The 71,427-nt window shown below is 45.5% G+C and overlaps 4 protein-coding genes across 4 annotated transcripts in view; 2 read left to right on the top strand and 2 right to left on the bottom strand.

Moving 5' to 3' along the window:
* Positions 1 to 10,182, top strand: part of ZIM2 (zinc finger imprinted 2) — a 14,797-nt gene extending 4,615 nt beyond the window's left edge. Inside the window, 4 exon segments of the mRNA XM_059383435.1 lie at positions 583 to 683; positions 3,561 to 3,705; positions 6,668 to 6,760; positions 9,303 to 10,182. Of these exon segments, the coding sequence (XP_059239418.1) occupies positions 583 to 683; positions 3,561 to 3,705; positions 6,668 to 6,760; positions 9,303 to 10,153 (1,190 nt within the window). The 3' untranslated portion in view covers positions 10,154 to 10,182.
* An 11,172-nt stretch (positions 10,183 to 21,354) lies between these two features.
* LOC132005919 (zinc finger protein 501-like) lies at positions 21,355 to 27,242 on the bottom strand. The gene is made up of 3 exons (XM_059383434.1): positions 27,085 to 27,242; positions 24,707 to 24,833; positions 21,355 to 22,433 (listed from the first exon to the last, which is right to left on the bottom strand). The coding sequence occupies exons 1-3, from the start codon at positions 27,229 to 27,231 to the stop codon at positions 21,355 to 21,357; spliced, it is 1,353 nt and encodes a 450-aa protein (XP_059239417.1). The 5' UTR covers positions 27,232 to 27,242.
* Positions 27,243 to 32,181: 4,939 nt separating this feature from the next.
* On the bottom strand, positions 32,182 to 33,101 carry LOC132005918 (olfactory receptor 8U3-like). The gene is given in 2 exon segments (XM_059383433.1): positions 32,182 to 32,660; positions 32,663 to 33,101. Coding segments are annotated over 2 exon segments (918 nt in total).
* A 29,077-nt stretch (positions 33,102 to 62,178) lies between these two features.
* On the top strand, positions 62,179 to 63,168 carry LOC132005917 (olfactory receptor 10A7-like). Its single transcript, XM_059383432.1, has one exon. The coding sequence runs from the start codon at positions 62,179 to 62,181 to the stop codon at positions 63,166 to 63,168; it is 990 nt and encodes a 329-aa protein (XP_059239415.1).
* The last annotated feature ends 8,259 nt before the right edge of the window (positions 63,169 to 71,427 follow it).

The following is a 71,427-nucleotide window of genomic DNA, read 5'->3' as shown; positions in this document are numbered from 1 at the left end:
GAAAGGAAAGAGAGCTCCCTAGAATATGAGAAAGAAACAATAGATGAATAAAGGGTGTACTTGGGAAAAGACTACAGGTGGGGGGCCTTCAAGGTTCCGGTTTCTGTAGGGAATATGGTGGCCGTCTTCTAGACCAGTGAATGAAAAAGATGTAGGAAAACTTCTAAGAGTTGACACTTTTTAAAATGCTTGTGCACTTTATATATGTAATGTTTAATCCTTACAAGATCCCTTAGAAGTTTGGTATTCTTTCCATTTTATAGTTGAGAAACTTAAGCTTCCTAGTGGTTATGAGTGGACAGTGAGGCTGGAAACCACTGAAAGAGAAGGAATTTCCCCCTTTTTTGGAAGGCAGTGGGGAGTCATTGAAAGGTTTAAAATTGGGAAATGCCCAGAGCTCTTCTTTGGAACTTGCTGTACTGACGGGAGAAAAGATGTCTGTGGTTTTTCTCTTACAGGAAGTCCAGGACTGCTGCTGTCTTCCATGGCAGGAAGTGTGGTACGAGGTGGCAAGCCACTCTCTGTGTCTGTGGGTGCTGCCAGACTGGAATCAGTTCCATGGTCATTCCTTCTCTCTTCTAGGTTTCTCTCCTCAGGACTTTGTCCTCGCAGAAGAGAGGAACACCAAAGAACACCAAAAGGACACGGAGATGTCTGACAGTCTCTCATCTGCTGGATCCCAGGTGAGTGAAACTTTCTTCTGATGTGGTTCTCCAATATGGGGATCTCACCTTCCTGATTTCTAGACCTTCCCTATAGAATTAAATCACATTCTCATTTCCTTTAAATCTTTATATAAATATCACCTAACTTAGCCTTTCCCTGGTTATCCTATTTAAATTTTTTTTTCTGACTCAGGGTGCCTGGGTGGCTTAGTCGGTTGAGCTACCTACTGACTCTTAGTTTCGACTCAGGTCGTGATCTCAGGGTCATGGGATTGAGCCCCATCTCAGGCTCCATGTTCAGTGCAAAGTCTGCTTGTCCTTTTCTCTCTGCTTCTCCCCTGGTTATGAGTGCACTGTCTCTCTCAAATAAATAAAATCTTAAAAAAAATTTTTTCTGACTCCTTATATCCCCTTACTCTGCTTTATTTTTCTCTGTTGGACTTATCACCATCCCATATACTATCCATTTAACATTTTCCTGCTTTTTCTATCTCTTGAATTAAATTTTTTTTTAGTATTCCATTTTATGCCGTGTTGACTCATTCAGAACAACTTTTATGTGGTTTGCACTGTTATGCTCCTTTTTACATGTAAAATAAATGGCAGCTCTTACAGGGACATGATACTACTCTGCGGTTTTATTTTTTTCACAAATGTTTTCCTGAATGTTCTTGTTAAGTCATTTCTTTAAAGATTTATTTATTTACTTTGGTGGGGGAAGGGCAGAGAGAGAGAGAGAGAGATTCTTGAGCAGACTCCATGCTGAGCATGGAGCCCGATTTCTGATTTTAAAACTCCAGTTAATAATATTAAATCTATAAATTTTCTTGGTGTTGGCAGTTAATGTGAATTTTAAATAATAAAAAAACTCATAATAAGAGCCACATGACCTCCTCTGTACACTTGGCAGCTAGTGTACGACTTCTAGTTTAAATCAGTTGTTCATAGATGCATAATGTTTTCCTGAAAAACATTGCTCATAGATGCATAATGTTTCCCTGAAAACAAAAAAGATGTATATTAATAAAATGTGTATCATATTCTTTTGTAGTCTTCTAACATCTACTTTTTAAATTCAACCTTAGGGATACCTGGGTGGCCTAGTCGGTTGAATGTCTGGCTCTTGGTTTCAGCTCGGGTCGTGATGTGGGGTTTGTGGGACTGAGTCCTGTGTTGGGCTCCACACTCAGTGTAGAGTCCGCTTAGGTTTCTCTCTGCCCCTCCCCCACCAGGCGCATGTGCACGTACGTGCCTGTGCACACTCTGTCTCTCAGATAAATAAATAAGTTTTTAATTAATTAATTAGTTGATTGATTCAACCTTAGGTTATCAATTGTTTTAACTGTGGCTAATTGGTTTGTATTGCTGGAATATTCCATTTTGTCACCGTACTGTAATATGTTTATCTCTTCTACTCTAAACAGACATTTGGATTGTTTATAGGTTTTGGGTGTTAGAAACAGCGCTGTTAAGAATATAAATGTCAGGGGGCCCCTGGGTGGCATAGTTGGTTAATTGTAACTCTTGATTTTAGTTCAGGTCATGATCTTGGGAGTCATGAGATCAAGGCCTGTGTCAGCCTCCACAAGATTCTCTTTCTCACCCTGTCTCTCTGTCCCTCCCCCTGCCTCACGCATTTGTGTGTGCTTTTTTTCTGTCTCTCGATGGCCAAGATATATATATATATATATACACATATATCCCCAAGTACACATGACAAATATAATTTCTGGGTCCAAAGTGGTTTATCAATTTACATTTCCCCTAGTATCTAATAAGAGGTCTCATGGTCCACATTCTAGACAACGTTTGGTATTGCCAGACTTACTACTTTTTGTCAGTTGAATGAGTATAAATGGTACTTTGTCATTTTGATTTGCATTTCTCTGTTTATTTATAAGATTGAAAATCTCTTTATGAACTTTTTGGGTTTTACAGATGAGTCACTGAGACTTAACCTACCCACATTCACAAAGATTGTAAGAACCAGAGTAGGACTTAAAACCTAACTCTTGATTCCCAAGACTGAGGTATACTGCTCAGATTTTAATTATGTACATTCATTATTTCTTTATAAAGTGGCTTAAAAGGATCTTTTTAAAAAAAAGATTTTATTTATTTATTTGACACAAAGAGAGAGATCACAAGTAGGCAGAGAAGCAGGCAGAGAGAGAGAGAGAGGAGTGCAGGCTCCCTGCTGAGCAGAGGCAGAGCCGAAGGCAGAGGCTTAACCCACTGAGCCACCCAGGTGCCCCTAAAAGGATCTTTTTTTAAAAAAAGATTTTATTTATCTGTCAGAGAGAGAGGGAGAGAGAGTGAGTGCATAAGCAAGGGGAGCAGCAGGGAGAGGGAGAAGCAGACTCCCTGCTGAGCAAGGGCCCAGTGCATGTCTCAATCCCAGGACCCTGGAATCACAACCTGAGCCAAAGACAGACAATTAACCAAATGAGCCACCCAGAGATCTCTTAAGAGGATCTTTGCCTCCAATCCAAATTTGTAGTAATTAGCAGTAAGAACTATCTCAGAAATATTCCCCCTTCTTTCATACTACAAGACAAAGAAAGGTACATTACTAGGTCCCTGTATCCTCTGGATTAGACCACTGTATTAGAAGCTTTCTGCCAGGGGAACCTGGGTGGCTTAGTTGGTTAAGCATCTGCCTTCTACTCAGGTGATGATCCCAGGGTTCTAGGATCAAGCCCTTCTTTCCAGTTTGTGCTCTCTCATTCTCTCTCTCTCTCTCTCAACTAAATAAAATCTTTGGGCGGGGAGAGAAGTTTTCTGTCAGTATGAATGCTTTATGTTCAGTCCTCTCTCATCTCCTTCCTTGAGATAATTTCTCAGGAGGCTCCTTCCCCCTCCTTGAGATAATTTCTGTATTTTGATCATTTGGAGGTATTTCTGGTATTTTAGGAGTTGGTGACTTTCCAGGATGTGGTTGTGGACTTCAGTCCAGAGGAATTAACCTACCTTAGTGCTGCTCAGAGGAACCTCTACCGGGAGGTGATGCTGGAGAATTACAGGAACCTGGTCTCCTTAGGTAAGGCTACCTTCTCCCTGGAACTTGGCTTCTGCCCGCTAGCACAGTGGTTCTCTACTCTTCTGTGTCCTCACCTCAGGAACATCAGTAATAGTGGTTCACCATGTCGGTGAATCTCAACTCAGGTCAAAGACAATATTTTAGTATCGAGTTCACTCTTACGCATAATAGGGCTAACATTGAGTACTTACATGTGTCAGACATTCATCTAAGCATTGTACATATCTTAATTCCTTTAATCCTTGCACTGGTCCTGTGAGGGAGAAGTGTATTTCCTGTTATTGTTATTATTGCCATTTTACAGTTGAGGAAACAGAGTCCTGGGAAAGTTATCTAAAGCCACATGGCTACAAAGTGGCAGGTTGAGATTGGACCCTTAGTTTTTCAGCTCCAGAATCTGCTCCCTTAAATTCATTGGTTGTACTGGGGGTGGGCTTCATCAGGTCTTGGCACAGTAGAAGGCTCCCAGTGATGTTTTTTGAATGTGTGAAGGAATTGATGAAAATTTCAGGAGCTCCAAAAACTTTTACTAGACTTAAAGTTTAAGAGTCAGGGAATGCCGGTCTCTCTTTACGTTCAGAGGCAAGTTATAATATTAACTCCCACAAGCTAAATGTTTTTAGTATCAGTGCCAGGATCTTCATTTCAGTGGCTTTTTGGGGAGCCCAAGGTCTCCTGAAACACACAGTCAAACCAAATACCATTCCAAAGGCAGTAAGCTGGTGCTCTTGTCCTTGTGAAGTCACAGACATATGTGGGAGATGGAAATGCCTTATCTCACACCAGGCACAAGAGTGTATAAATTGAGGGGTGCCTGAGTGATACAGTCGGTTAAGGATCCAATTCTTGGTTTTGGCTCAGCTCATGATCTCAGGGTTCTGGGATCAAGTCCCACATTGGGCTCTGTGCTCAGCAGAGTTCGTTTGATACTCTCTCTCCTTCTTCCTCTGCCCCTTCCACTCTTGCATGTGCCCTCTCTCTCCCTCTCCCTCTCTCAAATAAATAAATATTAAAAAGAAGAGTGTGTTATTTGAACTGCGACTTCTGTTGTTCACAAAGAAGGCCAGAGGAGTGTCTTTCCCAATATAACTCTTCTCTCACCACATTTGTGACTTAAAATAGAGGGAATAAGTCGGTTTTACCCTTTTAGTCCTCATGCAGTCACCTGAAGCCATTTTGTCTTCTTGAGAGGCCTTGGCTTCTTGTATCACTGCAGGTTTTGGGTTAGCAGAGATTTTACATATGTAAAATATGATTTTACATTTCATAGTGTCACCCAGGACATTGTCTTCCCAAGTGTGGAATGAGTACAGTGGACTGTAGAGAAGGTTATTTTAGGTAATACCTCTTGTTGGCCTTCCATTTTAGTAAAGAGAGAGCAGACTGCAGCCCCTGAGCCTTAGCCAGGCAACCAAAACGAGGCAGCACTCAGTAACATTAATTTCGGTTGGATCTGTTGCTGTATTATCTTCAGGGTTTTTTTTTTTTATCAAATGACTTTGGTTTCTGTTTTTAAGGTTCATATAAAGCTTCCATTTAAATATGTATATTCAAGTTAAAAAGAAATGATCTAAAGAAGAGTATTAAATGCTAAATGTTACTACAAGTGGCACATAGATAGGGCCAGAATGTGAAGGTCATCAATAAATTTATCATTGAAATTGTCAGTACGGCAGGCATTGGTGTTATACAATTGATGAAGTTTCCTGTTTTCATGGATGTTACTAATTTTAATGGGGTGAGACAGACAATAAATAAGGAAATAATGAGGTAGTGTCTTAGTTTGTTTGGTCTTTTTAACATCCCAGAATGGGTAGTTTCTAAACAACAACCATTTATTTCTCATAGTTCTAGAGTCTGGAAGTCAAAGATCAGGGTTCCAGCACAGTCAGATAAGCCTGTCTTCTGGGTCCTAGGCTTCCTATTCCTTCCTCATTGGGTGGAAAGGGCTAGGTATTCTCTCTGAAGCCTTTTTTTTTTTTTTTAAATTTATTTATTTATTTCAGCGTAACAGTATTCATTGTTTTGGCACCACACCCAGTGCGCCATGCAATCCGTGCCCTCTCTAATACCCACCACCGGGTTCCCCCAACCTCCCACCCCCCACCCCCTCTTTAAATAAGGGCATTAATCCCATCCATGAAGGCTCCATCCTCATGACCTAAGCACATTTCAAAAGAGCCCACCTTCTAATAACACCACAGTGGGCATTAGGACTTCAACATAGGAATTTTGGGGAAATGCAAACATTTAGACCACAGCAGGTGGCCTGCAAATGACTGAAGTTTGGGAAACACAGGACTGGGGGAGGGAGAAGGAGCATTTTAAGATGAAGGGAATGAAGGTATCAGGAGGAAAAGAACTTTTTTTTTTAAAAAAAGATTTATTTATTTTAGAGAGAGTGCACAAGCGGGGGGATCAGAGGGAGAGGGAGAAGCAGACTCCCTGCTGAGCAGGGGGCCTGATGTGGGTCTTGATCCCAGGACCCTGGATTATGACCAGCAGCTGAAGGCAGCTGCTGAACTGCCTTAGCCACCCGGTGCCCCAGGAAAAGAACTTTCTGAACAGCTGCGATATCAGGTCCCCCAAACTGAAGTAGAGAGCCCAGCACACCGTCCTCAAGCCCCCTTTTCAGTATTTACTCCTGAACATAGTTTTTCGGCCTTGGCACAGTTGATATTTGCCCAGATCATTTCTTGCTGTGGAAGAATGTCCCGGGCATTGCAGGGTATTTGGCGACCTCGCTTCTATGTACTAGACATCAATAGCCTTCCTTCCTGTGTCTGAACTTGTAACAACAAAAAATGTCTCCATTTGGGCCAAAATCATTAGAAACAGAATTCACTTTTCTTTTGTGTGAATCTGCATCTTCCTTATTATCTCTGAGTCTTTGGTGCCTAGGCTGGAAGTTGCTGCAGGTACAAGGCAGAACCGCTTAGTTATGAGTCTCCTTCTTCAACAGGGTACCAGTTCTCTAAACCCGACATTATCTCACAGCTGGAAGAAGAAGAGTCACGTGTGAGGGAAGAAGACAGCAATACAGAGCTGTGTCAAGGTGAGTAACAAGGGGGAAGCCCATGGAGACCGGAATTGTGGGAAGATAACCCCCCACCCCCAGTCAGCTGGGATGGTGGCTGGGAGCTGTTGGTCAGAAAGCATCCCTCAGAGTCCTCTCAGGCCAGGGAGAGAGAGGTGGTAGGTGCTGGTAGGCGCTTTCACCTCAGGGCTCACAAGCCTTCACCACCTAGTGTGTACTTAGTTCCTCTTTTATCTGCTCTTTCCCTTTGGAGTGACTCTCTTGCCTAGTGCCAGGGAGGCCTGTTTCCCTTTCCTCTAGTGTTCCAACCTCTGTACTTATCTTTGCCTTTCCCTTTGCAGCTAGAAAGCCTTGGTCTTTCCTTTTTAACTGAGACAAGAAGAAACCTTGGCATGATACCACTTTTCTTTCCACTTGCCTACATTTTCCCTCATGGCAGTTTTTCAGATTTGTTGGCACCCAAAGGCTCCCTTTCCCTTCCCTCTTTAACCCCCATAATCTGGATTCATTCCCCTACCTCTGCCAACACACACACACACAGGGTCTCACTGTATCTCGCTCCATCTTTCCCTCTCCTTCTCTCACACTCAGTTTTACAGCCCCCTAAAAGTCCCTACCAATATCCTCATGGCTCAAGGATAAGAACATTTTAGACTTAAATTCTCCAAACTCTATGGCTACAATATGATAACATTGGCCATCTTTATGAAATCGTCTCCTCTGCTTTGGAGATCAGCCAGGATTATCGTTGCCCTTCAGCCCCTGTTAACATAAAAGCATACCCAAACTGTATAAGCCATAGGCGGATTGTATTAGCTTATAATGTTGCTCACCTGGGCTTCAGGGATGGCTGGATTTAGGGGCTCAGTGATGTTATCAAGGGCCTACTTTCATTTTTTTTCACTATGCCAATAAGGCCAAAGGCTAGGATGGGGTGGATGAGAGAGCGGGTGAGAGCAAGTGAGTAGGCTTGTCCAAAAAGTATTCTTAGGAGCGAGGGCGCTTCTTAGAAGCCCTTGACACACCTCTCTTCGTTTTTCAGTTTGGGTCATAGCCCATTCCTGAACCCGTAGCTGTGGCCAGTCTAGTGCTAATCAGTACAGTTTTCCCTGCCTTCTCCTGTGTAGACAAAGAAGCAGATGTCCAAGCAAAATTCAAGGACCTGCCAAGGGGACCCTACTTGCCTCAGCATTGTCTTTAATACCTTCTTTACATTGACTCTTTGACTCCTTCAGTCATTCCACAGATATTTATTGAGCCTTTGTAGTGGGTCAGACCTGTTCTAGGTTCTGTGGCTACAGTAATGAACAAGTCAGACATACACAAATAATAGAGTGTGAGTGTAAAGCAGACAGCGACAAATGGGAGGCCACTTAAGATAGGTAGTCAGACGGAGGAAGAACCACATAGAAATCTTGAGGAAGAGTGTTGCAGGCAGGAGGAATAACAAATACAAAGGCTGCAAGTTTGGAATGAGCTTGGGGTTCCAGAAAAAGGAAGAAAAGCGATGTGGTCTGAGAAAGTGGTGGGGGATGGGAGATAATGTTGAGAAGATGGACATAGGCCAGCTCACGTAAGAGTATGTTAAAGAATGCGGATTCATTACAAGTGAGATGTGAAAAAGGCGTTAGAGGTGTTGAGCCAGGGAATGAGGTAGTATTATTGACTCCTTAGAACTGTGCTGTCTGATGTGGCAGCCACTAGGCATACAGAGTTGAATTTACATAATTATAATTGCATAAATTTAAATTCTGTCACACCAGCTACATTTCAAGTGCTCATTACCTCATGTGGCCAGTGGCTATGTATCAGACAGCAAAAATATACATCATTTACCTCACTGTGGGGCGTTCCACTGGGCAGCATGTTCTAGAAAGATCCCTCTGGCTGTTCGATGGAAAGTGGGCTTTAGGAAGACCAGCCGAGAAACCAGTTGGGAACCTGCTAGTGCGGGCTGAAGCTGATGGAAGCTGGTGCTGTGATTGTGGAGTACAGCTTGGAGGTAGTCTCGGTGCAGAGAATGGGCAGAACAGCTGTCTCTTAGTCTGCCATGCTTGTGTCTTGTCTCCAAAGACCATTTCCTAAAAGATCTATTCCATTGTAATGGTCCAGTTATCCCTTCCCTGATGAGTTCCTAGTCTCTATTCTGGCTCTGCTGTTTCGTCTGTACTTCACTCACCCAGCCGGCTATCTGCCCGGATGCAACTATTGTGTTCATCCTTGTCTCTTGTCAGTTTCTTTCCCAGAGTTGCCTTTGTAAAGCACAAACTTTTGATAGTACCACTCTCCAAAGAAAATTCAAACTTTTAGCAAAACATTTAAACCCCTCTCAATATGCATAATATCTGTCCTGTTATTTTTGGTCCCTTTCTATGTTTCTACTATAATGATGTGTCTCTATGAGGAAAGAATAGAGGAACTTTTAAATTTCTTTTAGATGGGGAGGAAAGACCTAAAACCAAAGATCTAACTCCAGAGCAAAGTCTGCCTATGGAAAAGTCATCCTCAGGGGCAGGAATGGAGGATCAGATGGGAGGAAACTTCTGCAGTGTCTCTGTAGGAGAGCCTTCTCCTGATGACCCATCAGATTCATGCCAGGTCAACCAGGAGAAACCTTTGAGTCCTGTAACAATGGGTGAGCCCAAGTCCCCCACTCAAGAAAGAAGCCACGACAGTGATGATTCTGAGAGCAGCTCAGATCTTACTAAACAATCAGAAGGCCCTCCAGGAAAGGATCCCCAGGAACGTGCTACTCCTGGAGTTTGCACCAGGTCCCAGCCAGTGGATGATGAGTCTTTCCTCCAAGAGAACAGATGTGGATTTTGTGAAAGAACTTTTCTTACCCAGACAGCTCGTGAGAGACATGAACAGATCCATACTGGGAAGAAACCATTTGAATGTAAACGATGTGGAGAAGCCTTTTACCTCATGCCACACCTCACCAGACATCAGAGGACTCATTCCAGCGAGAAGTCCTCTGGATACGATGAAGGTGGAAAGCCCTTCACCAAGCATGCAGATATCTGTGGCCGTGTAAGAATTCATAGCCAGGAAGACTACTATGAATGTTTCCAGTGTGGCAGAGCCTTTATCCAGGATGTGCATCTTTTTCAACATCTCAAAGCCCACGAGGCAGCAAAAGCCCTTCCACCTGGGTTGCCCCGCATTAAGACGTACTTAATTCGCTATCAGAGGAAACATGACTATGTTGGAGAGAGAGCCTGCCAGTGTTGTGACTGTGGCAAAGCCTTCAGTCGGAGTTCACATCTCATTCAACACTATCGAATTCATGCTCAAGAGAGACCTTACCAGTGTCAGCTGTGCGGGAAGTGTTTCAGCCGACCTTCATACCTCACTCAACATTATCAACTTCATTCTCAAATGAAGCCTGAGGAGTGCCGTTATTACTGAAAACCTCCAGTCAGAGAACATTCTCGACATCTTCATCTTTGGCTCCATTGTGGAGAGAGTCCCTCTGAGTGCTGTGAATGTGAGAAGACCTTCCACCAGCCCTCAGAACTTAGTAACTTGAAAACTCATCATGATGTGATAAAGAGAAATGACGAATGGTTGCAAGGGTATAGCACAATATTTTGGCAAAAAAAGATTCAGCACATGTGTCAGTAGTCAAAATCCTTATAAAGAACATTTTTGTTGCATAGGAAAGATGTTAATAGATTTTGCCTTTCTTTGGTGGTATTCATGGAATGGGAAACTTTGATCTTGACCACCCCAACAAAACATTTGTGACTGGCAGTTGGACTCCAGATAGACAATCTGTTCTCAAGTTTTTCTAGAAGTGTTTACATATAGTATCTTCACCACATGGGATGTGTCAACACAGAGCACGCTAGAAAGATTTTAATGGTGTCCTGATACTGATTCATCTGCAGAGCCTGTTGTAATTGGTAATGTATTCACATCGTACCACATCATTTACAAAACATTGTCATGTATATTATTTCATTTGATGTTTTAAGGTATGCTATGAGGTATCTAGTGAGCATGTTCAATTTTTACAGGCAAACAGACTTGAAACTCCCAAGTTGCCTGTTGATCTGACCTAGGTTGTAAGTGATGAAGTAGGAACTGAACACAGGTTTTGTTCTATTTTGAGATTTCATGAGATATTTATTTTACATCTTGATATTCAACCCTGGTTTTCTTTATTCCTGCCACTTGCTCTCTGAAGAAACGGTGCAGTGCTCTACTGCCTTCAGCACCTTCCTCTGCAGGAGGCCCAGCACTGTTTCACAGGAAATTGGACCAGGACACCTACAGTATTAGAGGTTCAGAAAGCTTTCTTAGGGTGAGGAATGAGAGCCACTTCTCTCAAGATTTAAGATTGGTGGATGTCTTTTTGAGACTAATTCAGGGAAGTGTATTTTTGCAAAACACTTTTTTGTAAGTCTTCTTGTACATTGTGAAATGGTTACTAATCAAGGAGAATTTTTTGGTAGTTTTCTGTGGTGGTTTGAGGGATTGGGGTTTCTTGCCTCCTTTTTCCTTCCTTTAAAAAAAATCCTGTTTGAGAATTTTCTTGGGCTGTGGCATCATTAACGCAGCCAACTTCACCTAAAATCCTAATTCTATGCAGAATACACTTCACTGTTTAAATGTATGAGCCTGAATTGCATAGAAATCTCTTGAATACCATATTGCTATACTGTTAAAAACTCTCCATCGCTGCCTTGACTGGTGGCCAAATGCAGAGACAAATGGACCAGGATCCCCAATACCTGATTCCTTGCCTGGTAAGGTGAGTCTTACTGCTGTTATTCACTGTCCTGCTTTTTCTTATCAGCCCTTTTTGAGGCTGATCTATGATCCGTGGCCCAGAGTCATGGTATTAAAAGCAAACATGACTGGTCAGAACCTAATGAGCCAAACAAGCGTTAGCCACACAACCTCTCTTCATTTCCAAATTCTAGATGAAATAGCCCTCATTGGCAGGCCCTCTTTTCCCACAAGAGTCTACTCTTCAGCCCACTGTAGGTTTGTTTTTTTTTTAAAGATTTTATTTATTTTATTTGACAGAGAGCGAGATCACAAGTAGGCAGAGAGGCAGGCAGAGACAGAGGGGGAAGCAGGCTCCCTGCTGAGCAGAGAGCCTGATGCGGGGCTCCATCCCAGGACTCTGAGATCATGACCTGAGCCGAAGGCAGCGGCTTAATCCACTGAGCCACCCAGGCGCCCCTGTAGGTTGGTTTCTGCGCCTGCCACCACTCCTACAGAGGAGCAGGATGTCAGTGCATCTTACTGATGGTGATGTTGATTGGTCTTGATGTCTTACCTAAAGTGCTGTCCGGGGGGGTTGTTCTTTAAAGTTACTATTTATTTCTCCTTGTAATTAATAAATATCTTACAGGAGAGATTTAAAAACTATGCAAGTACAGATCTTTCTTGCCTTACAATGAGGCTTTATCCTAATAAACCTGTTGTAAATTGAAAATATCATAAGCTGAAAGGGCATTTAATATGGCTCAGCTATTGAACATCATAGCTTAACATCTTCTACCTTAAAAGTGCTCAGAATACTTATACTTGCCTACAGCTGGGCAAAATTATTTAACACAAAGCCTGTTGTATAATGGTATTGAATATCTCATGTAATTTATCAAATACTGTACGGAAAGTGGAAAACAGAATGACTGTATGGGTACAGAGGGTTCTAAGTGTGTTGGTTGTTAATCCTTTGATTGCAAGTCTGGCAGGGAGCTGGGGCTCGCTGCCACTCGCTGCCTCTGTCCATCATCATGAGGGAGTATTGTACCCTGTATCATTAGCTGGGGGGAAAGATAAAAATTTAAAATTTGAAAAATAGTTTCTGCTGAATGCTTGTTGCTTTTGTAAAGTCATTGTAAAGTCAAAATATCATAAGTTGAACCATTATAAGTTGATGGCCATCTGTATCCAGCTTCTCCTCAATCTTTCACTCATTAAATTTTAGCATCTTGCAGGTGGATCTTGCCTACACCCATTGTGGCTCTGTGGTATTGGCGAATTTCTATTTCCCTCATTCTTTCTATATTTAGTAATTACATTTCTCCTATAAGTTACCCTCCCTATTTATTTATTCAGTAATTTATTTATATCAGTATGAATTAATGGATATTTATTTTTTTCTATGGGCTGTAATTAAATACTATTTATTTTATTGTTCATATTCTTCCAGCTTTGGCCATTGGGAACCCTTTCAGGTTGGCTCCTGGGACTTTTCAACAAGATGCCATCCTTTTCTGAATGCTTCTAACTTGCTACACCCTCCTTAAGTCCTCTCCCTTCCCCTCCAGCAATACCCTGTATGACTTTCTACCTCCCATTTTGTGAAATCTGCTTCTTTCCCCAGGACCATCCATTTACTTAGGCCCCTGTCAATCTCAGTCATTTCATTAATGCCTTTGCCATTTTTGCTAAATCTGCATCCTACCCAGATTGTGATTCACTTACTACATTTTTGAAAATGTCTTCTCTGTTTTTTAACCTTTAATGCATGTACTTTATTTATTTATTTATTTATTTTAAAGATTTTATTTATTGAGAGAGAGAGTACAAGCCAGGGAGAGAGGCAAAGAAAGGGAGAAGCAGGCTCTCTGCCAAGCAAGGAGCCTGACGTGGGGCTCCATCCCAGGACCTCAGGCTCATGGCCTGAACCGAAGGCAGATGCTTAACTGACTGAGCCACCCAAATACTTCTTAATACATCTACTTTAGAAGGAAAATTTCAAATCACCTCAAAGGGTTTTACCCAGGCCATAATCAGATTCCCTGATTGCCACTAAGATGTCTTTTTAGTTAGCTCATTTGAATCCAGATTCAAACATGATCTACAAATTGTATTTGGTTGTCTTGTCTCTTGAGTCTTAATATAAAGCAGTCTCCTCTTAATTTTTTAAGGCCTTGTGTGACCCCAAGGATAATGTGGGATGTACCTCCCTCCTTTCCCCACCCAGTTCCCAATATATCTAATAGTTTGGGTAATCTTATATTTTGGTTTAATTTTTAATTTGAAAGCACTTACTTTTAAAACTCCTTATTTACATCATGGTTAAAAAGTCCCATATAACATAATATTTGCCATCTCAAACATTTTTAGGTTTGCAGCTCAGTGGTATTAATTATAGTCACATTATTATTCAGCAGATCCCAGGACTTTATCATCTCACAAAACAAAAACTCTATACCCATTAAGCAGTAACTCCACATTCTCCCCTTCCCCAGTCCTGTGACCATAATTCTAGCATCCTTTTTTTCTGTTAAGGTTTTTTTTTTTTTTTTTTTTTTTAAAGATTTTATTTATTTATTTGACAGAGAGAAATCACAAGTAGACAGAGAGGCAGGCAGAGAGAGAGAGAGGGAAGCAGGCTCCCTGCCAAGCAGAGAGCCCGATGCGGGACTCGATCCCAGGACCCTGAGATCATGACCTGAGCCGAAGGCAGCGGCTTAACCCACTGAGCCACCCAGGCGCCCCTTCTGTTAAGGTTTTGTGTGATTATACAAATAATACTGGAAGAAACTGTGCCAGTTGTCCTGTAGGATGTCCCCATTCTAAATCTGTCTGCTTCCTGTGGTGTCCTTAAGCTTATTCCTCTCTGTATTTTCTGTAAATGGAAGTTAGTGTATCAGAGACTTGGATTGATCTTCAACTTCCTTGCAAGAATACCTTTTAGGTAGTTTTGTGTGCTTTACCATCATGATCTGGAGTTGGCTTTTCCTAGGGGCCCAGCTTTTTAAAGTCATTCTCTAAGTCACTGCACCAGTCAGAGGCAATGAGGTTTCAAGGTGTTTGCCATCTCTGGGTTATACATAGGCCGGCTGCTTTAGTTCCTTCTGCATTACCTCTTCCAGATTCCTCTAAATTCCTCCATCACTCCAGATTGGTCTTCAGACGCTTGAATTAAGAGGTGGTGGAAACTCCTTGAGGAGCCTGGGTGTGGGCCATTTGTTGAGAATTCTGGGCCAGAGCTTCAGACTGCTTGAGGAGCCTTAACTAGAGAAAGTCAAGGAGCATGACTTGACCAATTTTGTTCTGATACTTCTTTCATGCTAAAACTGGAATCAGTGACAATATGGGATAGTTGACTCTGCCTGTCACCCCTGAACTATTTGAACATATGGAAGACGTACAAACCACTGCCTCTGTATTTTACACACTTGACCTGCCAAGACGCTACATACCTCAGCCTGTTATTTTGGCTTTAAGCTTGCTGCTATCCTGTGGGCTCCCAAGGATAATGCTTTGCTGCTTCCCTTTTCCCACCCAGTTCCTAACCTCTGACAGGGCACTGCTATTTCATTCAGGCTAATTTTTTTTTAAATTTAGAAATACTCATGTTTTAAACATTTTTTGTGATTATGCAAGTAATATATATTCTTTGAAGATTAGAAAATGACATGTTTTTCTTTGACTATTTGTATTTCCATCTCCCAGATACACTTGCTGCTAAAATTGTCCAGATATTTTTCCTATGCATAGATCTCTATATATTTTTATATAAAAATATTTTTATGACATAGAATTTTACCATTGGCACTATTTTGAAGGGTGTAATTTTATTCTAATATATCATGAATATCTTTCCATACCCATATTTATGCCCCTAACTTTTGTTTTACAGGACTTCCTAGTACTTGGTTACATAGATGTGTCCTGATTTATTTTCTAGCACTAGCCTTATAAATTTATAAACTGACATTGGATTTAATTTATCTTTTATGTGTACATTACTGCTATCATTACACTTCCTTGTTACCTCTTAGGCCTTAGCATTCCCTTATTAATTCACTCTAACATCTTTGCATATGGCCATGTTTCCTAAGAGGAAATTCCCAGCAGTAGAATTTCTGGGCCAAGAAGTATGTATATCTAAAAGGTTTTAGAGACCTTCCTGGCCGCATCCCAGCAAAGTCTAAAAGTTGTGATTTTTTTTTTTCTCTAAACTACTCAGCTCTCTCTCACTTTTCTCCTTGAAGAATTTGCTCTATGAACCCATCTTCAGTCCTAATAGGACTGAAGGCAGACCTAGAAAGAGTCACAGGCAAAGTCTGTTAGAACCCTAATTCTCTCACTAAACAAATAATAGTAAGCATGTTAGGAAAATTTTGGAAAGTGAAGAAGGCTAATAAATTTTCTAATAGTCCCAGAATCTCAACATGTACAAGCCCAGGGATGTGGTTATGTTTACAGGTAAAAGAGCTCTTGGCAGAGAAGGGAGAGTGTGGACTTCCGAGCCAGGCTGACCTGAGGTCAAATCTTAGTCCCTTCTTGGAGCCTGATTGGTTAAACTTCATTTCCTCCGGATACGGGAGAGCAGTGCTTCCCCAGAACTGACCGAAGGCCTGGAGCTCATCTACATAGAAGATGTCTGGTACAGAGTAGGCAGTCTGTTACCCGGAGCTGCTAGGATAGAGTATTTTGTTTCCATGTATTTTTCATTTACTTTTTAAGACTTCCTTAGTGATAGCAAACTATAGAATTGTAAACCAGGTTGTTTTCTACTTCAGTATTCTCTGTACAAGTTAAGTTTTTCTGTGTGTAAGGGCTTCTCATATATATGTTGCAGATTTGAAGTTCTCTTTTTCTCATTTCATAATCACTTTCTTAAATGACTAATTATAAAAAAAGTTTGATTAACAGAGCATAAAGCATTGTATTTTTAGTTTTCTTAGGATAGATTTCCAAAAAGTGGTATTATTAGGCGAGATGTGGTGTAAATATTTTTATGGCTTTTGAAACATCCTGATAAATTGCCTTCTGGAGGGGCCCTGCCTTTTGTAGCAAAGGGAGGTCCAGGGGTGTGAAACAGGTGACAAACCGTCCTCCCTCCTGAGTCACGACAAGTGTTGCTGCTCAGTTATGTTCTGTGGGTCTGCTGCACTGGAAGAATCTTCCATAACACGGCCCTCTGGATAGACAAAACAAACTGCAAAGTTTGTGCATGCGAAGAAATGTCTTTGCCATGCCTGGTATAAATAAGCATGTGAACAACTTTACCAGCAATGGGTGGGTAACTCACTTAAAACAAACCAACCAAAAAGTTTGTCTAATTGATAAACCAAAAAAATGATTCTTTGCTTACTAACAGATTTTCCACATATGCTTTTAAATTTATTTGTGAACAATATAGATACTTTGCCTTTTTAGCTAGTGTGTCTTCATGCCTTTTCTTGTTGATTTGCCTGAAATCACTTTTTTTAAAATTTAAATTTAAATTCAATTTAGTTAATATATAGTATGTTGTTAGTTTCAGGCAGAGTTTAGTGATTCAATGGTTGCATGTAACACTCAGTGCTCCTTCCACCAAATGCCTCCTTAATGCCCATCGCCCACGTAACTCCGTCCCCTGACGCACCACCCCTCCAGCAGCCTGTTTCTTTCCTATGGTTAAGAATCTCTTATAGTTTTCCTCCCTCTCTATGTTTATCTTAATTTTTCCTTCCCTTCCCCTTTGTCCATCTTTTTGTTTCATAAATTCCACAGGAGTGAAATCATATGGTATGTGTCTTTCTCCGGCATACTTATTTCACTTGGCATAATACCCTCTAGTTTTATCTATGTTGTTGCAAGTGGCAAGAGTTCATTCTTTTTGATGGCTGAGTAACATTCCACTGTTATATACACCACAGCTTCTTTATCCATTACCTATTGATGGACATCTGGGCTCTTCCCTTAGTTTTTAAAGTAGGCACTTTTGAAGGATGAATGTTTTTCATTTTAAAGTAATACTTGGCTCATTAAAGATAACTCATATTTTATAGAAAGGTAGAACCCTCTTTCCTTTGCCCCCACAATGTCCCATATACCATGAACACCATTTTCTTATAATTTAAAAATAATTACTAGATTCATGAAAGTGGCTGCCTCTGGGGAGTAGTGGGGAAAGGTCTAGTTTTCACAGTACCTCTGCCTTTTCACTTTTCTACCCATGTGACTGTATCACTTATTACAAGACGTTTAGTTTTCACAGAGCTGTGATCACTCTGTGTGTGCAATAGTGCAGATCCTATCCCCCATCCCTGCCTTACCCCTGCGCCTTGCTGTCTCACCTCCTCATCTGTTAGCACCTCATTAACAGCTGCGCCACAGCTTTGCACATGGGGCCCTCCTCTGCCATTTGAATGTTTGACTTAGTTCTGCTTTCTCATAGTTGTAAATGATATTGCAGTGAACATGGTGGTGCTTAAATGTTTTTCCAGATTTAGGATTCTTTCCCTCAGATAGGTTTTGCCAAAGGCGAATCACTGGGTCAGGATGGGTATGATCATTGTAAGGTTCTTAATACATACATCCAGGCTCCCTTGAAAACATTAAACCAGTTTGCACTGCTGCCTCTAACGTGATGGTGTAATTTCCACACATCCTGTTGGCATTATATATTAACAGCATTTTTCTCCTTTGTTGATTTAATAGGGGAAAGGGCATCTAATTTTAAATGCATTTATTTCGTTCTTAAGGAGGTTGAACATTTCCCTCTAAGTTTGTTAAGCAATTACATTTTTCCCATCTTTGCATGATCTTTGTAGCCTTAATACCTTTCTATCAATTTAATCTCTTTATATAATAAATATTTTTATAAAGTTTAATCCTGTGTTCCAAGAATACAAAATTTAAACTTCCCTAAACAGTGTTTTTTTTTTTAAGATTTTATTTATTTATTTGACAGAGAGAGATTACAAGTAGGCAGAGAGAGAGAGGAGGAAGCAGGCTCCCCGCCGAGCAGAGAGCCCGATGTGGGACTCGATCCCAGGACCCTGAGATCATGACCTGAGCCGAAGGCAGCGGCTCAACCCACCGAGCCACCCAGGCGCCCATCTAAACGTGTTTTAATTATTTTATTTTCTAATCTATTTTAACTACTCTTGAATTGACTTTGATATATTGTGTGAAGTAATCAAAATTACCCATCCTTAATTGCTCCAACCTCAATTATTAGTAAATGACTCATAGTCATAACACATTATTGTATAGTGTAGGATCTATTATCTGGACCATCTACATTGTTTCATTGACTTGTTGTCCTATTTTATTTTTGATCTATGTTCTTCTTAATTTTTCTAGCCTTATATTTGGGTTTTCTATCATACCTTTAAAAAGTATATTTATATATATGCATATTGCTATGAAAAATACATAATTGTATTCTTCTGGATGAAAATTTATGTTTATTAATTAAAAAGTCTTGATGAATTTATAAGTACATGAATTTGTAAGTACACTAGAGGAAAAAAATTGTTACCTTTTAATCTTAGCATCCTGGAACATACTGTCCTTTGAATCAAAGTTTACAGTTTACTTCTCATCACGTACAAGTTTTCCTTAGTCATTCCTACATACTGTTGCAGTGGGGGTTTCCTTGTGTGTGGTTTTTCTTTTTTGTTAGGGTTCTCATTTTAAAAAGCCAGTGTTCCAGGAATGGCGTCACTTCAGTGTTGCCCCACTGCATGTACCCAAGCCAACCAAACCCGAGTTCCACAAGCAGTTGGGGGCCACGAATGCTCCTGAAATGTTTATGTAAGCTGGAGACCCTTTCTCCAGGGAATCTGAGAAGCTTAGCAGTGTGCATGGTGTGTGTGTGTGTGTGTGTGTGTGTATGTGTACCCACACACATACTTATGAATATGACTTCAGTGCGTCAGCCACACCACCACATTAGCTTCAAATCTCTCCCCCCGCTGATACTTCCAGTTGGGAAGGTCTGGGTTCAGTGCTGATGCCCCGGCCATCATCTCCTACAGGTGGGATCTTGCAGGAAGAAAGAAATAGAGGACCCACAGTCTGGCACCTGGCCCACTTCAGCCTCTCAGGTAAAATGTTAGGCTTGGTATAGAGAGAAGGGAGCTGGGCTTCGAGAATCAGCCCCATGAGGCGTATGTGAGGGAGCCAGGTGGGCAGGAAGGGGGAAATGATGAAGAGGAAGCGGGATAATCTTCAACAAAGCACCTCTTGTCACATGATCTTAGACTTTTCAAGAGATGCTGGAATGCTCAGTTTTTATGTGATGTCTCCCAATATTTTAATCAAAGCAACTAATTAAAAAATCCACTCAGGACCATAAAACACTCGTGAGCTATGTCTGGTCCATAGGTCCTATTTTGAGGCATCTGAATCACTAGGGGCCAGATCTGCTGCTGACTGGGTAGGGATTTGGAGTGGATAGACTGGGAGGGGCAGTCATTTGCTCAAGAACACACAGGCAGAAATTGGTGGTATCCTTACTGACTCCAAGTCAGGCCCAAGTGAGTCCCGAGCCATGCTATTACCTACCCCGTGGTTTAAAGGCAGTGTTTCTCAGTGTGTGGCCCCTGGAGCAGCAGCATCCTGTTAACCTGGTGTACTAGACTAGTGATGGCCCACAGAGATCAGGTCCTAATCCCTGGAATTTTTAAATGTTGCCTTATTTGGAAAAGAGGGCTTTTCAGAGGTGATCAAGGAGTCTGAGATGAAGAGATTATCTGGGTTGGCCCTAAATGCCACTAACATATCCTTATAAGCAAGCAGAACGAGATCGATCTCTCTTTCTCTCTCACACACACACGTGTAAAATTTTAAGACTAGAATGATTCAGTCACAAAACAAGAACATCAGCAGCTGAAGAGGCAAGGAAGGACTGTTACCTAGAGGCTCCAGATTACGGCCCTGCTGACATCTTTTTTTCAGCCACCAGGTTTGTGGCAGTTTGTTAAAGCGGTCCCAGGAAGCGAATATATCTAGAAACATCTTAGAAATTCTGAGGCTCCCTCCCAGACCTGCTGAACAGGAGATTTTGGGAATGGGGCTTAGCACCCTGTTTTAACAAGCCCTCCTGTTGAAAGCTGAAGTTCCAAAAACACTGGCTTAAGGCAAGGGCTGAAAAAACAGGGGCCAGGCATTTTGTGCAAATGTGATTTGGGGCCTGTGGCAGAACTGGAGGTGAGTTTGACCTAAAGGCATTCACGCATCTGCATGAAGTGCTTGACCCCCACAGACATACGAACTTTTCAACCTTGTCCCAAACCAGTATTTCTCGAACTTCAGTGTACAATAAAGAGAAAGGTAATAAGCAAAAAAAGGTGGTATGTGCTACAAAGAAAACGATGGTAAATGGGCAGAGGGAGTGCCAGTGGGGAGGGCCAGTTTTAGCCTGGGTGGTCCAGGAAAAGCTTTCTGAAGAGGTGACCTTATGAGAAGGCAGCCAAGGAACATTAGGGAGGAGAGGGTTCTGGGCAGAGGAAACAGCATGAGCCAAGATCCTGAGGTCAGAAAATAGCTTAATGTTCGGAGGAAGTGCTGGGAGAGCAGTGCTGTCACAACCTGCTGGAGGAACTAAATGTGTCCCATGTGACTCTGCTTGGAGAGGAATCCTGAAAGCTTGTGCCTAGCTTCCTCCAGACCTCACCCCATGCGCCTCTTTGCAGGTTTTGCTTTCTATCCTTTTGCTATAACTCTTAGCCATAAGTATGACTATATGCACAGTCCTTTGTGTCCTCTTACTGAGTCACCGAACTTGGGTGTGGTTTTGGGAACCCCTGAGGCATACCCTCAAAACCAATGTATGTGATGTCTCAGACCTCCCGGGATGAAAGAAATCTGAAGGTTCTATGTGCATAGTCTGTTTTATTAAGAACTGCTGGAAATCAGTTGCCACAATGGTCTTCCTCACCCTCACTGTATGCGTAGGATTTCTCCCTGGTATGGATCCTCTGATGTACTTTAAGGGATGAATCACAACTAAAGGCTTTTAGACATTCCTTACACTCATGGGGTGTCTTGATTTTGTGGGTCCACTGGTGCTTGGTCAGGGAGGAGTGGTACCTGAAGGCGTCCCAGCACTGCTTACACGTGTAGGGACTCTCCCCAGTGTGAGTTCTCTGATGGAGGCTGAGGGAGGAGCTGTAGCGGAAAGTCTTCTCATAGTCACTGCATTTGTAGGGTTTCTCTCCTGTGTGGGTTTTCCGGTACTTGATGAGGGAGGACCTGTACTGGAAGGGTTTCCTGCAGTCGGGACACTTATAGGGGTTCTCACTTGTATGAGTTCTCTGGTGGAGATTAAGGGATGAGGCCCAGCTAAAGGCCTTTCCACATTCACTGCATTGGTAAGGTTTCTTCCCACTGTGGATCCTCCGGTGCTGGCTGAAGAAAGACTGATCACTAAAGGCCTTCCCACACTCATTGCAATGATAGGGTTTCTCGCCAGTGTGAATCCTCTGATGGGAGAGGAGGGCTGAGCGTTTGCTGAAGCCTTTCCCACATTCATTACAGAGAAATGGCTTCCTGCCACTGTGGGTGATCTGGTGCTCCCAGAGGGAGGAGCTCCACCTGAAAGCTTTGTCACAGTCCTCACACTTGTATGGTTTCTCTCCAGAATGAATTCTTTGATGCTGAGTAATGTTTGCCCTCTGGCTGAAGGCCCTCATGCACTCACTGCATTCATAGGGTCTCTCCCCTGTGTGGATCCGCCAGTGCTGAGTAAGGAAGGACTTGGAGCTGAAGGCTCTCCCACATTCAGGACATCCTTTCTTCTCTGTGAAGCTGCTCAGAGATTCCACCAGGATGGGCATCTCAGAGAGGCTGTTCTCTCTGCAGGCCTTTATGAAGTTCATGTCCCGATGTCCCTTCTTTTGAGGTGACTCTTCAGAGATGTTATGCTTTGAAGGTATCCTGTTGTCAGACCCAGTGCCCCAGTCTGAAATAAAGTTTTCAAAACCGCAAATTCCTGTAAGGTGTGAGACAGAACACTGAAAATCAGATGGCTGCTCCATTACCCATTGTGACTATCAGTCTTGTCAGCCCGACCATGCTCTAGTCCCCAGCAATCTCAATCAAATACAAATCCAAGTGTTGGTTAGCATTTTTTAAAAAGATTTTATTTATTTATTTGACAGAGAGAGACAGTGAGAGAGGGAGCACACGTAAGGGGAGTGGGAAAGGGAGAAGCAGGCTCTCTGCCAAGCAGGGAGCCCAATGTGGAGCTCAATCCCAGGACCCTGGGATCATGACCTGAGCCGAAGGCAGATGCCTAACGACTGAGGCACCCAGATGCCCCATGTTGGTTAGCATTTAAAATCACTTCAGGTAAAGGAAATTATCTATGACCATGTAGGTGGGCCTCACCCAATCAGTTGAAGGCATGCAGAGCAAAAACAGGTTTCATAGGAAATTTTGCCTTAAGTCAGCAGCATCGGCTCCAGCTTATTTCCAGCCTGCTGGGCAGCCCCAAAATGTGTTGAGTCATTTCTTAAAGTAAATCCCTCAATATATAGTTTATTGGTTCTGTTTTTCTGGAGAATTCTGACTGATGTATCAGCTCTCTAATGAGGCTTGACACTAGGAGGACACCTGGAACCAGGCTGGGTTAAGGGGGAAGCATGCATAGATTTTAAAATCGGGGAAAGCAGAGTTGACCGACAGAGGAAAGAAACATGTCAAGGATGAATCCAGCTGGGAGGATGAGAACCTGGAAAGGGCAGACCAGGACACTGGGGCCTCAGAAGCCCACATGGGCTGGAGTGAGCCCTCACTACCCCACAGCCTGGTCTCCGCAGCTGGGGCACATGCACACTCAATTTTAGGCCGTTGCTGTTCTTCAGTGAGTCATGGAACTAAGTCAGGTTCCTTGCCTTGGCACCAGTGACATTTTGAGCCAGGAAGTTCTGTTGTGGGGACTGTCCTGGGTATTGCAGGATGGCAGGCAGCATTCCTGGCCACTTCCCCTCTGCACCACAGTGCCCTCTCAGCAGGGACGACCAAAGAAATCTTGAGACATTGCTACATGTCTCCTCAGGGCAAAACCACTCCGGGTTGAGACCACGGCTTTAGTAGGTTGTGACAAGAAGTTTTAAACAACGGGACAGAATGGAGTAACAGTGCACTGTGTATAGTAAGGACAAGTATCACTTCATACAATTTATTTTTTAATTACTTTATTTATTTTTAAAGATTTTATTTAATTTGAAAGAGAGAGATCACAAGTAGGCAGAGAGGCAGGCAGACAGAGAGAGGAGGAAGCAGGCTCCCTGCCAAGCAGAGAGCCCGATGCGGGGCTCAATCCCAGGACCCTGAAATCCTGACCTGAGCCGAAGGCAGAGGCTTTAACCCACTGAGCCACCCAGGTACCCCACTTTATACAATTTTTATTTCATTTATATCTGATGGATACACAGCATGTGCAGTGGGCTGCGATGTAAAATGTACCTTTCACCAGGGTTGTGGGAGAAACAAGTCTGAGGCACACAGACATGGGGCAGTCAGTTCCATCACAGGGACTGAGCAAGACAGAGCAGGAAAGAAGGCAGAGAGGGGTGGAGGCAGAGGCAGAAACAGGCTTTAAACTGAACTGAGAGGTAGACAGTACATTCTCTGTGGACACCTTTCAATGGGACCCCACTGACTGCGCCCTTGTTGACCCTCCTTTGGGCTCTCCTCCCCCCAACACATCCCAGCCAAACACTGGCATATACTGAGTGTTCAGCAGGAGACAGCTACCAATAATGGCTAAACCAAGCATGGCCAATTAAAAAGCTCAGTCCCCTGGCCTCCAGCTGGCTTAAGAAAGAGAACAGATTTGGTCTGATGGCACTAGGGCCTGCAACTTCCGTTAGAACTTCTGGGAAAGAAAGCCTTCTGCCCTCCTGGGACCAGCGTGTCACTGAACCCATTGCTGCCAGAAACGGAAGGAGCCAGCCCAGGAGTGGAACCAAGAGAGGAAGAAACAGAACTAAGAAACACAGAGTGGGAGCCTATAGAGGACCAAAGAGACTAAGGTCAGGAAGTAACACTTGAGCTCCTGGCTCCAGCCATGCCTGAAGTCTGAGTTACCCTTAATGTTTCCATTATGTTCCTATAGAGAGGTAGACACTTCAGGGGAAGGAGTGTGGGAGGACCCTCAGAGGCACTGAATGGCTGAGCCTCAACCCAACACAGACGATGCCCCTTGGCTTCTGTGCAGTAAGGTAGGGTCTGAGTTCACTGATAAGCTACTGTCCTTACCCAGTGAGATCAGGTTCCTGTAGTTTTCCAGCATGACGTCCCAGTACAGCACCTTCTGGCCAGGACTCAGCTGCCCCCACTCCTCCTGGGAGAAGTCTATCGCCACATCCTGGAACGCAATTAGCTCCTGGAATGACAAGGCCACAGCATGACTAGCCCTTCATGTGTCCATAGGGAAAGGGGCCTGGGGTCAGGAGGGGAGTCAAACAAGAAAAGAGTGGGTCAGGCTGGATTCAGGACTCACCACAGTGTGGCGGAGGTTGCATGTGGTGGTTCAAGAGCTGGAACCAAGAGCTAGAAGAGCCCACAGACTGCTGAAGTCTGATTCCCGTGGGGCTCTATAGGGAAACTGCAATGCATTCAGTGTGACAAAGATTTACTAAGGTCACCTACGGCCAGGCACCTTTCTAGGCACTGGGGATACAGACCAAAACCCTGCCCTGGTGAGTCCCACATTCCAGTCAGGCTTAGACAATAAACCAGCCAAACAGCATGTCAGATGGTGCTAAGTGGTACAGAGAAAAACAGGCAGGGACGAGAGTGATGGGACATTAGGTACCAGCTAGAGTGGTCAGGAGATACTTTACAAGGCAGTGACTCTAGACAAAGACCCGAGGGAAGTGAAGAGGTCTGTGCCATGTGGCTATTGGAAGGTGCCAATATTTTATTGGCACTGCCGATAATTTAAAACATGGATATTCATACAAAAATCCAAATATGTCTTGAAAAACAGGAAGCTTTTACATTGCAAAGCCTGGATTCCTGCAGTGACAACAGGCTGGAGCCTGGTCACAGTCGCCCCTATAGATGGGCTCAGTTTCCCACTGTGACTCCCCAACTCTGGGATCTCAAACTCAAGTGCCTATGGGGGGGACTAGCGAGGTAGTGGGAATGAATGAAGTGGGCTGCCCGAATGCTTACAGTTTTCCTGAAACACATGGCCCTCCTTCATCCTGCTTCCATTTCTCCCTTTCCTGAGAAAAGTAATTCTCTGCTGACACAGGATTCAGTTGCTGGGGACTGCCGCAAACTAGAAATCTTGTATCCAAAGAGGGTGCCCCCGCCTCAGCCCAGCTAGCAGTTGTCACGGAACACCAGAACACCGGCCTAGTGTTGCTACCTCTGACCCTGCCTGGTGCGTTCATGGATCTCCCGCAGCACTTACCACCCCTGAATGACCAGGCTGGTGTCTTTGTTGAGTGTCCCCCACATCGCTCCTGGTCTCCACCCAAGCAGGGGCCTCGTCAGTCTCAAAAGGACTGCATCCTGGTGCCTACAGGGTGCCCCATACACAGGAGGCCCGCAGATATCCGCCGACTAACACGTGAAGCGCACCCGCCGCCACCACTACCCCACTGGGTGCTCCACACCCAACCAGAAGCGACGTCCTGCCTTTCAGAACCCAGTGGCCCTCCCAGGGGAGACCAACGAAGACTGACTGACCTGGGGCCTCACAGTCACAAGCCCGGGAACCATGCCCTCCTCGGCAAAGGACCTCTCCTGGTGGAGGCCTGAGATCCGAGCTGGGGGGAGGAGGAAAGAGTGGTGAGAGAGGAGGCCCAGCTGGGCCATCACAACTGCCCCTCCTCCAGGACCCGAAAGGACCACATCCCTTGTTGGAGTTAGAGGAATGCGTTAAGTGGCACTGTTTCCTGCAGCCCAATCTAAGCTGAGAACCCAAACTCTGGAAACAAGGTACTTGGATTTGAATCCCACCTCCGACCCACTAATTGTATGGCGTTGGACAAGTTCCAGGACCTCTCTCTGAGACTCAGTTTCCTTATTTGAGAAATGGGGATAGAATGGTATCTACCTGTAGGACATGGTGACAGCGTTACTGTGGCGGATGGTATTAGTGCCCCCAGTCCTTCACACTCCCTGTAGATATACCCTTGGCCATGTACCTCTGAGGTGACCTGTCACCTTAAGTGTGGTGTCTGTCCCCACCTCTTGACATCAGGTCTGGCCTTGTAACCCGAGCCGACCAGTGGTGGCCTCATCTGCTCACCCCCTCACCGTCCTGCTGTTCCTCCAGGATCCCAGGCTCATTCCTGCTTTAGGGCCTCTGTCCTCACCTCTCCCTCTGCTGACAACACTCTTCCTCCCACTTCTCCTCCAGGTCATTCTCACCATGCAGGGCTGAGCCTAGACCTCCGTCCTCAAAGGGTGTTTCTACCGGCCCAAACTCAGTGAGCGGACCCAGTCCCTATGTCCCCCCCGCCCTCTAGTGTTTCCTCCCCGAGCATTTATCAGTGACGGGCACTATTTCACTGTGTTCCCCGGGAGAATGCAAGTTCCATCACAAGCCGCACCACCCAGGAACAAAATTCCACAGGCATCCCCAAGAAATCTCATGCAAAAGGGACAATGACACTTACAGATGAACGCAGCCACGCGGACTCAGCACAGTGTGGCCACCTGGTTTGGGGACACTTGTTATACTTGCGCACAAACACAACCACACGCACATTGTTCGCTTCCTCAGGCAAGTGCTTGGAAGCCCTTCCCACAGGGACATCCAGCATGGCACAGGGTCACGAACCACAACAGCCACACAAACTCGCCCTCCACGTAAGCCCCTCCCGCACAAAACCACACACAGAAGCCAAACTCCATTACCAGAGCCACAGGAGTCACACAGGACTGGGCTCCCCGTTGCTCTAACGCCCCCAACTCAGTCACATACGATCCCTTAAATGACAAATTACCATAGACCCTCGTGACACACAGGTCTGCATTCAGTCACACAGACCCTCGGACGAGGACAAACTCACACTCACACACCAGGCCCTTCCACACTCAACATGCACACCCAGCCTCAGGCAGACTGCGGACACTCCCAGACAACACCACACACACACACACACACACACACACACACACACACACACACACGGCGCGAGAGACACCCTCAGACACCCACACAACCCCCCCCCCCACCCCCGCCCACACACCCCCCGCCTCACCCTCCGCTCACGCCCCCCCCCCCCCACCCCCGCGCTCACTCCAGCAACCGGCAGAGACGCCTCACCACGCGGACGTCACCGCATCAGACACACCCGACATGCCCTCATCACACACACACTCCCACCGAGTCACGGATCACAAAGTCACACTCGGCAAGGGACACACGCACAGACCTACACTAGCTCACGCGCGCACCACACCTCCACAGAACTGCAGCCCAGATGCGGCCCGGCTGGAAGTGGAAGCGCTCGCGGCGCCCGGGCGCAGAGCTCTCTGGGAGTTGTGGTTCAGAGACCGGTGCTCCGGTGTACGTCCCCGTGGCGCTGGGGCTCCATCCTTCCTGGGTTCAGCTCAGCTCCTGTGAGAAGGAGGAACCAGCTCCGCAGAGCGGATACTCCCTGTCTCCCAAGTGAGAGCCCTTGTCTGAGAAACAGGAACTAGCCCCACAGAGCGGATATTTCCTGTCTCCGAAGTGGGGAGTAATACCCCACAAATGAGGCACTGGAAGGCAGTAAGAGGCGAAAGGACGATGCTGCCCAAAGAGGCGGCTTGGGAACATCTCTGCACCTTCCAGGAAATGACATTTGAAGCGAATTTCAAGCGTGGGCAGCAGCAGCCACGCTCCAGCTCGGCAAGGGCATACCAGGCTGAGAAAGGAGCCAGTGCAAAGGCCCTGAGACAGGGTGAAGGTTGATGTGCTTGAAGAACCAAGGTAACGCCCGCATAGCTGGGGGTGAAAGATGCAGGGGTGGGTGCAGGGGAGGAGGCCGGAGAGCCCCAGGCAGTGGATGGGCACTGAAGGGCCGCAACGGGGGGGGGGTGGCGTGGCCCGATTTATGCATTCACAGGAGCCGGTGGCTGCTGGGTGGAGGGTGAGTTTGGGAAGCCAAGAGTGAAGGCAGGGAGATCGGAGAGGAGGCCGTTGCAGTGGTCCAGACAGAGACGATGGTGTGCCAGGAGAGGTTGGTGGCCATGGGCATAGTGTGACGTGCGTGGGTTTAAACCTGCACTGGGGGACATGCTGGATGTGGAGTGTAATGGGAAGAGGAGGGGGTAAGAGAGTGCCTGAGTGCCACCTGGTGAGGTGGAACCTGAGAAGGCACAGGCGTGGAGGAGGACAGAAAGCTGCCTGCACGTGTGCTCAGTTTGAAGTCCTTGCTGCTCTTCACTCATCGTGGTTTAATGTCAGTGTATTCACTCACTAACAATCTATTTTTTGAGTTTTGGTCCTGGGACAACTGCGTGCTGGAGCAGGCTGGGAGGTCGCACAAGAGTTCACTTTATTTTATTTTTTTTTTAAAGGTTTTATTTATTTATATGACAGAGATCACAAGTAGGCAGAGAGAAAGAGGGAGAGGAGGAAGCAGGCTCCCCCTGAGCAGAGAGCCCGATGCGGGGCTCGATCCCAGAACCCTGGGATCATGACCGGAGCTGAAGGCAGAGGCTTTAACCCGCTGAGCCACCCAGGCGCCCCAAGAGCTCACTTTAAATGTTCAGAAATGATGCAGATCGGTTGTTAGGCTGCGGACTCCTAGTTTGACATCAGCTGTGGTGAGATTACTTAGGCCATGGCAGTTGGCAAGTGCTACAGTATTTTTCTCCAGAGAGCTGGCTTTCCAGCTCGCCATTCGATAATAGGAAACAAACACGTAATCACCTTCATTCAGCTTTCATTCTGGTGTGTGGGGGACAGATCTGTAAACAGATAACTAAACAATTTATTGAAACTGCGGTGTGTATTTTGGAGAAATGGGAGTTCTAAGAGCATAGAAGGAAAATGACTTAGGTTGAGCCAGGAGGGGTGATCAGGAAGTGGTATTTGAGCTGTGATCTGAAGGCTGAGCAGCACGCTCTTGCTCTCTTGTGTTTCATTGAGAAGGTGTCATCGTTGATTGATAGTGTCTTTTTCGTTCTTAGCGAAATGTAAAATAAGAGTCTGTCTTCTAATCAGTGTTGGTTTGGATTCAGCTGCACTTAATAATCTGATTAGGGGAGGGTTGTTTGAGCTGGGTTTGTGGAGCCCAAAGAGGCATGCAGGTGTGGCACAAGTGAGTGTGGGGAAGGGGCTAAGAAGCCATTAAGTGCTCAGAAGGCCCTCTGACTCCAGCTAACGCCATAGCCACTCCGGCTCTTGTTTTTTTGTTGTTCTGCATCACATTGGTTTATTCAAGAAATACATATCGAACGCCCAGTGCGTGCCAGACAGTATGCTGCACACTGGGGCCACAGCACGCAGAAGGCAGTGCCACTCTCATGGAGGTTATATCTGGAAGGGGCGGTGGGGAGCAGAACAAACAAACTGAACAATCTAGGTAATTACAGGTGGCGAGAAATTCAAGTAGGAAATAAAACAAAATGAGGGCATTGAGAGTGACCAGGAGGTGAGCTGCTTTGGATGGGAGGGTTGTGGAGGCTCCTTTTCTCTTTTTGGACAATTTGGACAATAACTCCCAAGGGTTATGCATTTGATCAAGAGGCTGGTATCCTCAAGGATATGTTGGTAGCACAGCAACAGTTTCCTAAAATCTCCCCACAAAATGTCTTAACAAAGTAAGGTTGCTTTAAAAAAAAATTTATTAATTTATTTTTAGAGAGGTGGGGGAAGAGGGAGAAGGAGAGAGAATCTCAAGCAGGCTCCATGCCCAGCATGAAGCCTCATGTGGGGTTTGATCCCATGACCTGAGCCGAAATCAAGAGTCAGATACAATTGACTGTACCACCCAGGCGCCCCAAGGTATTTAAAGTCAAAGAGAAATACAGTCTAATTTTTATCATTCAAAAATAGAACCCTGAGTGCTTCTGGATAAAATTATTGATCCTTTCCCCATCCTCTTAACTTTGGGTAAATTGCCTAATCTATCTGTATTTTATTTTCCTTATCTGCAAAGTGAAGAGAATTACAACCACATCATGAAGTGTTTCAAATGTTAGAGATAGTGCATATAAGAGTGACTAGTAAAGATGGTCTGGGAACAAAAGAGGAATTGGAAATATGATGATAGGATGAGTAAAAAGAGGAGAAGGGAGTTGGGGGAAATTGGAAGGGGAGGTGAACCATGAAAGACTATGGACTCTGAAAAACAATCTGAGGGTTTTGAAGGGGCGGGGGTGGGGGGTGGGAGGTCGGGTTACCAGGTGGTGGGTATTATAGAGGGCACGGATTGCATGGAGCACTGGGTGTGGTGCAAAAATAATGAATACTGTTATGCTGAAAATAAATAATAAAGAAAGAAAGAAAGAAAGAAAGAAAGAAAGAAAGAAAGAAATAGCTTACTAGAACCATAATTTGCTATTATTTACAAATGTGGTATTATCAGATAGCTTTGTTCTTGTAATAGAAGAAATAAAAGATGATCATTTTGTAAATCAATAAAAAAAGATAGATGGTCACTCATCAAAAGAGTGGATATGGAGGAACGATCAAAAAATAGGAACTGTTCTCAAAAAATAAAAATAAATTTAAAAAAAAAGGAACTGTTCTTTCCTTCTTTCTAGAGTTTTATCTTGGTGTATGGCAACCCAACTGGAGACATTTCCCAGCCTCCTTTTTGGGTCAGCATGGCCATGTGACTAAGCACTAGCCAATGCGGTATTAGCAGAAACTTCTGGTTTACATCTTAAAACCATGTTGCTTGCCCTCTATTTCCTCTCTATTCCTTCCTGAAGCCAGATTGTGAATGAGGTGCTGGTGAGCTCTCCCTCACCTTGCGGATAAGGAGAACTTAGGCAATGGTAGAGCAAAGAGACAGGAGGAACCTGGTCTCAGAACGACTTTGTGGCACAGAGACACTAGAATTACCTCAAGCACAGATGTTTAAACGAAAGAGAACTAAGCCTTCTGTATCATTTAACCCACTGTTTGTTGTTTTCTATGAAAGCAACTGAACCAAAAAATCCAACTCATAAAAGGCTACCAGGTAAACATGGTAGAAAGATGAAAATGCCTTTGACATTCCCTTGGGAAGGATTCACATGAAGATGACACAGTGTATATGGACAAGTCCAAAATGGCCTGTTTTTCTTCTGGAATATTTGCTGCTTCTTCTGATTGAAGTCATTGGCTTGCATTCAGGACAGGCATTAGATGAAAAATGTCTACCGCTAACCATGAAGCACATTGAGTAGGCCAAGGTGTGCCCACCTGCAGAAGGCCCATGGAAACTGAAAGGGAGGTCTCCTATTGGACTCTCTGGGACATAGGGTCATCGAAGGGGCTCTTGGATGGAATGATCCCGCTATTTAAATTATTTACTCCCTGTCCCTCCATCTTCCCCTGTGTACCTATAGTACCATTTGCCTATATTAACAGCACATTGGACATATCTCTAGCTTACCTGGACATCTACTAGGTAGATGGCATAGCTCATTGTCATCCAGCTTGGCTGCCAACTTTTTGGCTACAGGTGTGTTCCTTGTGGTGTCCGGAGGCACTAGCACCTCTACCGTGGCCACAGGGACCTCCTGTGAGGGTGGATTGCTGGGTGCTTCCCATGTCCAGATGCCAAGTCCTAAAATGGCCCCCGAGGATAAAGCTTCTGCAGGGCTCCCTTCATGTCCTTGTTCCTCAGGCTGTAGATAAGTGGATTCAGGGTGGGCGTGAGGACAGAGTAGAAGACAGCTGCCACAAGCCCTTGCGTTGGGGAGTAGCTGGTGCGGGGCTGCATGTAGGCAGAGCTGCCGGAGCCATAGAACAGGAGCACAGTGGCCAGGTGGGAGGAACAGGTGGACAGGGCCTTCCAGCGGCTGGCAGTGGAGCGGATCCGACACACGGTGGCCAAGATGCGGACGTAGGACAAGACAGTGAGGCCAAGGCAGCTCATGATGACGCAGCCACTGACTGCAAATCCTGCAGCCTCGTGGACATCTGCATTGGCACAGGCTAGCCGCATGAGTGCAGGGATGTCACAGAAGAAGTGGTCGATCACGTTGGGGCCACAAAAGGGCAGGGAGAAGGTGTTGGCTGTGTGGAAGGCCGAGAAAACAAGCCCCAGGCCACCGACACCAGGGAGATGCAGGTCTCAGGGCTCATGGCTGCTCTGTACAACAGGGGCTTATAGATGGCCAGACAACGATCGAAAGCCATGGAGGTAATGAGAAAACACTCAGTGGACCCAAGGCAGACAAAGGCAAAGAGCTGGGATGCACATGCATGGAGGGAGATGTCCCTGGAGCCCAGCATGGTGGCAACCAGGGCCCGGGGGAGGGTGGTGGACACGGAACAGATATCCACCAAGGAGAGGTGTTTGAGGAAGAAGTACATGGGCGTGTGCAGGTGCGCGTCCTGTGTCACGGCGGCCACGATAGCCACGTTCCCCAGAATGGCAGCCAGGTAAATGAGAAGGAAGGAGGCGGCGCTGAGCAACTGTAACTGGGGGACTGTGGAGAAGCCCCGGAGGAGGAAGACAGAGACTGCTGTGAGATTGGGCATGGTCGGCCTTTGGAAGAAGTCCTGAACTGCTGAGGCCACTCAAGGAACAGCCACGAGGGGAATGAGGAGACAACAGCAAAGACCTAGGAGGAAAGGAAGGGGAGGTGAGCTGCGTCTGAATTAAATGCACATGCACGGCCTTCCCTGGTGGTCTCAAACTCCAGATACTCACAGTGTCTGGCAGATGCATCTGGTGGAGTGTCATGGGTGGGGGTAGGGGGAGTGTACACAATGTTCTGTTCAAGAGAGACAGCTGCTCTAAGCTCGTGCTAGCTGTTGGGGGACCAAGCACTGCCAGATCCTCTGATATTTGCCAAGAAAAGCCAGAATTCCAGGTTGTTTTTTCATTGTGAAATTTCCTGGGGCACCTGGGTGGCTCGGTCATTTGAGCATCTGACTCTTGATTTGGGCTCAGGTCATAGCCTCAGGGTCGTGGGATGGAGCCCCATGTCAGGCTCCCTGCTCAGCTCCGAGGTTGTGTCTCCCTCTCCCTCTGCCCCCTCCCCCCGCTCAGCTTATGCTCATGCATACTCCTTCCCTCTCAAATAAATAAATAAAATCCTTTAACAAATGTGAAATTTTCCTGACTTCTTTACATTGGCAGGAAGTTCAAATTTAAAACATTGTGCCTATCCAATGGGCCCTCCAGTTTAAGACTTCTGGTCTTATGTGTACTTGCTTCATAACTTCATAACATTGTCATGGTGACACCCAACCCAAGGCCTTGTAAAGGTCTGTTTCCCGCGGGAGGCTGCAAGCACCCCCACCTGAGTGCAGGGCCCCCTTTTCCTCTTGTCTTTGTTTCCCGGCATCCCTCAGAGGAAGCTCTGTAGGGGAGGGAAGTGGTGCACAGAATGTTTTTGCACCAGATGTCCAGGGTTTGGATTCTGTGTGACCATGCACAAATACCTTAATCTCCCAGAGACTCAATTTCCTCCTCTGTAGGATGGATTTCCTCCTCTGTAGGATATAGTGTGTGTTGTGGGAGCACCTGAGGACTGCAAGAAACATACTTAAAACAAGTTCTGGCAGGTGATGGGGCTGTCACTAAAGGTTGGCTCTTACTGTTATGTTTCTTTGTGAGTGTGTGTTCCTTATTTTCCTTTCCACTGTGGTCCCTGAGCTGCTGGGATTGTGTAATAAAATAGACGTGAAAATATATCTCTAAACTTCTTCATGGAAAGTATTACTTTTTTCATGCTCCATCAGCCCCTGTCGCCGATGTCACTTCCAGTGCTATGGGATGGCAGCCTTGGACAGCTGGGGGTGGGCCTGGAACTCCCAGCGGAGTCCTAGTGATCTCCTCGGGGACATAAACCACCTCACTTATTATCTGCCTCTCATTGGCAGAATAATGCCTGCATTCCAAAGCGCTCTCTGTCCCAGTCCCCGAAACCTGGGGGTATGTGACCTTACAGGGCAAAAGGAACTTTGCAAGTGTGGTTAAGCTGAAGATTTTCAGATGTGTAGATTATCCTGGATTATCCTGGGGTTAGGGATGAACTGTGTCCCCCCCACCCCTGCTGGCTCCACTCCCAGCAAAAGATACATTGCAGTCCTAACCCCCAGTACCTCAGAATGGAGCCTCAGCTGGAAATAGGCCACTGCAGATGTAGTGAGTTACGATGAGGTCCTTATAGGAAGAGGGTCTCACAAAGACAGAGACACACAAGGGACGGCCATGTGATGACAAAGACAGACAGTGAGACAGTGCATCTACAGCCGGGGAATGCCACAGACACTGGCAAGCCACCAAATGCTAAGCTAGCAGAGCCCGGGGAGGGGACCTGCAGGGGTCAGGAGGAGCGTGGTCCTGTGGACAAACGGATCCCAGACTTCCAGCCTCCATAACTATGAGAGAACACATTTCTGTTGTTCGAAGCCACCCAGTCTGTGGCATTTTGCTGTGGTGGCCCCAGCAAACTGAGGGGCTGGCGGAAACCCCTATAGCCACAGGGGCCCTTCCCAAGACAGAAGAGAGTCAGAGAAGAGAGGACAGAAGCACAGATTGGTGTGATGTGGGTCACCTGTCAGGGGAGGCGGGCGCCCCTGGAAGCTGGGACAGGCAAGGACTTGGATTCTTCCCCATGAGCCTCTGGAAGAGAAAGTAGCCCCACCACACCTTGATCTCAGCCCCATGAAACTCATCTCAGACTTCCAGTTCCCCAGACTGTGAGACAGGACGTGTGTGTTGTTTCAGGAGACCGCGTCTGCGATGACCTGTCACAGCAGTGCCGGAATTATACCCCTGCCCTCCGTCCTCTGCCCTCTTCCTCCTATTCTGAGATTCACCTTCCATCCTGGAGATATGGTGCTTTCCCACACACAAGCAGGAGAAAAGCAATATGGTTACATAGCTAACGCCATGTCTCCTCTTCCTCTTGTCCATGAGATTCTGCGGAGAACAAACCTTGTCCTCGTGCGTCCCTCGGCAGGACACAGCGAGGGGACACTGCGTATTGTCTCGCTGCACTGTGATTGATTTCAGTGTGTGTCGGAGAAGGCACATCGGGCTCCCGGCTTTTCAGATGTTCTGCTCAGGGGGAGCCTATGGTGTGCACGGAGGTTCCAGAAAGGGCTGACAAAGGAGGAGACCCCCCAGCAGCAGCATCCACCACCACAGAGAGCCGCCCATGGAACACAGCGGGCCAACCTACGGCTGCTTCATCCGACCTGGCTCCCCACACCTTGACAGCTCGTCTTGCCTTCTCTAGCCCTGATGTTACCGCCTCACTGCTGGATTTTTTCAAAAGTCACTAGGAACGAAAATAAATGTGACAAGGCTGCGTGCTCTCTTTTGGAGAGGAAGCGAGGTTATGTGACGGTGTTTAGGCCCCGGGGCCGGGTGCGTAACACATGAATGATAACCTTCAACCCTACGTTAGTTTTGTTCGTTTGTTTCAGTGTTTCTCTCTTGAAAACTGAGGGACTTGCAAAGGCATTTCTGACTCTTCCACTGAGCCCTTGGGGGTCATCAAGGCAAGGGGAGCTTTCCTGTTGGGACTGACCCTTTCCTCTAGCTGGAGCCAGTCACACGTTTACCCGTTACATAGTTACGGATTGTCAGTGCGCTTTTCAGTTGATGATGTTTCTGCCATGGGAAAGTTGGAGAGACATCAGAGTTGTACTCACAACCAAGAGGGAGGCTGTCATGATGTACAGAACAGACTTGAAAGAGAATGCCTGACCCTGCCACTTCCCAGCTGTGTGACCTTAGGTAAATTACTCAACCTCTCTGTGCTTTGGTTCCTTTCTCTGTCATACCTGAAAATAACGACAGCCATCCCTTCCCCACCCCATGGGGTTGTTAGTACGTGCAGAGTACATGCGGAGCTCTTAGATGACCGCCTGGGATCTAAAACTGTGCATCTTCAGGATTTTCTCCAGAAGGAAGAGTCCATGTTTCTCAGAGCTGTGTGGTATTACCTTGTGGTGGATATAAATTAGAATACTACCAACAGGGACGCCTGGGTGGCTCAGTTGGATAAGAGTCTGCCTTTGGGTAAGGTTATGATCCCAGGGTCTTGGGATTGAGTCTCGAGTTGGGCTCCCTGCTCAGCGGGGAGCCTGCTTCTCCCTTAGCCCCTCCCCCTGCTTGTGCTTGCTCTCTCTCTCTCTCACTCTTTTTCCTTCAAAATAAATACATGGAGGGGGCGCCTGGGTGGCTCAGTGGATTATAGCCTCTGCTTTTGGCTCAGGTCATGATTCCAGGGTCCTGGGATCCAGTCCAACATCGGACTCTCTGCTCAGTGGGGAGCCTGCTTCCCTTCCTCTCTCTCTGTCTGCCTCTCTGCCTACTTATGATCTCTGTCTGTCAAATAAATAAATAAAAAATCTTCAAAAAAAAAAAAAAAGTCTTACGACCAACATCCTAATCTGAGGCGGTGGAGAGGAGCACAGGGCCAGGATTTGAGCCATGAGCCAATGGGAGAAATGAGCCTGGCAGACGAGTGACACAGAAACATTGATTCTGGGGGTTCGTGAGATTTTGGGAATGGCCTCTTCACCAGAGCTTGAGTGTCTCCCCTAATGTTCCCACCTTGCTGGCCCACAGCTTTGGCTTACATGCCTCCACTCACAGGGAGCTCACTCAGAGCAGTGGTTCCCAGCTGGGGACAATGGTATCCCACCAGGCACACGTGGGAAAGCCAGAGACGTTTTTGGTTGTCACGACTGGGGAAGATGCTTGTGGCATCTAGTGGGTAGAGAGCAGCAAGGCTGCTGAACTTTGTTCCATGCACTGGACAGCTCCCCGCTCTCCCCACAGCAAGAATGACCTGACCCCAGAATGTCACTAGCCCTGATGTGGCCTCTTTGACTGAGTCTTGAGTCCCTTGTATAACACCAGTAGGATAACTGGCATTTAAACATCCCTTCCTGAGAGCCAGACCCGGAACTGAGAGCCTTTCATTCAAACACCGCCCTAGAAGGAAGACACAATTTCATCATCTCCATTCATAGATAGAAAAACTGAGGCACAGAGAAGTGAAGCACTTTGCCCAAGGTCTCAGAGTTAGTAAGAGGTAGGCAGTGCCACAGCTCAGACCTGGCTGACAAGCCTTGTAACCACAGGCTTCCATCATGGCTCTGCTGCCTACAGTCACCCCAGGTAGAAGATGGGAGCCGTTCGGAAATTTGGAGCGGCCCGACCTACCTGGCAGAGTGTCCTGACCATCTCGTCCAGGACAGGGAAGCCAGACCTCTTCAAGGCACTGCGCTGGGCTTGTGGGAGGCCAGTTCCTCCCAGGGGGTGAGGTGACACAGATCCAAGCTGGGATTCCTGGCTCTAGGATGGATTCCCCACTTAGAAGCCACAGGCGAGGAAGGCACTGGGGAAGGGCCAGCGCACTGACGGCAGCTGCAATCAGCTGTGAGCCACACAGTCTCTGCTTGGCTGTCTCTCTCGCTCATCAACTTGGGAATTCATCCAAAGTCACCTCTGGGGACTTTCTGTCCCACAGTGGCTCCAGACTTTGAGAACACAGCTCTTTGACAAGGAGCTGTCAGCCACCTGCTGTCAGGCCACCTGCTTATATCCTTTCTAGAGTGGTCATATCAAAAGCCCTTAAAGTTGGTTTTATTGGACATTGTTACTACTATTTCCTGCTGAGAACACTCTCCCACAACATTTTTTTTTTTTTACTGTGTCTTGGAGATATATCATTTGAAATAAATAGGGATTACACTTAAAATTACATCCGTCCTTTTGACTACTGCAGAGAACCTTGCACCATGGGTCCCCATGTTGGTGGACTTTCAGGTTGTTTTCAACATTCTTTTGTCAAGACAAATAATCCTGCAGTGAGCATTCCTTTTTAAAAATTGTTTAGATTTTATTGATTTATTTGTCAGAGAGAGACAGAAAGCACGCACAAGCAGGGGGAGCAGCAGGCAGAGGGAGAAGTAGTCTTCTCCCTGAGCAGGGAGCCCGACACGGAGCTCAATCCCAGGACCCTGGGGTCATGACCTGAGCCAGAAGCAGTTGCTTAACTGACTGAGCCCCACAGGGGCCCCTGTAGTGAGCATTCTTGCACCTTTCTCAGATATCTTATGTCTTTCGGAAAAGTTTTTTATTTTTTAAATAATTTTCTCCATGTAAGTTTTACCTACTTCTTTTGTCTCTCATTAACTTGGAGCTTTGGTGGTTCTTGCGACTGGGATTTACTTTTCCATGACATTTTCTGATTGATTAAGGTTGATATTCACACAAATCATTGAACTTTGTGTTTTGATCTTGGATCTAGCCATAAGACAAGTGTATGCTGTTTCCGTGTATGAACAGACGAGGTTCCCCTAAAGTGGGATTGCTAAATGGGAGGGCTGGAAGAATTCTAATTCTGATCAATTATGCAAAGTCACCATAAACAAGCTTTATCAATGAACACCAACTATTTATAAGGCTATCAACTTTCTGTCTTTCTGGCCAGTAGTGGATGCATCAGTCTTTTAAACTTATGCCCAACCAATAGCTAGAAGTCATCTCACTTTTTAAAAAAGATTTTATTTATTTATTTGAGATGGAGAGAGAGAGCATGAGCAGGGCGGAGGGGCAGAGGGAGAGGGATGAGCAGGCTTCCCACTGAGAAAGGAGTCCAATGCTGGACTCCATTCCAGGACCCTGGGATGGCTTTAGTGGCCCAGACTCAATCCCAGGGATTATGACCTAAGCTGAATGCAGCTGCTTAACTGACTGAGCCACCCAGGCATCCCTCGATGATGTGTGTGTGGGTTTTTTAAAATATTTTATTTGTTTATTTGAGAGAGAGAGATCGAGAGCACAGAGCCAGAGGGAGAAGCAGACTCCCCACTGAGCAGAGAGCCTGAGGTGGGGCTCTATCCCAGGACCCTGGGATTGTGACCTGAGCCCAAGGCAGCTGCTTAACCGACTGAGTCACCCAGGTGTCCCTCGATATTGTGTTTTAGAAGCTATATTATACAATTCCAAAGTAGCAACAACTTAAAAAATCTATAAATACCTCAAAACCCAATTTCTGCATACCATCAAGACCCACATGTAGCTTCTTCTTCCCTTGTTTTTTGGAGCCTTCAATTGTAGCAGCAGTTCTGAGGTTCCTATGCTCAGCAGCACTTTGCAACTTCATGCATGTGGAGCATATGAGGAGGGTGTGTCAGACTACACTGGAGGCTCCCTGCTCTTTCAACTTCTTGCGTGCAGAACCTGGTTCTTTGCGTTTGGAGGACTGAGACCCTCAGAAGTCACTAGTCTACACAAGCAATGTGTTCTTTTGTTTCTTTGTTCTTTGCAGTCATCAGGAGAATCCATCCTGTTGAAGGATTTCACCTGATTAATCCAGGCCCACCCAGTGGGCCCTTTTAATTAACTCAAAGTCAACTGATTAGTGATGTTAATTACATCTGCATAATCCCCTTTGCCACATGACATAACATATTTACAGGCATGGTATTTCCTGTATTCATTGGTCTCACCTATGCTGCGGGAGAGAGGATTTTACACGGGTGTGAGTCATTCAGAGTCATCTTAGAATTTTTCCTACTGTAGCATCTGCTAGAGCAAAGCAAAATTTCTCTGGTGGAAGAAATGCTTATCTTGTGCCTGGAGGAAAACTCGCAAATTATTTTTTTAAGGACAGTGACTGATAAAAGATAAGTAGGCACCCAAGGAAATAAGACAAAATGCACAAGAGGCAGAAGAAAAATCACACAGCAGAAGCAGACCTGGGGTACCTCCAGACACTGGACCTGTCAGTTACAGATTACAGAACTACATTTGCCATATTTGAAGGTATGTAAGTTTGGAAATATCTGTAGGAAACAGGAACCTATAAAAAGTGATAGGTAGTTTGAAAAAGAATCAGAGACAATGCCTAGAAACACAAAAATCACAAAACTGGAAATACAGACCAAATAGATTTATTTAGCAGCAGATGGGACACAAGAATTATTAAGTAGAAGGGATAGTAGCAGAAATTATCCATAATTCAGCACACAGAGATAAAAAAGATGAAAGAATCCAAAAGAGAGACTAAGAGGTGTGAGGTTTTTAGTGAGAAGGTCCAATATGTGATTGATTAAAGTCCCAAGAGAAAAGACAGAATGGAGTTGTGATGGTTAATTTTATAGTGACTTGAGTGGGTTCAGAGAGAAATCCCCCACAGTACAGAGGTTAGGGCAAAATTTGAAGGAAAAACGGCTGAGAATTTCCCAGAACGCTTGACAGATATCAATATATGTATATGTATTCAAGAAGTTCAACAGATCCCAAGCATGATAAATAAGATGAAACTAATACCCAGATACATCACAGAATTCAGAAAAACAAAAGTTAATGAGATCATCTTAAAATCAGCCAGAGAAAAAAGGTCACCTTCAAAGGAATAGCTGTTAGCCTGACTGATAGCAGCAAAAATGGAAGTCAAGGTCAGCAAATGATTTCTTTAATGTGTCCAAAGACTGTATCTATTAACATACACCAGAAAAAGCATTGCTCAAGAATGAGGGCAAGATAAAAATGTTTTTTTTCCATGAAAAGATTGAGAATCTGCCACCTGTAGACTGAAGGAAACTATAGCAGGCACACATTAGACAGATGCAAGGAGATTTAAGATGGAAAGTCTGAGCTGGAGCAAGAAATGGAAAGGAAAGAGAGAGGTAAGTTTGCATCCAGATGTGAGCAAAGGTAGAAAACAAATAAAAATGTCTGAAGGCAGCTACATGCAAAAGAATGAAACTGGACCATTTTTTTAGACCATATCCAAAAATAAACTCAAAATGCATCAAAGACCTAAATGTGAGATCTAAAGCCATAAAACTCCTAAAAAATATGAAATAGGTACAGTGGGGCACCTGGGTGGCTCAGTGGGTTAAGCCTCTGCCTTCGGCTCAGGTCATGATCTCAGGGTCCTGGAATTGAGCCCTGCATTGGGCTCTCAGCTCAGCAAGGGGCCTGCTTCCTCACCCACCCCGCCTCTGCTTGCCTCTCTGTCTACTTGTGATCTCTTTGTTTCTGTCAAATAAATAAATAAAGTCTTAAAAAAAATGTCTGAAGGGATCTGGAAAACAAACAAGCTGCATCCAAAACACAAGGTAGTGATGACATTGAAGCTGGGAGGGAGACAAGAGTTAAAGCTTCCAAGCCATGGTGATCTGAAGATGCACATCCCGTGTGAGGCACAGAGGACGCCCGCCGCTCGCGGGGATGAACGCGGGGACGCGTGTGTGTCTGTTCCTGAACATGAGTAGATGACATTCCTAGCTACGTTGGTTGCAACATAGCTGCACAGTGGAGACAGTGCAGATGTCCACCATCCTTAGAATGTGCATGCGGACACATACATGTGAGCGTGCTGTGGTGGTTGCACATTTTCGTGAAAATACCAACCCCCCCTCGAATGGTACACTTGAAAAATTAATTACATTGATGGTCTGTACAGCTCTGTGAAGATATGAAACACCGTTTAACTCTACAATTTAAATGGATGAAGTTCATGATGTAAATTATGTATCAATGAAGCTGTGAAAATATTAATTAAAATGTTTGCTGTTGGCATGCCTGGGTGGTCAGTCATTAAGCCTCTGCCTTCAGCTCAGGTCATGATCTCAGGGTCCTGGGATCGAGCCCCACCTCGGGCTCCCTGCTCAGCGGGGAGCCTGCTTCTCCTTTCCCCTCTCCTCCCTTTCTCTGCCACCCAACTCATGCTCTCTCTCAAATAAATGAAATCTAAAAAGAAAAAAAAAGAAAATGGTCCCTCTTTCCTTCAAAAAAACACCCATTTCTTTCCCACCAACAGTGCAGATCCTGTTTACACAGTCACTGCCAATGTTTTAATAGTTGCCGACATCATCAGCAAAAATAACAATAAGGCTAGCAAACACTTATCTACTGATTTCCCGATGACGTTCTGCATTCACCATATCAAACCCTCGATCCTCACAATAACCCTAGAAAGCAAGTACTATTATTAGTCCTTATTTTACAGACGAGAATGTAAGGGCTCATGGAGACTAGGGAACTTGTCCAAGGCCACATAGCTGGGGAGTGACAGAATCCTAGGCTCTTTACCATGATACTCTGTTACTGAATCCTTTAAAAATATATCTATTTTAAATTTCGTGTGCTTTAATCGTTTTAGATTCATGGAATTGTCACAAAAATAGCACAGTCTCCATACAAACTTCTCACAGCTGCCCCTGATATCACAACTTACACAACCACGTGTGTCTGTCAAAACAGAGAGATGAACGTCCAACAGTTATTTGTAAGTGAAGTGTGAACTGAGTTACTTCATCACATTTCTCTGGTTTTCTGGCTCACTTCCCTCTTCTCTCCCAAGGCCCAGGCCGGGATCCCAGCTGCTTCAGTTGCCTTGTTTTTACCACACGCTTATTTTGGTATGTCCTACTCAGTGACATACTCAATACTCCTTGGTCTTTCGCCTTTCTCTTGTGAATTTTATGTTCATCTTCTGTCCAGGCTTTAGTGGCGTTCTGACGTCTTGTGAGTGTGTAGGAATGCCTTGTATATTTGTTTAGATACTTGATAAAAAGGTCCTACTTAGTGCCTTTGTATTCTAGAACTACCATAACAAGCACCACACAGCGGCTTAAATGACACACATTTGCTGTCTGGACGTTCTGGAAGCAGGAGGCTGAGGTCAAGGCATCCGCAGGTCGATTGCTCCTGAGAACTCTGATGGATCTGCTCCAGGTCCCTCCCTGGCCTGTGGATGACTGTCTTGTCCCCGTGTCTCTCCACGTCATCTTCTCATTTGTATAAGTTCTCTATTAATATTGATTAGGGGAATCCTAATCCAGGATGACCTCCTCTTAACTGATGACCTGTGCGAGGACCCCATTTCCCAATGAGGTCTCATTCTGAGGTCGTAGGGGGTTAGGGTTTCAACCTATGTATTTCGGGGCGGGGAGCACAATTCAGTGCATAACAGTTTATCATTTCTTCGTTTTATTGTTGTGTCACTGACTCATTCGATGACTGTTTTTTCTATGCCTCTAAGACACTCTTCTCCATGAACCAGAGATCCAAGATCTCTAAAATCATGGCTGTTATATTCTAGCTAGGAGTCAAACAGTAAATAAGTAAACAAATGTATTTTCAAGTTTCAGGCGGTGGTTGGTATATGAAGAAAAACAAAGCAGGGTGAGGGACAGAGAAGGGCAATGGGGCACTTGTTCAGCCAGCTAGTCAGGGACAGCTTAATGGGGGAGGTGACAGCCAAGCTTGGACCTGAATCAAGTGGCAGAATGAGCTGTGCAGTGAACTGTGGAGGGAATGTTCAAGCAGAGGGAACAGCACATGTGAGGTCTTGAGGCCAGGAGGCACCCGGCATGCTGCAGGGTTGACAAGAAAGCCCTGATGTGACTGAACAGAGGGGAGGGTCGGGGTGGCAGGAGATCAGGTGTGGGAAGTGGGGTCCATCTGGCCATGGTGAAGAGTGTGGATTGGAAAGCAAGTGGGGTAAGAGACCCCAGAAGAGCTTGGGTGAGAGTGTGGCAGGGTCTGAATTACGCGGTGTAGAGTAAACTTTAATAAGAGAGTGAGGGCAGAACTAGGGAGTGTAGGTGTGCTGGCAGGAGTCTGATAGAGGGCCATGGTGACTTAGACTAACATGGTGACAGCAGAGGTGGTGATGGATCTGTGTGGATGAATATATTTTGGAAATTGAAAGTTCAAAATGTGAAGAGTTGAAAACTCTTGCCAGTGGCTGCCTATGGGTTGTGAGAGAAATAATAGTAATGTAATACAAAATGATACATAATATCATAATGTAGTAATATAATATACCTATGTAATATGACACAACAGTAATGTAATACAGAACCGTAATGATAGCAAACACATGCTTACTCTGTGCTGCACACGGTCTCATATACAACGTATATGACCATACACGTATAAAATTACGGACTCACCGCTTCGTCCTCGCAATAACCCTCTGAATCAAGGCCTGATATATTTCCATTTTACAGATGAGGAGACTGAGACATAGAGAAATCACGTGCAGAGCCACAGAGCGGGTAAGTGGGATGGGAGTCAGGATTTGAGCCCAGCCGTGTGACTCCATGATTACAACCGTCCTATTTCAGGATTGGGGTGAGTTCTAGGCTTTTAGCCCTGAGTATCTGGGTGGATGGATCATGGTGCTCCTTACTGGGCTGGGGAACCTTGGAGGCAGAGCAGATCTGGGGACACAGTGTCACGGTTCTACTTTACTGTGTTCAATGGGAGACGTCTGTCCGACAGTCAAGTGGGGAGGGAAATAGGCAGCTGCGGTCTGGAGGAGGTCCTGGCCGGGGTCGTCAGCAGGTCAATGTCAACTAGAGCCACGAGCTGCGTGTCTTCAGGGGATCGTTGTAATTAGTCCTCGTCTTCGGCTGCTTGGGCTGAATATTTAGTGTCTGTGCTGAAGATTGAAGTTCCTTGGTGAGAACACACAGACACAAGGGCGCTGGTTTCCCCTAACCTCGGCTAACTTGTGCGGCTCCGGGGTCCAGCGGGATGGCGCTCACCCGCTAACACGAGGTGGGAATTCCATCCGCCCCCAAATCAGTTCAGCACCCGGTAACAATGTGTTTTCTTACAGCTAAGAAAAGCCTCATTACATGGAAGCTCCTGGTGGTTCCCCAAGGACGAGAACTTAGCTAACATGCTCAGTGCCTGAGAGAGGTCCCTGCTGGCTTGGCAGGGCCAGGGGCTGCAGCAGGGGGAGCCAGATGGGGTAATTGGCCTCTGTGTCCCTCTGTTGCCGCTGGAGACCAGGGCCCTGAGCTCGTTAGGAGCTGACAAGTGGAGACTGGCCTGGGAATTGCAAGGAAACTTTTTGACTCGTTGAACTCATTAGCAAAGCAGCTGAGGCTCTGGTAGGCACTTCCCTCCCAGGGGACATGGCTCTGTGTTTGTGCTGAGACAACACATCACTGAGTTGTGAGAGGACCAGATGCCTGGGTGCGGCCCGGTGCAGCCCCGAGGAGCCACTTCTGTTCTCTGAGAAGTGATTTCCTGTTGTAAAATGGACATGCAGGTGGGACAGGGCTTGGACTGTCCGGCCCTCTCAGTGGTCCCGTGTCAGGAGCAGTGCTGAGCCTTCGGTGCACAGTAGAAACCTGCTGATTTGCTAAAATGATGTCCTGTCTTTCTTTGTGGCAGCTATTCTCAGTGAAGGGTCACTTTGCTCCCCAGGGGACACCTGGCAATGTCTGGAGATACTTCTGGTCACCACAGCTGGAAAGGGGGTGCTCCTGGCTTTAGTGGGTAGAGGTGGGGGACACTGCCCCACATCCTGCACGGGACAGTCCCCACTGATTCAGCCCCAAATGTCAGTCGTGCAGACATTGAGAAACCCTGATTTGCTGGCTTGTAACTCACCTCCCTCCACCAGGAATGAGGCCCAGGGGTTTCACAGCACTGTGGTCTGAGAATATGCAGGGAGTAATCTCAGTCTTTTGGTATCGCTTGAGCCCTGATTGTGACCCAGTGTATGATCTGTTCTGGAGAATGTTCCATGTGCACTGGAGAAGAATGAGTATTCTGTTGTTGTAGGGTGCAGTGTTCTGTACATATCTATGAGGTCCATCTGGTCCAGTGTGTCATTCAAAGCTCTTGTTTTATTTATTTATTTGAGAGAGAAAGAGCATGGGCAGGGGGAGCGGCAGGCAGAGGGAGAAGCAGGCTTCCCACTGAGCAGGGAGCCTGATATGGGGCTTGATCCCAGGACCCTGGGAGTGAAATAAGTCAAGCAGAGAGAGTCAGTTATATGGTTTCGCTTATTTGTGGAGCATAAGGACTAACACAGAGGACATGGGGAGATGAGGAGAAGTCAGCTGGGGGAAAACGGAGGGGGAGATGAACCATGAGAGACTGTGGACTCTGAGAAACAAACTGAGGGTTTTGGAGGGGAGGGGGGTGGAGGTTGGGTGAGCCTGGTGGTGGGTATTCAGGAGGGCATGTATTGCATGGAGCACTGGGTGTGGTGCATAAACAATGAATCTTGGAACACTGAAAAAATAAAATTAAAAAAAATTTAAAGTATGTCATCACATAACTTGTTACTTGCAAAAGAAAATGACTTCAAAATTAATGCCAATATTGTTTTCTAAAATGACTTAAAAAGTAATAAAGGCCTATTTCCAATAAATAAATTAAAAAACAAACAAAATCTTAAAAAAAAACCACATTCATTGATCTCTGCTCTAATTTTAATTATTTATCTTTTTGTGCATGGCTTGGGCTCTGTTTGTTGTTCTTTCTCCAGTTCTTTAGGGTGTAAAGTTAACTTCTGTATTTGGGGTTTTTCCATTTTTTTGAGTGACGTTTAGATGGCTGTGTATTTTCCCCTTAGCACCGCCTTTGCCATAACCTGTAGGTGTTGGACCGAAGCATCTTCATTCTCATTGACTTCCATGAATTGTTTAAGTTCTTTGATTTCCTGGTTGACCCAAACATTCTTGAGCAGAATGGTCTTTCGCTTCCAGGTGTTTGAATTCCTTCCAAACTTTTCCTTTTGGTTGAATTCCAGTTTCATAGCATTGTGGTCTGAGAATATTCAGGGAATAATCTCAGTCTTTTGGTATTGGTTGAGCCCTGATTTGTGACCCAGTATGTGGTCTATTCTGGAGAAAGTTCCATGTGCTCTTGAGAAGAATGAGTATTCTGTTGTTTTAGGGTAGAATGTTCCGTATATATCTACGAGGTCTGTCTGGTCCAATGTTTCATTCAAAGCTCTTCTTTCTTTGTTGATTTTCTGCTTAGACGATCTGTCTTTTGCTGAGAGTGGAGTGTTGAGGTCTCCTAAAATTACCATATTATTATCAATATGTCTATTTTGGTTAACAGTTGTCTTGTGTAGTTGGCTGCTCCCATACTTGGGGCATAAATATTTACAATTGTTAGATCTTCTTGGTGGATAGCTCCTTTAAGAATGATGTAGTATCCTTCTGTATCTCTGACTATAGTCTTTAACTTAAAATCCAATTTATCTGATATGAGAATCACTACCCCAGCCTTCTTTTGAGGCCCGTTGGCATGAGAGATGCTTCTCCGTCCCTTCACTTCCAGTCTGGATGTATCTTTAGGTTCCAAATGTTTCTCTTGTAGACAACATATGGATGGGTCCTGTCATTTTATCCAGGCAACCCTGTGCCATTTTATGGGAGCATTTAGGCTGTTCACATTGGGAGTGATTATTGAAAGATACATTTTTATTGACATCATGTTGGCTGTGAAGTCCTTGTTTCTATAGATTGTCTCTGTGAATTTATGTTCTATGTCACTCTTGGGTTCTTTCTTCTTTTATAGAACCCCCCTTAATATTTCTTGTAGTGCCGGCTTGGTGGTCACATACTCTTTAAAACCTTGCCAGTCGTGGAAGCTCTTTATCTCTCCATCCATTTTAAATGTTATCCTTGATGGATAAAGTATTCTTGGCTGCATGTTCTCCTCATTTAGTACCTGAATATGTCTTGCCAGCCCTTTTTGGCTTGCCAAGTCTCTGTGGACAGGTCTGATATTATTCTGATGTTCCTCTCTCTGTATGTACGTAAGAGATCTCTTCATCCTTACTGCCTTCTTTTTTTAAAAAAGGTTTTATTTATTTATTTGATAGACAGAGATCACAAGTAGTAGGCAGAGAGAGAGTCAGAGAGAGAGGGGCAAGCAGGTTCACCACTGAGCAGGGAGCCCGTGAGCTCGGTGCACATTCTCGTTTTATACTGCCTACCGCACCTTGTGGATTCTGAGGCCGATTACTGAGGCCACAGAGAGCTGACATGTCCACCCGTGATCCTGTTATTTCTAGTAAACATAACCCTTAGTTGGCGAGATCCTGAGGGCCATGAAGACTTGCTGAGCACAGGGTCTGGAACAGAGCAGGAATTTTACACATCTTTGCCTAAGGAGTGAAGGCATAATTGAGTTCATGATGTGGCCCAAATGAATGTGTGTGTGTGCACATATGAGAGACTTGGAAAGCTCTCCAAATCCCGAGAAGCCAGTTTTGTGTCCTACTTCAGGGCTCAAGCATGACGAGCAGAAGCAATGACCTCCAGGGCGCCTGGGTGGCTCAGTGGGTTAGGCCGCTGCCTTCAGCTCAGGTCATGATCTCAGGGTCCTGGGATCAAGTCCCGCATTGGGCCCTTTGCTCAGCGGGGAGCCTGCTTCCCTCTCTCTCTCTCTCTGCTTGCCTCTCCATCTACTTGTGATTTCTCTCTGTCAAATAAATAAAATCTTAAAAAAAAAAAAAAAAAGAAGCAATGACCTCCAGACCTTCTGGCTTCCACACGTGGTCGTACCATTCCCAGATACAGGGACTGTCAAAACCCACAAGCAAAGCCTCCAGGAACAACCTGCTATCCAAACAGAAAGTTAGGGTTACTGAGCTTGCTGCAAGGGGGAGCACACACCAGGAGGACCATGGCTGATTCTGCAAGGCAGAATCAGAAGGGCTTCTCTTAGGACTGAGGCTTGAGGGGCACCTGCGCGGCTCAGTTGGTTAAATGTCTGCTTTTCAGTCAGGTCATGATCCCGGGGTCATAGGACTGAGCCCAGGGTCCGGCTCCCTGCTCAGCAAGGAGTCCACTTCTCCCTCTCCCTCTGCCCCTCCTCCCTGCTTGTGCTCATTCGCGTGCTGTCTCTCAAATAAATAAATCTTTTTAAAAAATGCTCCCACTTTGTGCTTCCTTGTCCTCCTCCTTCCCTCCCTCCCTCCCTCCTCAGAGCCTGGAGGTCCTGCTGTGACATCCCAAACCAGTTCACAAGGACACCACACGGAGAGGCCATGTGTAGGCGCTCTGGCCATAAGCTGACAGCCCAAACACCAGTGAAGACACTCACAGATCACTCCAGCTCCCAGCCTTGGCATCGCCGCCAGCTTTGAGGCTTCCCAGCTGAGGCCCCGAGACAACATAAAGCAAAGACAAACCATCCTGCTGGACCGTGTCCTAGTTCCTGACTCCAAGACTCAGGAGGATGTTAACAGCGTTGTTTTATGCGTCAGGTTTGGGGTGGTTTGTCAGGCAGTACTAATTACCCAGCAGGGGCTGGCCCTCTTTGCTCTGAGAGCCCAGATCCAACAGGCAATTTGCTCAGGGAACCAGGGATTCAGCCTGGGGAGACCATCAGGATTGCATTAGCCAATCAGAATAACCTTTTTCTCCTTTGCTGGTAATTGGTTTTAGGGGTGAGCACGTGATCAATCTGGCCAATGAGATGCAATGAGGAGTCTCCTGGGGCTCTAAGGAGAGAGTTTCCTCCACCTTAAAAAGAATGAGGCAGAAAGAGGGGCTTCATTCCTCACCCTCCCCTTTCCTTCCTCCCTTTGTTTTTTTGGATATTGTCTTGTGAGGTTGAGGCACTGGCAGCCATTCTGTGATCATGTGGACAAAACCTAGAAACAGAGAAGCAAATCTGATATCACTGAAACATTGAATTTACTAATTTGGAACTGCCCATCTATGGTCATTTTGTTATGTGAGGTGGGGTTGCCAGATTTAGCAAATAGAAACACAAGACCCCCAGTGAAATTGGAGATACGCAAGCTTTTTAAAAGTATAAGTATTTCCCATGCTGTGTTTGGGATGCACTTATTCTAAAATATCCTTGGTATAATTATGCTTCAAAGAAACTTTGTTTATGTGTATTAAATTTATATTGACATAAATTTATATAGCTACAAATCTAATTGAATGCCCTGTATTTGATTTGGCAACTTTAAGAGGTAGCAAACTTACTATTGGTTCTACAGGCAGTAGAATGTCATGGAAATATGTTCTCTGGAGCAAGGCTGCATGAATCCAATCCCACCTCATCCTTTTACTCCCAACATGGCCTCAGGCCAATTACTTATCTGCAATTCAGTTTTCCTCATTGGTAAAGCGGGGATGATGATAATGATGATTATGATAATCAGCCCCTAGTATTGTTAGGAGAATGAAATTGACATGCATAGCTCTTGTAAGATGTGCCTGGCCCATATATGTACAATTTAGGTGCTGGCTATTATTACAGCAAAGTGGCCAAGCATGTGGGATCTGGCATCAGACATCCAAGCTTGAAACCTGGCACAGCTCCCTTCACCTAGTGTGAATCCAGCATTTTGTGTGTTTCCATGTTTCTCATCTGTAAAGTGGAGGCACTAATAACTGCTGCTACAAAACTGTTTGTAACACTTGAAGAGCTCCTAGTGTGGGGCACACAGTAAGCCCTTACTAAGTGAAGTTATCCTTGCTTCAGCCACTTTTTAAAAACATTTATTTTTTTTTCAGCGTAACAGTAGTCATTGTTTTTGCACCACACCCAGTGCCCCATGCAATCCGTGCCCTCTCTAATAACCACCACCTGGTTCCCCCAACCTCCCACCCCCCACCCCTTCAAAACCCTCAGATTGTTTTTCAGAGTCCATACTTCAGCCACTTTTTAAAACAGATTTTATTTATTTATTTGACAGAGAGAGAGAGAAGGAGATCACAAGTAGGCAGAGAGGCAGGCAGCAGGGGTGGGGGAGAGGCAGGCTCCCTGCTGAGCAGAAAGCCCGATGTGGGGCTCGATCCCAGAACCCTGAGATCACGACCTGAGCTGAAGGCAGAGGCTTAACCCACTGAGCCACCCAGGCACCGCCTTAAGCCACTTTTAAAATAGTGATTTGATTTGTTAGTTAATTTCTTGGGATTTATATTTTTGTTTAGTTTTGTTGCAAAATGGAGGAGAGGGTAGAGAGTTCCCATACACCCTCTGCCCCCAGACAGCCTCGCCCATTATCAACCTTCCCAATCACTTATTACAGGTGATGAACCTACCCCACTGACACATTATTGCCCAGAATCCACAGTTTACATTAGGGTTCCGTCTAGGTGTTGTACCTCCCAGGGTTTTGATAAATGAGTAATGACTTGTATCTCTCACTGAAGTCTCATACAGAGCAGTCTCGCTGCCCTGAAAGTCCTCCGTGTCCCTCCTATTCATTGCTCCTTCTCCTCAACCCCTGACAGCCGCTGATCTTTTCTCTGTGCATTTGGCCTTCCCAGAATGTTACATAGCTGGCATCACACAGTACACAGCCTTTTCAGATTGGCTTATTTCACTTGGTTTTATACATTTAAGGTCATCCATGTCTTTTTGTGACTTGATGGCTCACTTCGTTTTAGCACTGACCAATGTCCCACAGTCTGGATGGACCACAGTTGATTCCTTCACCAACTTAAAGACATCTTGGTTGCCTCCAAGTTTGGGCAGTTAGAAATAAAGCTGCTATAAAGACTCCCCCATTCCAATTTTTGTGTGGACCTAAGTTTTCAACTCCTTTGGGTAAATTTCAAGGAGTGCAGTCACCAAATCATATGATAAGAATATGTTTAGTTTTATAAGAAACTCCAAGCTGTCCTGCAAAGTAGCAGCATCATTTTGTATTCTCACCAGCTGTGAATGAGAGTTCTTGTTGCTCCACATCCTCACCAGCATTTGGTGGTGTTGGTGTTCTGGATTTGGGGCATTCTAATAAGTTTGTAGTGGTGTCTTGTTTAATCTGCATTTCCTTGAGATATATGACATGGAGTGTATTTTCATATGCTTACTTGCCATCTGTACATCTTCTTGGTGAGGTGTCCATTAAGACCTTTTGCCCATTTCTAGATTGAGTTTTTCTTTTTCTTATTGTTGAGTTTTAAGAGTTCTTTGTATATTGTGGATAGCAGTCCTTTATCAGATGTGTCTTTTGCAGTATTTCCTTTTAGCCTGTGGCTTCTCTTCTCATTCTCTGACTTAAGCCACTTTTTAATGACATTTGGTATCTTGCAGCTGGATACACTCTTACAGAGACAAGGAAGTACTATACTTATGTTTGGTGAGATGCCAACTATGACACCATGTCCTCCTTTGGCCAAGGCGTGGCTCATCTATTCCTTCTTGTGCCTCAAGGATGGAAAACATTCAGAGTCAACTTATCACAAAGATTACAGAAGAGAATCCTTTAGTATTCTTGAAACTGTCTCAGTTCTGTGTTTTCTGAGATAAAGTGATTTGCCGTTTCCACAGATTTTACCAGCTGTTCTGAAGACAGGGGATACTGTTGTGAACAAAATAGACTAAAGCCCTACCCTCATTCTGGTGGGGAGAGTCACACAATGTACAAAATGCATGAAGTACATGGCATGTTTGATGGTGATGAGTGCAATGGAGAGCAGGGTTGGTTTCAGGCATGGCTGAATCTAGCAGCTTCAGTGATCCCAGACTATAAAAGCTAGAAAGGGAATAGGGAATGCCTGGGTGTTTTGCCTCTCTGCACATAGATAAGTAAGGGAATTTGAGTCCGAAGGATAAGAAATAGCCCAGGAGACTTGGTTTTCATATACTGAGTGAAAAGGACCCAAGGAGTTAAATCCTGATAGTTTCAAGGCAGAAAGCAATGGCAAAGTTGAGAGTATTAGAGTAGAAAGTTAGATAAGGGGGAATTCTTAGAAGGAGTGTGCAGATTTTAGGGGGTCCTCCGCTCCTGCTGATACAGACATGGAGGACTGGATTTCTTTGCTCCTGACAGTCAGTTGCTGGTGCTTGCAACTGAAGACTTCTAACAGACACATACCTGTGCTGTGCCATGCTCTGTTCTGGGCACTGAGTACACTGGAATAAATCAGACACAGACCCTGTCCCCAAGAAACTCCTAGCCTAGAGGAGGAGCTAGCCAGTGACATGTCAACCATGACTCGCAGAGCATCCACTGTGTGCCAATCCCAGTGACACGTTTCATCTATGTCACTTTATTAATTCTCATCCTGAGCTTTATGAAAGGAACTCAGAAGAATCTAAATTAGATCATATCCCTTGCTGAGTTAAAATTCTGCAGTCATCTCCCATTGTAACAAATAAAATCCCCTCAAATACAGACACTTTGCCACCTTTGACCTTATCTCCTGCAAATGCCCTCCTTCCTCAGGATCCTGGAAAAATAATAACAAAATCCTGATAATGATCATCATCACCATCATCATCACCATCATCACCAACATCACCATCACCACCACCATCATCATCATCCCCATCACCATCATCATCCTCACCACCATCATCCCCACCATCATCGTCATTACCACTACCACTGTCATCACCACCATCATCATCACTACCATCATCCTCACCATCATCACCATCATTACCATCACCACCACGGTCGCCATCACCATGACCACCATCTCCTCACCATCACCATGACCACCATTGTCACCACTATCATCCCTATCATGATCATAATCCCTATCATGATCACCATCGTCACCACCAACCTCATCATCTCCATCACCACCATCTTCCTCACCATCCTCACCATCACCACCATCACCATCATGATCATCATCCTCATCATGATCATGATCATCACCATCACCCTCATCATCTCCATCACCACCACCACCACCATCATCACCACCAACATCCTCACCATCACCATGACCACCATCATCACCACCATCATCCTCATCATCATCACTATCACCACCATCTCTACCATCACCATCATCATCTCCATCATCATCATCTCTACATCTTCTCCAGCATTTGTTATCTCTTCTTTTTTCCCTTCTTTTTGATCATAAACATCATAACAGGTGTAAGATGCATCAGGGAAGGCAGGCTTTCATTTTAGCCTGTCTATCTGCTCATGCACCAGCATGACTATGTCAGTTGGTGCACCTGCCAGAGGAATAGAAGCTAGAAGCAGACCTATTTGTTCACACCCTTGCCAACATCGAGCCCCCTTGCCATGGAACTGGGTTTTTGCACAGTGGAGAGGTATATTGCTTTTCAGCTGTGTCAGAGAAGGGGTGGATAGAAAGAAAGGGCCATGTCCCCACTGCTTGTGAGTGAGCCCTGATTCTGAGGTCTTTAGGGAGAATGACAGCCTCAAGGTCCCTGGCCAGAAGTTTATATCTCGTTGAGCCTGCCTTCAACCAAGTTTCTGAGTTTCTGATGCACTGGTTGCCAAGAGTCTTCTTGGCAAGTAGAGCATCATTTGGTTATTCAGGGAGAAAAAGATGGTTCTCTGAGGATCTGATGGGGGAGCAGGAGGTATGGATGCCCCCCGCTTTGCTTTCTGAATTGGTGAAGTTCTTTGAGCTTCTGTTTCCTGCTTCATCCATCATCTGAAGATAACGCCACAGAACAGGATGACAGTAGGAGCATGGGGGTGTGGCAAAGGGACCACTGGGTCATGTAGGCAGACTGGCCCTCTCTGAGCTTCCCCTTTTCTGTACAAAAATGATGGGCATTGGCTGATCTCCTAGAAAACTTTACATTCTATAACTGTAAAATAATTCCTCTCATCCTCCACTCTCCTTCCCTTCCTTCCCTCTGTCCCTCCTGTCCTGTTCCCTCCTTCATCCTTCCACCCATTCTCATTCTCTCAATCCTTTTTACCATAACTCATTTAAAAAGATAAAACAATCTCCACACTTACCCAAAAATATATCCATAGTGGCATTCTCTAGAGTTCTAAAAAAATCAAATACAACTTAATCACAGAGCAATGATGGTAAGACAGCACTCATAAAATGCTCTCCATGTGTTAAATTAACAGGTTAATTAAAAGGTTAAATTTGTAGCCCTTGTTAAGAATTTTGATGCACGAGCTCCATTCGTTCCTACTGCAACCTCAAGGTAACTACTTTTACTCACTTAATTTGGCTGGAAACAAAACTTCCTCATGTCGCTTATGTAAGTTAGACTTCTTTAAATATTATTTGCCAACATCATATGACAAGATATTGTGACTAATTTAAATCATGATCATGAATATTTTTATTAATATGGAAAAATCCTCCATGGACATGCTAAAATGTAAAATGTAATTGAAAATTTATTTATTTATTTATTTATTTTTTTTTTATTTCGTTTTCAAAATGAAATCTGTATCTATGTATGTAATGCATTGAACATCCATGGGGATGATCTTTGTGGAGTTACAGGTCAATTTTTGTAACCCTAATTTTTTTCTGATTCTGAAGTGTTAAATGAAATTATATAAAACATTTCATGTACATAAAAATCTGAAGGCTACAAGGCCAGACTATAAATCCTGATTATTACTTCGAAATGGGCATTGGTTTCTGGGGAATGCTCTGTTTGTTTTGTACATACTTGTGTTATTTCAAATGTATTTAAATTTTTTATTTTATTAAATTGTGGTAAAATACACATAACATATATTTACCATCTTTACCATTTTAAGTGTACAGTTCTGTAGTTAAGTATATTCACATTGTTGTGCAACCCACTTCCAGTACTTTCTCATCTTGTAAATTAAAATTCTGTGCCCCTTAAGCAACTCCCCATATTTCCTTTCCCCAGCCCCTGGCACCCACCATTCTACTTTTGGCCTCCATGAATTTGACTCCCCTGGATACCTCCTATAAGTGGATCAAATGTTTTTATAGCAAGTATGTTTGTTTATGAAGGCTTTCATTACTTCTTCAATGTCTAAAATTTTTGCAGAAGCAAAATTTTTCTAAACAAAATACATACCCACAGATGAAGTTTAAAATGTCCCAAGGAGGTATGATGACAAATATCTCTTGCATCTCTGACTCCCAGTGAGACTCTCTAGAGGCGGCCCCTGTTAGCAGAATCTTTCATGTCTTTCCAGAAATATCTGTTGCATATATATGTACATATGTGTGTATATGTATGCATAACTTCTCCTGCTGTTTTAGAAAGGACAGCATAGATTTCAGCATTGTGCACCTGCTTCTGCACTCTAACGCCGCTCATGCAGGAGGACTGTGGAGTTGGTTGGGCACTATGAGCCTACAATATAGTGCATACCCCAGGCCCATGGAGGGACATTAGGTTCTTTTCAGTCTTTAGTTCTTTGAAATAGCGCTCAGCTCTAACTAACCTCACACACAGACCTTTGTGTGCATATGCACATCTAACAGTAGGAAACATTCCTAGAAGTAGAACTGCGGGGCCAGGAGATTTCCTGAGTGTAAACATGGGCAGATATCGTCACTGTGCCCTTCAAAGAATCTGTTCCGGCTTACACTGTGGCCAACCATATATGTGAATGCTGCTGGGAAGGTTTTTTTGATCATTCTCAAAGTCAAGGGATGGAGGGGCTGTGAGAGGTGATAAGTTCCCCGTCACAAGAGAGATGTAAGCAAAGGCTCAACGAGTACTTGGTGGAACTGTTGTGTTAGTCATGGCTCTAGAATCACAGAAGGGAAGTGAGAGAGGTCACTTGAAGGAACCAAAAATTCTTTAACTAGGAACCCTATCCATGCTGCAGGAAGTGTGGTTCACAACCCGTCAAATGCTTCCTGAGTTCCCACCCTCAACACGTTTGTGTGTGAAAGGCCAGAGACCGGGTGCCAGGCCTCTCTTGGATTTCCCAGCATCCAGAGGAATGTCAGGACTCACATCTGACAAGTGCCCGCGTATCCACAGAAACGAAACTTTGCCCTCCGAATGTGGAGGCTCAGGTCTTCTCAGCCCAGTTTGCTTGTATGGAAGCAGAGGCTCTGTGAGGGCCCAAACTGCCCAAGGCCACGCAGCTCGGAGGGCACCAGGGGTGATTCTGCGTAACAGTAACACAGTCACTGCTGCTCTGGCTCTTACTGGAGGCCAGGTGCTGCCATACTGATTAATCTAGGGCAAAAACCACCATCATCCCCACTTTATAGGAGGCAAAACTGAGGGATATAGTAATAGTGTATGAACACATGTTCCTTGAAAAATATTCAATTTTTGTAGTGAAACGAGCTTCTCATTTTGCTATAATCTGCATGTGTCTTGTCTGCTGCTACTTGGCGGTGTGTTTTTCCAAGCTGGGTTTTACAGATGTTGTTGTCTCTAACATGTAACCTCATCGGATTCCCATGACCCTGCAGATGGGTCTTTTTAAAAATATTTTTTTTTTCTCCCAGTTTCTTTACTAGGGAGGGGACGTTCAGAGAGGCAAAGGTCCTTGCCCATTCTCACGTGGTCAGAAGAAGGCGGGGTCTAGATTCGAACCCTGCTCTGTCCGAGCTCTGCTCATGATCTCGTGGTTCCAGGGGAGCAGAGGCCATCATTCTCAGCGCAAGTGTGAGTACTCCATGGCTGCCTTCATCCTCCAGGACTGAGGGAGGCAAGAGGAGGGGTGCTCTGCGTAGGCTTGCGGTAAACAGGACAAGCATGTGGGAGGAGACTAAGGTGTTCCTTTATAAACTGTAGTCTGCGGCGTGTAGAGGTTGCATGAGATAGAGCTCATCCCAAAGCCAGACACTGGGCTCAGATCCATGCTTTTCCATTCACCTGGGCAAGCTCTCTTAACATCTCTGGCCTCAGTTTCCCCATATGGGAAACAAGGAAGATAGGACAACAGCAATTCACACAGTTGAAGTGAGTGCCCAGGTAAGGGGAGCAAGTCCCATGCCCTCCCCCTACTACAGGGGAAGAGACGGAAATTCGGAGAAATTAACTCAACATCTCCCCCAGTAAGCTCATTTGATCCATGACGGGACGTTCTCTCTGTCTTGATGATGCCCAGATGTTTATTCCCACCCTGAAGCTCTCATCTGGGGTTCAGATGAGAGCGAACCCAGCGGTCTCCATGACAACCCAATTAGGGGCTCCTGCAGAGCTCTCAGGCTCCCGTCTGAGTGGAATGTGGACCCCGTAGATGGAAGAGCTTGAAGGGGAATATCTGGTCTGCAGCTTAATGGTGGTGGGACTTTGGGGAAGTTGTTTGGTGTAAAGATGCTGGTTGACTTTGAGCAGTACAGTTACGTTCTCTGGGCTTAGTTTTCTTTTCTTTTCTTTTTTTCTGTTTTGTTTTATTGATTTTTTCCAGCTTCATTAAGACATAATTGATAAATAAGATTGTATATCTTGAAAGTATACAAGGTGATAAGTTGATACAGGTACATACTGTGAAATGATTATCACAATTAAGTTAACATGTCCATCATCATCTTCAATTACACTTGTGGGGACACACTGTAAGGACACTTAAGGTTTACTCTCTTAGCAAATTCCAAATAATACTGTATAGTGTTATTAACTTATATCCACCACACTAGATCCTCAGAAGTTATCCATATCTAAGAGGAAGTTTGTACCCTTGGCCGACATCTCATTACTTTTAATTAATTAACTAATTAATTTGAGAGAGAGAGCGAGATGAGCAGGGGGAGGGGCAGAGGGAGAGGGAGATGCAGGCTCCCTGCTGAGAGGGGAGCCCATCACAGGGCTCCGTCCCAGGACCCCTGGCACATGACCTGAGCTGCAAACAGGCACATAACTGGCTGAGCCACCCACATGCCCTCAACATCACATTTCTGCATGCCCCCAGCCTCTGACACCCACCACCCCACTCTGTTTCGATGAATTAAACTTCTTTTTTTAAGATTCCATTTATGGGGCGCTTGGGGGGCTCAGTCCATTAAGCCTCTGCCTCTGGCTCAGGGCATGATCCTGGGGTCCTGAGATCAAGCCCTGCATCGGGCTCCCTGATCAGCAGGGAGCCTGTGTCTCCTTCTCCCTCTGTCACTCCCCCTGCTTGTGGTGTCTCTTTGTCAAATAAATACTTTTAGAAAATAAAGACTCTGTCTCTGAGGGATGTCCTGCAATATTTGTATTCCTCTAACTTACGCACAACGCACTCTAGATTTGTCGTGGTGCCCCAAGTGCCAGATTTTCCTTTGATTTTTTATGGCTGAATAATCTCGCATTGCGTATGGAATACATATATTCTGTGGAATACATATATTCTGTGGGAATACATATATTTGTGTTTGGTATATCGCATTACATATATGTATATATTGTTTTATATATAATATGTGTTTTATAGATGTTATTTTATATATGTGTGTCCCATTCTCTTGGTCCACTTGTCGGTCAGTGGACACTCAGGCTGCTTGCATGTTGGGGCCCCGGTGAGCAATGCCACCGCGGGGGGCGTTGTCTGCGTGTGCAGATGGCTGGAAGAGAGTTGTTTCACTGACTTCGGGGCACTTCGGTTCTCTGGGTTTCATGCCCATCACCTGCGGCTCTGAGTCAGGTTCCTGAATAGGAAATCCACCTGCAGCTGAGACGATGAGGCTCGGAGGGAGAAAGTCGTCTTGCTGGAATGGCGAGACCAGGAGATGGCACACGTCAAGCTTCAACACCTATTGCCAGCCAGCCCTGCACCCTTCAGTCAGATGCCATGTGGTCTGAGCTTGGCACGATTTGGGGCTGCGGGGACACGTGTGGGGACGGCCAGCGTAAGGCTGGATGTGCGCGCCGTGAGCACCCAGGGAGGTCAGAAGAGTGTGCTTAAGTGCAGGGACGTGGTGAGAACTGAGAACACATCCTCTCCTTAGCTATTCAACAGAAGTTTTTTAAAGTCTTACTTATTTATGTTTCAGAGAGAGAGAGAGCACAAGCAGGGGGAGCAGTAGGCAGAGGGGAAGCAGGTTCCCCGCTGAGCAAGGAGCCCGATGCGGGGCTCGATCCTAGGACCCTGAGATCGTGACCTGAGCTGAAAGCACACGTTAAACCGACTGAGCCCCCTAGGCGCCCCTCAGCAGGTATGTCTGAGCCACTTCTGTGTGTGCCAGACCCTGGCGTAGGCCCTGGGGAACATAACTGTATGAGGTAGATGTTCGCCACTCAGTAAAGCCAGGCTTCGTGTTAGGTGCTGGGAGAGAATCGTGGGCAAGGCAGAGGTTCGTGCAGTACGTGTTGAGGGAGCATCTGATGGTAGCGAGGCGGGACACCCGGGGTTGAGATGTCGTTACAGAGAAGCCTCGCCTCCTTCTTCTTCTCCTTCTTTTTTATTTAAATTCAGTTAGCCAACACATAGTACATTGTTAGCTTTTGGTGTAGTGGTCAATGGCTCATTTGTTGCATGTCACACCCAGTGCTCATCACGACAGGTGCCCTCCTCAGTCCCCCATCTTGCTCCTCCCCCACTCACCTCCCTCTCCGCAGCTCTCACATTGTTTCCTGGACACCAGAGTCTCTCATGGCTTATCTCCCTCTCTGATTTCTTCCCATTCAGTTTCCCCTCCCTTCCTCTGCAGTCCTCTGCTCTGTTCCTCATGTTCCACATACAAGTGAAACCAGATGATCATTGTCTTTCTCTGCCTGACTTATTTCACTCAGCATAATCCCCTCCAGTCCCGTCCATGTCGATGCAATGGTGGGTGTCCATCCTTCCTCATGGCTGATTGATATTCCATTGTATATGTGGACCACATCTTCCTTCTCCATTTGTCCATCGAAGGGCATCTTGGTTCTTTCCACAGTTTGGCACCTGTAGCCATTGCTGCTATGAACACTGGGGTACAGATGGCCCTTCTTTTCTCTGCATCTGTATCTTTGGGGCAAATACCCAGTAGTGCAATTGCAGGGTCATAGGGAAGCTCTATTTTTAATTTCTTAAGGGATCTCTACACTGTTTTCCAAAGTGACTGTGCCAACTTGCATTCCCACTAAGGGTGTAAGGGGGTTCCCCTTTCTCCACATCCTCACTTCTGAGGAAGGCATCCTTCTGTTCCCCCAAGGAAGCACGATGTCAGGGAACAGGTCTGATTTTCCTGTTCATCCCCAGATCCCAGCTCAGTGCATACTACAGTGGCCGGTGTGGGGAATTCTTCTCTCTGGCTAAATAAAGAATCAGTGTGGGAGCTGTGCCTCAAGGGAGCTTGAATGCCGGGACAACATATTTAAGCTTCCTGTTGTATATAACAAGAGCATGAAAACAGCTGCGTGATGTGGGTTAATCTGGCTTCATGTAATGAACACTGACACCCACAGACTCACTATGTGGCCGCCCCAGTGCCCAGAGCATCTGTGTACCATGTCATTTGTTCTTCACAAAAACCCTGTGTGAGAGAGAGGTTATCGCACCATATAATGGAGAATAAGTTGAGCTGGGTGTTAAATGGAAAGGTGTGATGCTCACAGTCTATGGAAGGAAATAGATTATTGAAGAAAAAGTAAAGTCAATTTAATTCCAAACTATATATTGTGGAGGGGGTGGCCATTCTTTCTGGCCCTTCAGGTAGGGAATCTTGAAAGGTGAAATCTGAGTGGAGACCTGCATGATGAGAAAGGTCCAACCGTACCCACAGCTGGGGGCCCTAATTGTACAAGTGCAAAGGCCCTGGGGTGAGAGGGAGGTCTTTAAAGCTGGACTTAGAGAGCGAGAAGATCAGAAGAAGATGGGGATGGAGAGTAGCCAAGAACCAGTCCTCACAGACCTTGGAAAAGGAAGCCAGTGATACAGAAATCCAGGGAACAGCATCTCAAAGGGTGGGGATGGCAAGTACAAAGGCCCTGAGGCAGGACTGGGCATTGTGGATGCAGCTACATGGAGAAGAGGTCAGAAGGTGGGTGGGCCAGGCCAGTCAGGGCCTCATGGGCCTCCTGAGGCGCTGGGATCTCCTGCCAGGCTCATGGAAGGCATTCAAGGAGGACCTGTGTGTGGCGGTGCTGATTTGCCTTCGAATAAGATGCCTCCCCTGATCTGTGCAGCGCACTTTGGGGAGGCAGAGCCTGCATAGGCCCAGCTCTGCCCTTCATGGCCTCTCCTTACCTCTTCTACTCCCAGAGCTCCTGCGCCCACCCAGGTCCATGCCAACCGCCGGGGCTCCCCCGGGCGACCCCGAAGCCCCACCCTGCACCAACCAGAGCTGCACGGCCCATGACCTGGTCCTGCTGGGCTTCGCGCACGTGCCCACACTGCGGCCGCTGCTCGCAGCGCTCTTCCTGGCCATGTTCCTGCTCACGCTGCTGGGCAATGCGCTCATCGTGCTGCTGAGCGCCCTGGACCCGGCCCTGCGCGCGCCCATGTACTTCTTCCTGCGCCACTTGGCCCTTCTGGAGATCTGCTTCTCGCTGGACATCGTGCCCCGGCTGCTGGTGACCCTGCTGCGGCCGGGGCAGGGCATGTCCCCCGCGAGCTGCGCCCTGCAGCTGCTCCTGGTGCTGTCGTGCGTCACGTCCGAGTGCTTCCTCCTGACCGCCATGGCCTGGGACCGCCACGTGGCCATCTGCAGGCCCCTGCGCTATGGCGCCCTGGTGAGCCCCCGGCTCTGCCGCCTGCTGGCTGCCACGTGCTGGCTGGCCGGAATCCCTGTGTCACTGGTCTTCACCATCTGGCTGTTCAGCTTCCCATTCTGTGGGCCCCATGGCATCCGCCACTTCTTCTGTGACATCGCCCCGCTGCTCAGCCTGGTGTGTGGGGACACCAGCGTCTTCGAGGCCAATGTGTTGGTGGCCACAGTGCTGGTCATCATGGTTCCCTTCTGTCTGATAGCCACGTCCTATGGCAAGATCCTGGCCACCGTGCTCCGCATGCCATCCGCCACTGGGCGCCACAAGGCCCTGTCCACGTGCGCCTCCCACCTAATGGTGGTGGTTCTGTTCTACGGCACTACTGGGGTCATCCACCTGCGTCCCAAGGCCAGCTACTCCCCTGAAAGCAAGCAGGTGGTGTCCCTGTCCTATACCCTGGTGACCCCCATGCTCAACCCCCTCATCTACAGCCTGCGGAACAAGGAGGTGAAGGCCGCCCTGGGGCGCGTGTGTTGCCGTTGCCAGGAATCTGGACCCCATGAATGACCTCTTCAGGAATTGTTGATGGAGGTTTGACAAGGATCTGTATGCAAATATGTGGTATATTACTCTGACTTTTTCTGGGAAACTGTATCTTTTTCCTCTTGCAGTCATGGTGGTGCTGGTTCTTAGAAAAGGCTCATGACAGAGAATTCAGTCCCTGATTACAATTATTTGGTAGTGGTGGACAAATGAGCCTAATTTGGGTCAACTAAAGTGTATTAGGTAGGAAGTGCCCCAAGAATGCTAGTATGTAGAGTGTGAAAGCGTATCATTTAGTCCCGTGAATCTTCAATCAACTGAGGGTTAGCTAATCTAGGTTGAGGTCTTCTGGGTGGTTCTTCTGCTCTTGGGTAGACTTGCTCATGCAAATGCGTGTTGACTGTCATACACTTAGTTTAGTTAGTCTGGTCCACACGTTTCCGTCCTTCTGCTGGGTCCAGAGTTTTGGCATGATTTTTCTCATTACAGTCAGTGAATGAGAAGGCCCAGTTTTTTTTTTTTTTTTTTGGTATTGATTTTTTAATGATATTTGTATTTATTTTTTTTAATTTAATTTTATTTTTTTTTATTATTATTATTATTTTAATTTTTTATTTTTGATAAACATATATTTTTATCCCCAGGGGTACAGGTCTGTGAATCACCAGGTTTACACACTTCACAGCACTCACCAAATCACATACCCTCCCCAATGTCCATAATCCCACCCCCTTCTCCCAAACCCCCTGCCCCCGGCAACCCTCAGTTTGTTTTGTGAGATTAAGAGTCACTTATGGTTTGTCTCCCTCCCAATCCCATCTTGTTTCATTTATTCTTCTTCTACCCACTTAAGCCTCCATGTTTTTCAACTGATTTTCAAACCTTTAGCCATGTCACACCTAAGAAGATGGCATTAGCCAATGCAAGTCACATGGCTATCTCCATAGTCACGGGGTAAGGAAGTACACTCTGTCTCTTTGTGGGAGGAACCATGAGGTTATACGACAAACAATACTGGCAAAGGGAGGAGTGGGCCTTTAGAACTTCCTTTAGAGAGCCAGACACTGAGAATTCTGTTCAAACTTCTCTTTGTTCATAGCTGTTAAGAATGTAAGCTTGTAGATGCCATCAACTATCTGGTCTTTAACAGGGGTGTTCCTGCTTGATAATGGCATTATTGCAAAGAAAATCAGAACCAGTAGTGGTAGATGGGGGGGGGGGGGATGTAGTTTTATGATTTTGTTGAGTTCAGCCATGCCTGAAGTCTGTTCTGCCCTTAGAAATTCCTCTTAGATGAACCAGTAAATATGTCTTTTACTTAAGTCATTTGGTTTGGTGTTCTGTCCCTCTCAGTGCCCTGATTTACTCATCTCTTCTCTAATAATTAACCTGCTGTGCGAGTGACATCATTTCTTCTCCAAAGCTCAGTAAGAATATTTTTTTGAATATAGGTAAGTGTATCAGAGAAGAGGTTGCTTCCCTTTAATTTATGGTCTACTTTTGAAGGCATCTGGTTTTCCTAGAAGACAAATCTGGATGTGAACTGTCACTCTTTATTTTCTTGGTTATACAGACTAGGACTTGACTTCTCTGAGTCTCAGTCTTCTCATCTGTGAAGTGGGAATAGTAACCATACTTACCACACTGGATTGTTACTATTCAACAAGGGGATGTGTGGAAGCACCTAGCATGGAGCTTGGAACACAGTCGGTGCTCAGTTAATGATCCGCATTCATTATTCCCATAGTTGTCCACATAGATTAGAAGCTCAAAGCTCTATCTTCAGGAGGAAACATCCTATAGTATTCCCAGGAGGCTGGATTTGGCACTGGGGGACTTGGAGTTCAAGCATGGAATAAAATCCTTCAATATGAGTTGTTGGACAAGTCTCTCTGAGGCTCAGTCTCACCTTGTCTATACGGGAAAGGGTTTGAGGAAGAACGCTTGCCCTTCCTCCACCCAGGATTATGGTGGCGATCAATGAGACAACCGGTCTAAATGCACAACTGCTGCACAAGGCTGAATGAGTTCCTGCTCTTTGTTATCATACCCCTTCTGCCAATGTTTTCACCTTTCCCTAGTGTTTTTTCCTTACTCTGGCGTCGAACAACAAAGTGTGTATCGAACACCAACTATGTGTCAGGCACCTCTTGAGGCTCTCAAGACACTATGGCGAATATGACAGCATTATCTGGGACCTCATGATTTTCAGGAATGTGCAGAATTTTCCTAAGATGTGGTTCAGAAATGCCTGGGGTGGTCGTTAAACACGGAGATGTGACACCTCATGTGAGCCCCACCCTGATCTACCAAATCAGAAACTTTGAGACACATCCCAGAAATAATGTATTCATGAAAAAGTGCCCTGGATGATTGCAATGTAGAGCTGTGGATATGCTAGCCTAGCAGATCCCTCCTAGAAGGGAGAGGATAAGGAAGACCACACATCAACCCCAAAGCAAACACTAAAAGGAAAGTGGTCTACAGTCTAACCAAACTCTCTTTCCTACCTTGAAACCCCGAGGTCTTCACCACTGAAATCCACTCAGCCAACTCTGTAGACAGTTATGACCAAGAACCTCAGTTCTACTATCACTTAGAATATGGAAGTGGTCACTGGGCCATCAACCCCATGCCCAGTACAGCTGAGAAGGGGAGGAGGTAAAAGACTGGGCCTCCTGGTATGTGATAAGCCACCACTTTAGTCAGCCACAGGGCATCTATCATGACATCTGTTGATTCTCCTGTTGTGCACTTATTCACCCTTCTTCCCATAACCATAGGTGGACTTGTCTTTGGGAAGCTACATGTACCCTATTCCCTAGTCTTTTGTCTTTGACAGTTTGATGGAAGTCTTTCGCTCTGCCCTCACTACGTATAGGGTGTTGACTTGGTGTCCCCAAACTAAGTCACTCCCACACTTTCTCCCTGGAATTGGATTGCTGAGTGAAACAAGGACTGAATATGGAACCGACTCTTCTCTGTGGTTGGCCTGGTACTTCTTATCCAGTTTGCCAAAAGTGTCCTGGTCTGTGATCCTGGCAAAATATGGTCCTTCAGCAATCCCACGTTCTCCAGCCACTTCCTTGACTTAAGTGACTCAGTGTTAGCTTCTTTTTTTAGCAACCAAAGGACTTAAAATGATACAATCTCAGCCCCAGTTTCCCTGCCTGACACTGCAGTTATGTGTTTGGCCTGGACCCAGTGGTTGCCAAGGTCACTTTACAATGCTCTTCTCAAGAAGATGTCCTTGGGTTTTTTTGTCCTTCTCACCATTTTTTGGGCTCTTCTTGGAAACATGACCCAATGGGTACTGGATTTAAGAACCTCACGGCCTTGTAAACCCTGGTTTTTAAGTCCTAGTCTCTAATTCAGACCTTCCAACAACCAAAGAACTCAACAAAACCTTGGGACACTTAGTTCCAGGCCACCATTCTCCCATATTCCTCCTCTTTCCTCCTGTCTCCTCTGTACCTGAATGTATCATGAGAAAGCCTTCTGAAGTCAAGCCTATATTTTACGAGACCCAGAACTTTCTAGGAAGTGAGAAGCAGACCTCTAGTTTTATCCTACCCATGTACCATCATCAAACATCCCCCAAGTACTCACTGTGAGTCAAACCCTGTGCTTGCCTCTGTGGATACAGAAAGAAAAGACAAATTTCTTCTTAAATAACTCTTTGTAGTTGAGGACACAAAATTTTTTTTAAAAAAGTTGCAATTCAGTGTGAGGGATGTTGTAGTAGCACACTGGGTCATTATTTTGAACATTGGGATGAAGATGAGCTAGTATGTATTGAGTATCTACTAAATGTCAATTACCACACTGAACATGGGACACATACTTGCTAATATAATTTTCCAAGATGTCTTGGTTTCATACCTGTCTCATGGCAATATTATTTTTTTTAAGATTTTTTATTTATTCATTTGACAGAGAGAGATCACAAGCAGGCAGGGAGGCAGGCAGAGAGAGAGAGAGAGGAGGAAGCAGGCTCCCCGCTGAGCAGAGAGCCCGACGCGGGACTCGATCCCAGGACCCCAAGATCATGACCCGAGCCGAAGGCAGCGGCTTAACCCACTGAGCCACCCAGGCGTCCTTGTGGCAATATTATTGCATCTAGGTGCGGGGTATATAATTTGCACTGAGTTCAGAGACTTACATGCATTAAATACTTTTATCCCTTCAATGAACCTGGCAGGAAGGAAGGGTTATCTTATTTTATAGGGAGGTTCAGAGACAGAGTAAATCATGAAGGTTCTGCAGCTGTTGAGATTTGGGTCAAGAGCTGAATGTCATGTGTCAGGCTCCAACCCTGCACAATATTCCTAATAACATGGAGGACATGGGGAGATGGAGAGGAGAAGAGAGTTGGAGGAAATTGGAGGGGGAGATGAACCATGAGAGACAGTGGACTCTGAGAAACAAATTGAGGGTTTGCGAGGGGAGAGAGGTGGGAGGCTGGGTGAGCCTGGTGGTGGGTATTCAGGAGGGCACGGATTGCATGGAGCACTGGGTGTGGTGCATAAACAATGAATTCTGGAACACTGAAAAGAAATTTTAAAAATAAATTAATTCATTAAAAAAAAAACAAAGCAAAACAAAACAAAAAAAGAATATTCCTACAACCTTATTTGGAGCGTGAATGCTTAACCAACACTGACCAATCACCTGCCTTGGTCACAGAAGTAATCACATCACACCATGCTGTTTTATCAGAGAAGGAAACTAATTCCGTGTGACTAGAGAAAAGACGGTTCATATTTTTCAGAGACTGAAGTTTCTTGTGAAGTTTAAAGGGTTGAATTGGATTTCATTGGGAGGAAAGGTAATGTCATATCAGAAAGAATAGTTTGGAAGGTTCCTCAGGAGTCAATATACTTTAGGCCTCTGGATGTTTGTGTGAGCAAGGTTAAAGGTGTGGAAAGAGTCATATAAATGTCTTAAGGTTGGATATAAAGGTTGTAGTGATTCCAGTTGTGGAAAAATATATGTAATATCAAATTTGCCCTTGTTAACCATCTTTAGGTGAACAGTTCTCTGGTAGTAAGTACAATCACAATGTTGTGTAACTGTCACTGCCATCCATCTCCAGAAGGCTATGTCTGGAAGAATGGGCACTTGGTACCCATTAAACACTAATTTCCCCTTTTTCCAGCCACCATTCTACACTCTTTTTCCAGGAATTTGACTACTCTAGGCACCTCTTATAAGTGACATCACACAACATCTTTTTGTGACTGGTTTATTTCACTTAGCATAATGTCTTCAAGGTTTCTCTGTGTAGTAGCATGCATCAGAATTTCCGTCCTTGTTATGGAGACCTAAATTTCATTCTATGTATATGCCACAGTTTGCTTGTCATTGCCTCCATCCACGTACACTTGGGTGACTCCCATCTTTTGTCTGTTGTGGATGACACTGATGTGAACACGGAGGTGCGATACCCACACCTGCCACCACTTTCAATGCGCAGTGCCATCTTTGCCTCCAGTCTGTCCTGGCAAGTCCTCTCCTGTGGTCCTCAGATGCATTTGCTCTTCTCAGAACAAGTTATGAACATGTGTTTCTGTAACCGAACTTATCAACCAAAGGCAAGAATGATTTTACCACTCCTCTGTATCCCCCAGGACACAAACACAAGACCAGGCATTCGGGAGCAAGTCAGTCAATGCATGATGGCTCCTCCTCCCCTTAAGGCTCCATAGAGTATCAGTAAAAGTGTTTTTCACACCAACTCTTCTCCAAATCTGCAGAGACCAGGGAAGGTCTCTGAGGTCCAGAGCTCCAATTTAAGCCAGCCTTCCTGCCTCCTTCTCACCATGAGGAGAGTCAACTCGGCAACTTCGAGCATCCAGAACCACGAAGAGAAACAAGGGTGGGAGAAGAGGGTGCCTCGTTCAGAACCAGGAACAGCTTCTTCCAACATGGACTGAACTACTCTTCGGTATCTCCTCCTCTGATCAGGAGCTGAGTGCATCTGAGCCTCTTCCAGGAGCACCATCAGCCAGAACAGATCTGAAGCTATTGTCCTTCGACTGTCATGCGAGGAGACCAGATGTTCGTCTTGGGGGGTGAGGACAAGGAACAACAGAGAGAGACGGTCTTTTATAGAATATCCAAAGCATCCCAGGTACTGACTCTGAATACTTTGGAAATATTAATGATCTAACCCTCCCTTGGTACTTATTCACGTATTGTATGTTAATTTATAGGCAGGATTAAATGGATTGAGTGACTTTCCCAGAGTCCCACTGCTTGAACGTTCTCAAACACTTTGAGGCTAAAACCAGTTTGGTTCATACTTATGTGGCCATCACTTTTGGCGCACTGCTTCTTTGCACAAAGCCCCTTACTTAATAAATAATGATTGCTAAAGACTTCGCCAGCCAAGGGTCTGTCTTCTCATGAGAGAAATTCTAGGTTTCATTTAGAACAACAGGAGCGAAACCCACTTCTGTATACATCTGAGCTCAGGATTTAACCACTACACTATGTTGCCCTCTCCTGAGAGTGGGGACACTGTACAGTTAAGAGGAGAGATGGTTATCTGTCCTTTTGAATAACAGACGACTGAAGTTAAGTAGAGTGCTCAAGATGGCAGATAAAGCTCTGTGACCCCAACTGCCCTGGGGACCAGACCGCCACAGCTCCCTTGAACCTAGCCCACCTCTTAGCGAAGAATTCGTGGATGACAACGAGTTTGGGGATGGAATAGTCTGAATATCTTGGAATTTGGGATGCTACTGTGGCCTCCAGGGCTGCTTTCACTGGTCTTGCTGCACATTATCCAGGGTTCTCTTGGTTCATCTGAAGTCCTAGGTTAGGGAAGGCAACACAGGAAAAGACAGGTGGAGGAGTATCGAGGGGGTACAGATGAGAAGGTAATGAGGATCAGAGCCAGAACCGAAAAGGTGAGGTGCGAGAAGTCTCAGTTGGGGGGAAGGACTGAGGCGGATGGGAAATGGAAGGTGAGTGGACTCCTGTCCAGGAAGTGCTCACTGGGGGTGCAAGTTCCTCTTGACAGCTGTGAAGTGGGTGGTGGCCACACCTCTGAACCGCGGCTGCCCCGTCTGTGTTGGTACAGTAACATACACAGCACCTGGGTGTCCTGAGAATTGAATTAGCTTGTGCTTCTTGTGCCTTTGCAAAGAACCTTAGGATCTACAAATCAAGCCTCTCGGAAGACTCTGGCTCTCTGCAGCTAGGAGAAAACTTAGAGTGACAAATTCTTTCATGCAAGAAGTTCTCCCAGGTGCCTGCTAACATAACTTGAGAGGTTGACTCTCGGGACATCTTTCTTCCCTAACATTGCTGTGCAGAGGAGACATCTTTCTTATGAAAGCTTGGCAGATGCTGACCTCTGTCATAAGTTCATCCTCAATTATTTTTGCTCGTATAGCCTTGAATACCAATCTCACAGCCCCCTCTAATCGGGAATGGATTTTTTTTTTTATTGGTTTGTTTGTTTCATTGACTCTTTCTCCTAGGAAATCAGTGGCCACAGACTTGGACTGTATGTGTCTTCTTCACCCATGTACTCCCAACACCTAGCATAGAAAGGGAAGTTTAATGAGTGCCATTGAATGAATTCTGTGAATGACAGCCTAGAGTCAGAAGGATTCTCCAGTTGGGTCAGTTGTCACCTCTTTACTCCCCATGTCCCAGGTGTAGACTTTACAGGCTTGATCGTGAAGATGAAATGGAATGGAGTTGGCACAGCGTAGACGTCTGGCTCAGCTGTGTGTCTTTCTTTGTGCTGTTGCATCCTAGCTGTATGGTCTTGGGCAAGTGAATTTATCTGTTTGGGCTCCATATCTGTGTTGTGGCATAAAACCAATGAATATAAGTGGGTTTTATGGCAAGTTACTAATGCATACGAGGGCCTCAGTGAGTTATAGAAGTTTCCATTATGAGATCATATGTTCCAGGGCACAATAACAATTTTTTCAGTCAACCTCAGCTTCTTGAAATGTATCAGGGGGAAATAATTATTTTGGGGGGGGGGGAATAATGCCCATGTGTATTTGTGATAACACACACATTGATACAATAAATGATATTTCCAGCCTTCTGCTGAAAGGAGTGTCAGTTTTTTGGGGGATTCCTCCCTCCTCACTCTTCTTGAACACCATCATTGGTGACCTACAGCCTAATATGATTCTGAAAATAAATTTGCATTGAGAAGAGGACCACTTTCAAACAAAAGTGCTGACCATCTTGCTCTACTCCAGATTTATAGACTACTTCCAAAGTCCTACACAGATTACACAAAGAAAGGAA

This window comes from Mustela nigripes, chromosome 17 (assembly GCF_022355385.1).
Source record: "Mustela nigripes isolate SB6536 chromosome 17, MUSNIG.SB6536, whole genome shotgun sequence".
NCBI lineage: Eukaryota > Metazoa > Chordata > Mammalia > Carnivora > Mustelidae > Mustela > Mustela nigripes.
This window is presented reverse-complemented; position numbering and strand designations above follow the sequence as displayed.

Bases quoted from the DNA above. Each gene is read 5' to 3' on its own strand.
- LOC132005919 (XM_059383434.1), bottom strand. From the start codon at position 27,231: ATGCTGGATGTCCCTGTGGGAAGGGCTTCCAAGCACTTGCCTGAGGAA. The intron at 24,834-27,084 runs GTAAGTGTCATT...TTGTCATTCCAG, and splicing joins CCGCGTGGCTGCGTTCATCT to GAGCTAATTGCGTTCCAGGA. The intron at 22,434-24,706 runs GTAAGGACAGTA...CACACCTTACAG, and splicing joins CAGGAACCTGATCTCACTGG to GAATTTGCGGTTTTGAAAAC.
- LOC132005917 (XM_059383432.1), top strand. From the start codon at position 62,179: ATGCCAACCGCCGGGGCTCCCCCGGGCGACCCCGAAGCCCCACCCTGC.